The sequence below is a fragment of the Zingiber officinale genome, chromosome 1A (genome assembly GCF_018446385.1).
Source record: "Zingiber officinale cultivar Zhangliang chromosome 1A, Zo_v1.1, whole genome shotgun sequence".
NCBI classification, from domain to species: Eukaryota; Viridiplantae; Streptophyta; class Magnoliopsida; order Zingiberales; family Zingiberaceae; genus Zingiber; species Zingiber officinale.
In genome coordinates, this window is record NC_055987.1 from 42,304,492 (window position 1) to 42,365,439 (window position 60,948).

At 40.3% G+C, this 60,948-nt stretch overlaps 1 protein-coding gene across 1 annotated transcript; it reads left to right on the plus strand.

The window, feature by feature from the left end:
* The first annotated feature begins 42,095 nt into the window (after nt 1-42,095).
* Nucleotides 42,096-48,806, plus strand: LOC122023807 (vesicle-associated protein 1-3-like). Its single transcript, XM_042582173.1, has 8 exons — nt 42,096-42,373; nt 42,628-42,698; nt 44,079-44,160; nt 44,278-44,393; nt 44,490-44,651; nt 45,130-45,171; nt 46,539-46,616; nt 48,381-48,806. The coding sequence occupies exons 1-8, from the start codon at nt 42,322-42,324 to the stop codon at nt 48,489-48,491; spliced, it is 714 nt and encodes a 237-aa protein (XP_042438107.1). The 5' UTR covers nt 42,096-42,321; the 3' UTR covers nt 48,492-48,806.
* The last annotated feature ends 12,142 nt before the right edge of the window (nt 48,807-60,948 follow it).

Below are 60,948 nucleotides of genomic sequence, written 5' to 3' on the forward strand. Positions count from 1 at the left end.
TTTAAGGAGTTAACAGAAATATTAAGTTATAAAGAGGGATAAGTTGATGCTATATTTTCCGGTGACCTAAACCATTCTCTCCTTCTCTTCTGCATACGATGGCGGAGCTCAGACAGAAAACAAAAGGGAGTAGGGCATCGTCTCCGGCGGTCGGCCAAAGTCTTAGAAGCCCTTCTTGTTCGGTTGTGAGTCCAAGAAGCAAGGTAAGTGCTCTCACCTGCAGTACGAGTAGTTCCGAGATTTCCTTTACTTGCTGCCATGAATTGAGGTTTCGGATTCTTGCTTCCTTCTTGATTTCGTAGCTTGTTGTAAGGGTAGTGCTCTTGATGTCTGCTGCCGAGAATCTCAAAGAAAAAAATGAATTGTTTAGTTAGGCATATGGTTTAGATTTCTACAGATTTCAGATTATGCTGTAAAGATTTGTTGATTGAGGTTTTTCTGCCGTGAGTTTTATAAAGAAAGTGAGAAGGGGTTTTAATGGATTTGGCATGTAGGTTAGACTTCTCAGTTCTTATAATTAGCAACTCATAATTGGATTTTTTGTTAATTATGGTTACCTCAATGTACACAGTCGGCTCATATGGAGCCTTGCAAGTTCGGTTTGTGCTAAGGAAAGGGCATGAATAATTTTAGTTCTGAGGTGTTCAATGGATTGCTGTGGCACAGTGTATGAGGAATGATTGTTCAGTATTATATATTTTGATTTGTTTAGCATTGCAGATTTTGAATTGTTTAGCATTGCAGTTTTGATGGTTTAGCATTGGAAGATCCAATTTGATCTCTAGTAGCTTAATTAGATTTGTAGATCTTTGATTGTTTAGCATGAAGTTTGGTTGGAGCAATGAAAAGGGGCAGAAGTAGTTTCCTTGGGGTTTGCTGTGCAATCTGGTCATTCTTGGCTATTAGGCAATGAACATGAGATAGTATAGATTGGTTGTTGAGCATGTAAGTTTCGGTTAAGATCCTCTTAAGAGTTTTGGTGGAACTTGTAATGCAGATTTTTGGTGGAAGCTTATAGTGCAGATTTTTATTTAAGCTTATAGTGCAGATTTTAATTAAGCCTATAGTGCAGATTTTAATTAAGCTTATAGTCCAGATTTTTATTTAAGCTTATAGTGCAGATTTTTAATTAAGCCTATAGTGCATATTTTAATTAAGCTTATAGTGCAAATTTTTTTAAATTAATCTACAATTCTTATATATAGCATGCTTAGTCTTACTTCAGTTCATATGGGACTACGGTCCAATGGGTGGACTCCCATAGTCGTCCCTAAGTTCAGATAACCTAGCTCTATGTTCAGATAACCTAGTAAGAGTGAGATAATATAAATCAACTTATGAATCAGTATTTTACTTTTATCAGTGGCACTGTGCTGGACTCCTAGTTGTCCTTGGGTTGGGCTCCCATAGTCGTCCCTATGTTTAGATAACCTAGTAAACCCTACTAGATTCGGGACTAGCTACCTCGGGTCTAGTTAGGGATGCGCGCATAGCAAGTACAGTTGTCGGGCCCATCAGCAGCATGATTATTATTTTTATCTATTATGAAAATAGTTTTCAAAACTTCACAAATCAGTTACGTGAATACAGTTCAGATTCAGCATTAGCCTAGCATCAGTTTAGCATCAATTCAGTTAAACTTATTATTCTAAAGTATAAAAGTATAAGTTTTGAACAAGTGAAATAAGCTTTACATGTTTAGCATTTCAGCATGTCTTGTTTCTTTTGCTATTAGATGAGCATGTGTAGTATTTCCTTTAAAGCATTCAGTTTTAGATTTATTTTATTCACATGCATATTCGAGTTTTGTGAGTTAGATAGCGCTTACTAAGCAATTTTACTTATAGTTGCATTTTCTCTTACTGCAGATAAAGGAAAGGAAAAGTTATAACAAAGGAAGGGGACAAGGAGGTGCGGATGGATGTGTGATGCCTGGACTATAGAAGCCTTGGGATTTAGCATAAGAATTTATTAAGATTGTCATTTATTAAGAATGTATTAGATGAGTCATTTAGTCTTCCGCTGCTAGTTAATTGTATGTTTTGAGTTCTCCGAGAGTTTTAGGAATTACTATCAACATGTGAACAAGGATAGTTAAGTAAAGTTAGTAGTCCAGTAGCGCTCCGCCCACACGGACTAGTAGCGAGGAGGGTGGGGTGTTACAATACAAACCTAAAACCAAAAAGGATGTGCCTTCTTATCATATGGTTCCATATAATTATGGAACTAACCCTAGGTCAAATGGTCAAGTCAAAAATACTAGGGAGGTTATCCCTAAAAGTATTTTTGCAACAAACGTGACTAAGACTTCTAAGAAGTCCAAGAAAGTCACAAAGAAGGTCACAAGGAAAGAAATCCCTAGAGTTGACCTAGGAAATGTGACCAAGGCTTCTAAGAAGCCTAATAAGGTCACTAGGAAGGTATCTAGGGAGGTTATCCCTAGTGAGTACCTAGAGCATCCAAGGAGCACCAATAGGTTTTGTGTTCCTAGGAGCATTTTCTCTACCCCTTAGATGGGATAGAGAGTGTCAACTCCGATTAGAAGGGTAGTTAACCCAACTTTGATGAAGTTGACACTCGGAGAGCATTTTCAAGGTTATTATTAACCTTTGAAAATGAAAAGGATAAGCGGTTACTCTTGGAGAGAGTAAAATGTGTCATATTTTAAGAAATTGGATGTAATTTTAAAGTGACACAAATTGGGAAAATCATAAGAACTACCAAGTTGGGATTTTGGTATGTTCTTAGGGAATTAAAGGCAATCTAGGCCTTAACTCAAATTTGTTACTCCTTTGGAAGAATAAATTGTGCCAAAAATTTGAGAAATATGCTTAATTTAATTTGTCACAAAATTTATAAAAAGAAAAGAAATGTCAAATTGGGTTTTGACATCTTTGGGCAAATCTAGGATTCAATTTTAAAATTAGCTAAGGTTTAAAGATACTTAGATAGTTATTCTAAGTATTTTATTTATGCAAATGTGTCATGCTTTGTTTGCCCATCATGTGCCATGACATCATGCTTGTGCATTCATGCTTTATTATGAAAAATAAAAAAATATCATGTCATGACATACAAACATCATGTAGTCATAAGAAATTTTCTTTTGAAAATTATTTATCTTTGATGTATATCATAACACATCATGCATTGTTTTTAATTCCTTGCAAACTAAGGACAAATGACATTCATTAACAAGTAACATCCTTGGTAGATGTTCCTAACTTCAAAATGCCTAGATAAATATGCAAGATCCCTAGATTAGGGTAAAATCAAAGTTTACATCTCACTAAGAACTATAAGGTGACTTGTATGTGGTTTCGTACACATTAAATACAAGTGAGATGTTAGGATGATGAACAAAACTCAAGATGTTGATTTAGTGCATTCTTTTGAGTTTTAAATTCATCAAAACACATAGTTATGTGTTTTTCAATCATTGGGAAAGCTAATGTACAAGTCATGTACATTGAGCCCAAAGAATATGGTTGGATATTAGTTTTGAAAATGATTTTAAATATACTTTGGAAAACCTTGATGAAGGCTATCTTTTGATAGTAATCATCATTGAATAGTTAAGCACAAACTTGGAAGAAAATACTAAAGTTTTTATAAGTTTTCAAGTTTGTGTCAATCTTGGAAAATAGAAAGTATTTTCATAGAAAACTATTTTTCCTTGATAGTATATACCCTAAGGAATGTCTACATGAATTTTCATGATTTTTCAATTTTTGTAGAATTTTAGGGGAGTTTATGAAATTTATTGAAATAAATTTTTAGTTTTTCAGAGCTTCAATCGATCACCCGATCGATTGGAGTGCCTCAATCGATCGGGCGATCGATTGAGAGGAGTTTTCCCGCGAGCAGAAGCTCACTGGATAGATCCACCGATCGATCCACGCAACCTGAATCGATCAGTGGATCGATTCAGAAGGGTTCAATCGATTGGTTCCCAACTCCAATCGATTGGGGATGCTGATTTTGGCTGGGAAAGCTTATTTTCAGCATTCTAAACCATTTTTAGTCTATAAAACCATTTGTAACCCCTCAAAACACATTTGTATACATTTAGGGGGAGTTTTCATGATGAAAATAAGGATGGATTGGTCAAGGAAGACTAAGCAGAGGTTTAGGTTGAGGTTTGATTTCAATATTGAATTTTTGAATCTCAAAACTTCAAAATTTGAGTTTCCTAAAGGTTTAGGGATTCCACGTCATTGTTGGTGCAATAACAGAAGTCACGGGCATGTCTTTAGGGGGAGTTACTCTTTAAGGACATGAAAATCTATTTTTCATACACCTTGGAAGGTGGTTAACCTTCTTTAGCGAAAATGCTCAAGGTTGGGCATTTGAATGTAATGGAGAGTGGATATCTTCATTATTCAAGTGGTGTATGCTCACGGATGAGCATTTGATGATAATGAAGGGTATGGAACCTTCATTTGAATCGTGTGTGAAAATAATGAAGGGTATGGGACCTTCATTATTGTGTTGTGAACAATGAGTGAAGTTGTAAACAACGTTGGCTAACTCTTCAGGGGGAGAGTTTCTTGATGTGTGCCAATAGGGGGAGAATGTAGGGTTAAGTTAGACCTTCATTACCTAAGAGGGAGGTTGCTCTCTAGAAAAGGAGGAGAATTGAGGGAATCCTTATTCATATATTGGCATGAAGGAGGTTGAAGCTATGGGATTAGCCTAACTTAAAAGAGGTATTGTCAAACATCAAAAGGGAGAGATTGTTGGTGCAATATTCCCTAGGTCAAGGTTGACCTGGTTTACTGAGCTTGAATTGGGTCAAGCTCAAGTCTTGATGTTTGGGTTTCGATGTTTGACAATACATGTAGACAACACATGGAGATTGCAAGTGCGATTGTTCATGTGGGGAGATTATGAAGAAGAGTCAAATAGGTCAAGTTTGACTGGATACTTGACTGGAAAATCCTGGTGAGTGAAGCCAGGTGAAAGTCCTGACTGGGAGGTTAGGCAGACTAGAAAGTCCTGGTGAGTGAAACCAGGCAGTTGTGGAAAGTCCTAGTGAGTGAAGCTAGGCAGAAGGAAATCCTGGTGAGTGAAGTCAGGTGAAAGTCCTAGTGAGTTTAGCTAGGCAGAAGGAAATCCTAGTGAGTGAAACTAAGTGAAAGTCCTAGTGAGTGAAGCTATATAGAAGAAAATCCTGGTGAGTGAAGCCAGGTGAAAGTCCTAGTGAGTGAAGCTAGATAGAAGAAAATCCTGGTGAGTGAAGCTAGGTGAAAGTCCTAGTGAGTGAAGCTAGGCAGTAAAGAAAATCCTAGTGAGTGAAGCTAGGTGAAAGTCCTAGTGAGTGAAGCTAGGAAGTAAGGAAAGTCCTGGTGAGTGAAGCCAGGCAGAGGAGAAGTCCTAGTGAGTGAAGCTAAGTAGAAGGAAGTCCTGGTGAGTGAAGCCAGGCATAGGAAATTCAGATGGGTCAAGGTTGACTAGACATCTGGTGGAAGTCCAAGTGGGTCATGGAGGACCGGACACTTAGCATGAGGAGAAAAGTCCAAGTGGGTCAAAGGGATTGACCAAACACTTGGTGAGGGAGTCCTAGCAGGTCAAGGGTGACCGGATGCTAGGCATGATGTACCAACAGGTCATGGTTGACCGAATGTTGGTTTAGGGGACTTTGGACTTGGTTTTGGGCAAAAACTTTGAGCTGGATTGATCAACCGATCGATTGGCTCATGCCCAATCGATCGGCTGATCGATTGGGTGAGTCCCCGAGACAAGTCTCCTCCCAATCGATCAGTGGATCGATTGGGAGAAGCTCACGATCGCACAGAATGGCTCTGGATCGATCGACCGATTGATTCAGAGCCTCCAATCGATCAGTCGATCAATTGGAAGTCGCGATTCTGTGCGATAAGCCCTGGATCGATCGATCAATCTAGGCAATTCCTGAGAGTACAGAGGTGCTCTGGATCGATCGGCCGATCGATCCAAAGCCTCCCCAATCGATTGGGAGCAATCCAATCAATTGGGATTCGACCGTTGGTGTCGTATTTAGCTGTTGGCGAGCGTTTCTCTCAAAACAACTCTCGGCTTTTATCTCCGATCTTCATAGGTATTTCACAACTTCTCCATAGAATTCTCACCGCAAGATCTTGAAGGTTCTTGGAGGCATTTCCAAGTCAAGAGGCGGATCTACAATAAGAAGAAGAAGCTAGGGTTAGGGTTTCTTGTGAAAACCGTGTAAGCTTTCCCTTGTATTTGCTTCTCTTTATTTCCTTTTGTATTGAGAGTATTGTAGGACTTCCCCGCCTTCAGTAGTTACCGTAAAGGAGTGTTTTTTTTATAGTGGAGGGTGCGTGAGTGTGTGGATCTTTGGATTAGTCACCTCTTCTTGAGGTGGATACCAAGTAAATCCCTAGTGTTAGCGTTGAGTGTTGTTTCTTTGTATTTTCCGTTGCATTTCATCACAAGAATCAAGCAACGATGAGCACGAGATCGCGTCGAGTTATTCACCCCCCCTCTAGCTACATTTCGGTCCCAACACGACAAAATCTGCCTGGTTGAAGGTGCCTCCCATAGGGCTAGAAGGCGCCTTCGTACTGTTCATACAAGGTGCCTACCAGCCATGGAAGGCGCCTTCAACTTCCTTTGAAGGCGCCTCTAGCAGCGTTTATAGTCACGTTATGCTCTTTTGACGCTCTGATCACCTAGGTGATTTCGGCCAACCGGAATAGGGCTCATTTGAACCCTTTTTCCAGCCTTCTCCTCGAGCAGGCTGCCGCTCCGACCTCTCATCCCTTGGACTGCTGCGCACGTCCTTCTCGTCTGTCGGTGTACTCTTTCGCAGCACCTTATCCCTCAGACGCACCAAGCCCGTTGACTCTCTCCCGTGTCGTCCTTCTCACTAGCCGCATCTTCCGCTCAACTTCCTATGCTCCTAATCTCTTGCACACTTAAACACAGGGTTAAATACCAACAAGACCTAACCTGACTTGGTTAATCACATCAAAACTACCATGGAGTACCAACAGCTCCGAACCAAGTAACCAAAAGTGTTAGCGATTGTTCTCTTGTTTCTTTCTATCTTCTGCAACATTTACTTTGTGTTTTCCGAAAAGTGAAAAAGCGACGAGTCGATATTCACCCCCCTCTATCGATGCCACCGATCCTACAAATCCTATCCCGATCTCATTTCTTTTTATTTGTGATGAGGTCTGAATTTTTTCCTTTGAAAAGCACCTTCCATAGCACCGAAGGCACCTTCCATGAATAGTGCGAAGGTGCCTTCCAATGCTTGAAGGCGTCTCGAGTAATGTTCACCCGAGACCTTTTTGTTCTTTTCACCCTGTATGTTAGGTTAGTCCAACATGATAATATCTAACCCGCGAAACAAAGTTAGTACAACAATAATGAGATTAATTTATGACTTAGACTCCGTCCTCTAGACCAGGATCTAGTCAGAGTCTTAATTTAAAATTTTAAAATGGACTTAAATTGAATCGACGCCTACTTCTTGCCAAAATCACATATCTGGACTTCACCAACCTGGAATCGAACGTCTCGATCTCCTACCGGAATCACACATCCGGACTTCCTCCTGCCAGAATCCCACATCTAGATTTCGCTAAGAAGGAATCGCACATCCTGACTGGACTTCCTGCCTGGTGTCAGGTCATCTTAACCCATCAAGTTAGTCAACCCTACACAGTCAGTAACAAGGTTAGATCACGATAACACCTTACTTAACTCACTTGTCATTCATCAAAATTTGAGTTAGACCAGTAGTGCAAATTGCACCAATAAATCCATATGTGTAGTTATGATTTCTTCTTCTTAATTTTTATATGGTATCAAAGCGAAGTTCTCTTTCTCTAGCCTACTTTTTTTGTCATCCCCTATCGATGCTTCTTGTTGCTGCTGCCGCCTCTTACTGTTGATGTTGATTTCGGGGCCAATGTCCTTTCCTACCAATTTCAACACGAACGTCATTTTTTGCCTATTTTGATGTTGACACTCTATGCTGTCGATTTCAGCATCGACATCCCTTTTTATCGATTTCAACATGGATACCTTGTTTTGTTAATTTTTATGTCGACGCCCTTTTCTATCTTAGGTTCTTCGTGTGACCACAGGTCATCTTAACACCAATTTTCAGGGATCGTCACCATACCTAGTCAATATTCATGTCAAGGTATCCATACAGTTTGGTTATTCTGAGTATTATTGGTTCTGTCACCACGCCTCGTCGTACAATTGCTTCATGGAAATATGCTTCATATATACTAGAGTAGTTTCAATAATTCCTTGCTTCACAACCCTCTGACATGTTAGCTTCCTCTCTTATAGGTTTGTCACCATCTGTATTTCAGGTATATCTTCATCCTTATGGATTTTGGACTCTAGTACCTCCCATTATATGCCATCTGATTTATTATCTTTTATTTTTTTCTTCCAGCTCATCTATATCTATTGTAACTGCTGATGGTACTCCTATGCCATTAGTAGGTGTTAGTTCAATTGTTACATCTTGTTTATCTCTTACTAATATTTATTATATTTTGAGTCTTACTTTAAATCTTATTTTTATTAATCAATTATGTGAGTCTAGATACCTAATTTTTTTTCTTTACCCAATTATTATGTTCAGGACCCGCAATCTCAGAGGCTGATTGGGATAGGCCATAGGCAAGGAAGACTCTATGTTTTGGATCAACTCTAAGTACCAGAAGTTGTAGCTTCGAGTATGGATTTATCATCTTTTCATCTGAGTCGTTCATCTTCTGATTTTTATTTGTAACACTCTCATTTAGGTCATGTTTCATCGTCTCGTTTGTAGTTTTTAATTTCTACAAGAGTATTAGGACATTTAAAAAGTTTTGATATTTTTTATTGTAGTGGTTAAAAACTAGCTAAATTTTCTACCTTACCATTTTTTAAATATTTTTTTTCTTCTATTCTATTTGTCTTATCCATTCTGATGTGTGGAGACTCTTTCTTATTCTTACAAAAGGGGGGGTCAAGGCATTATGTTTCATTTATTGATGATTGCACTCGTTACTCTTGGGTATATTTTATGAAGCACACGTTTGATTTATTACCATTTTCAATAGCTTTAGAGCTTTTATGAAAACTCAACATTCTAGTGTCATAAAGTGTTTTCATTATGATTTGGGGGGTGAATACACTTTGAATAATTTTTTATATTTACTTGCTTCTGATGGTACTATTTATTAAATCTCATGTGCAAATACTCTTGAATAGAATGGTGTGATAGAACGGAAACATATGCATCTTATTGAAACAACCTATTTATTTTTATTGTCTATCAGTGTTCCTAGAAATAGAGTTTTGGATATTAGAGTTTGCGTACCTTGTCAATAAAGAGGATCCCCCTTTTATACTACCTCATATAACTTCCGTAGTCATAAGGTGATTCCCAGTTTGTTAGAGTTTGTTAGAAGATGATGTCATCCTTTAGGCTTCGTGTAATAATTCTTTAAGGAATCTTTTCTGTACCCCAGATGTACCTCTTTTGTTGTTTATGACTCATATTCTTGATGAAGTGTGAACAAGAATATGTTCCTATAACTGAAAAACTTCTGAAGAATATTTCTCGCCAAATTCACTAAGCTATCATAAAGTTGTTCACTACTTGTATATCATCTCTTGTTAAACATGTCTTGGCCGGTCATTCAAGCCGGTTGTGTATATATTAAGAATACCTTATGTCAAGCATGTCTCGGCTGGTCGTTCAAGCTGGTCATATATATATTGAGAATATCTTCTATTAAGCATGTTTTGTCTAGAATGTACTTAATGCTTTATAAGGCTAAGTGCCTTTAAGTTCGGTTGAACTTTATTTGGCCGAGCACATATAAACACATTGGTGCTTGCTTGACGTTCGCTCGGTCGGTAATATACTAAGGGCTCTATAAATCTAAGTGCCTTTAAGCTCGGTTGTGCTTTGTCTGACCGAGCGCATATAAGCACATTAGTGCTTGTTCGGCCTTCGCTCGACTGGTAATATACTATAAGCTCTATAAGATTAAGTGCCTTTAAGCTAGATCAGACTTTATCCAACCGAGTGCATATAAACACATTGGTGCTTGCTAGACCAGTAATATACTAAAGGCTCTATAAGGCTAAGTGCCAATAAGCTTGGTCGGGCTTTGTTCGGCCGAGCGCAGATAAGCACATTGGTGCCCGTTTGACCTTCGCTCGGTCGGTAATATACTTTAAGCTCTATAAGACTAAGTGCCTTTAAGCTCAGTCGGGCTTTGTCCGACCGAGTGCATATAAGAACATGAGTGCTCGCTCAGCCTTTGCTCGACCGATAATATACTATAGGCTCTATAAGGCTAAGTACCTTTAAGCTTGGTCGGGCTTTGTCCGGCCGAGCGCATATAAGCACATTAGTGCTCACTCAGCCTTCGCTCGGCCAGTAATATACTATAAGCTCTATAAGGCTAAGTGCCTTTAAGCATGGTTGGGCTTTGTCCGACCGAGCGCATATAAGCACATTAGTGCTCGCTTGATCTTCGCTCGACCGATAATATACTATAGGCTCTATAAGGCTAAGTGTCTTTCAGCTCGATCGGGCTTTGTCTGGTTGAGTGCATATAAGCACATTGGTATTCGCTCGGCCTTCGCTTGGCCGGTAATATACTATAATCTCTATAAGATTAAGTGCCTTTAAGCTCCGTCGGGCTTTCTCCGGCCGAGCACATATAAGAACATTAGTGCTCACTTGCCCTTCGCTTGGCCTGTAATATACTAAAGGCTCTATAAGGCTAAGTGCCTTTAAGCTCAGTCGGGCTTTGCCCGGCCGAGCACCTACAAAAAAAACTTTTATTTGGTCGGTTATTAATCATACATTTACCCAGCTATGAGCTTCTTATTTCTCTCTCGACCTTGACCTCCACGTCATATAACAGGCTGACCTATCATAACCCATATCACTAGCCTCCCCCTCAAGTCTAGTCGAAGGAGGTGTAATTGACTGACTAGACACGAGTCTCAATTTTGTTTGTTCGCTTTACTTGTCTAACTCATTGTTTTATGCTTTCTTTTCTCTTTTCTCTTAACTATGCCTTGAGATTCAAGTGATTTTTCAAAATTATTTCATTGGTAATTGGTCCTTCAACGGAAAGAGAATGTTTGAGGCGCTTGAAGATATGGTGCCCAACCTATGATTTAGTCTGTCTTGCCCATTATAAATGCCTCTTTATGGGTGAGCGCCATGTAACATTTTCTTCTATTTCTTGAAGCAACCTTTAACACGCTTCTTTATCAATGTCCTATCATATATTCTTCTTAACAGATCAACGACTCTCCTATCATGAGCCGTTTCAATTCAACGACAATCCTTGTTAGTTATACCATCCTAAAACCCTAAGTCTTTTTTATTTCTTTCCCTTTCGTCTTCTTCAACTCACTTCCTAGCGATTCTCTTTCTTAACTTTTTCCAACACCCAACACTTCTCCATCTTCCCAGACCTTCTTATGCTACCTCCTTTCCTTAAGGGCCTAGTAAGTTATTTATCTCTTAAGTGTTTTTATTTTTCACCATGTCTGAGGAATCACTGCTTCCTTGGTATGCTCAGACTCATTCGTCCTTTGGTACCGTCGACCAAACTTTCATTCATTCTCAGTATAAAATTCCTAAGGAGTATGATATTAAGGTTCCACAATCTGATGCTTATCCTCATCTCCCCCCTGATAACGATGCTACTTTTTTCAAGGACCAATTAGTAGTAGGTTTATGCTTTCCTATTCCTCCCTTCTTAGCGGAGATAAGTCAGTATTTTGGTATTCCTTTACAATAATTCACCCTAAATACTTTCCGATATCTATGTGGGTTGTATATGTTGTTTCGTCTTTTCAGTATTCCTCTAATTCCTCAAAATTTTTTCATGTTCTCCTATCCAAAAAAATGGGAGTTAGGAGTATTTCTTTTCCAATCCCGTCTGAAGATGATTTTCTTTGAAGAAATGTCTTCATCCAACAAGGGCTGGAAGTCACGCTTCTTCTTCATAAGATTTCCTAGACCCGTCACATGGCCTACTGCATGACGATCTTATTTCCCCCCTCTCCCTGATATAAAAGAACTTCATCAATAACCAACATTCACCGATTATTCCACTAGACTACTTGGTCATCGTTTTTATATTTATAAATGGATACGTAGTGACCTTCTATACTTTTTGTCCTAAGCTCTGTTCAAAAGAAATTGTGCTGCTCCTTTGGTAAGTTATAATATCTTCACCATTACTTTTTTACTAACTAAAATACTCTTTGTTTGTTGTAGTGGATGCTGTGTTTGAAGCCTTGGCCGATAAGGAAATCAATCTAGAAGAGGAGGTGTTCTTGGCTAAGGAACAAGAACTTAATGCTGAGTGAGATCACCCCTCTACTGCTCCTTTACCTGAAACCGCTATCTAGCAAGCGGCTGCCTCCATTTCACAAACCATTCCGGGGGAAACATCTACAAATTCACCCCTCCCCCCAATTGCCAGAAACTACTCCTATGGAAATACAAGAGCAAGTGCAAGAAGCTACTCCTAAAGGAAAACGTCTGCGGCGTAGACTGACTCTAGCGCCCTCGTATCATTTCTGTTCCTGAAGATGTAGTCCAAGGAGATGTTCAAACTACTTCCCCTGAACCCACCTTATCATCCTTATATCCTATTCTTGCTTCACCATCTATCCCACCACAAGGGGACCTTCTGCCTCAGAGTACCAGTTCGGATCCTAGGTTTGTTATGACTTTCCCAGAACAAATTCCTTTACCCCTCCAAGAAACTCAGGATCCTCTTTTTTTTCTCTTCTCTCCACCCTCAATTCACACTTCCTTATCATCCTCATTCACACCTTCTTCTACCCTCCTAATACTATTGGGAGGTTCTTTAACAACAGCTTGGGCAGAGACCCATCAACAAATTGAGAAGCTCACTTTCACTGAGTTAGCAGATATATTTTCTTTCTAGGAAACTAAGGTAAGATGTTATTCATTCAATTATTCTCTTATTAATGCACTTTACTAATAACTTTCCACTCTATAGCATTGGTTCACTAATATGAGTGTGGCCCGCCAACTATATGACTTGGCATGAGAGAATGATACATTGAGGCAACAAGCCCCTGAAGCATCTTCTTCTCAAGCTTCTAAAGAGATATCTGAGTTGTCTGAACAATTACAAGAGACTCGCAGACTACTTGAGGTTGAATCTAAAAACTTGAGTCAATGGAGAACTTCTGCAGAAAACTTTGAATCTCAAGTTCAATTAGAGATCAACCTTCATGTTGAGCTAACATCAAAGCTAGATAAGGTTACTACAGAAAATACTCAGCTATCATCTCAGCTACAAACACTAAAGGATGCTCATGCTTTAGAATTGGCTATTAGTCTCCGATTTACACTCTAAGGATACCGAGATAGCCTCTCTACGTTCATCCTTGACTAAAGCTCAAGCAGACATTTCCTCTAAGGAGACTGAACTGAAAGCTTCTCAAGATACTCTAGCCAACTATTAGGCGGGTGAAGACGACCGACTTGAAAAGAAGAAAAGAATACTTCTTGAATCGCCTGACTTCAATGCTCCTATTGCCGCCTCTATTGTCAAAGCTTTCAATCATGGGGCTGATGGGGTCGTAGAACAATTGAAAGAAAAGGGATATCTAGCTTTTAACCCTCCAGCCAAGTTTCTTGACTGTAGGAGATTACTTAAGACCCGACCTCTTGATTTGTTTCCTAAATTGATATAATCTCCAACTTATCTTTGTATTAAAGAATTTTTTAACAATTTCAAGGGTTAGCCTTTTTCTTTGATGCTTCCAATAATTACATAATTTGTCTTTAACTTTAGCCATTAAGTACATGAAAATTTATTTAATTAAATGAGGAAGTTAATATTTGTTTTTAATCAGAATTGGTATTTATTTGGCTTTTAACATTCACTTAGATTTGTTCCATTTTCTTTAGGTTTATTGTTCATTAGTCTTCTACAGGATGATAACTTTTATTTAAATCCATACCTATTATTTCTTGATCGTAACATTCACCCGACTTCTATCAGTTGATCGAGTTCACTTACCTCTGTAGTTACTTTTGCTCAGATTTAATACTTGCCCGACCCTTAATGGCCGACCAAGTTTATACATACATATATATATTCTGAACTAGCCTCAAGACTCGATTGGCTTATAATGGTTGACCGAGCTTATAATGCAAAAAGAATATACCTCACATTTTGTATTATAAATTTTTAGCCTTTCTTGGGATGTTGGAACTTTTTAAGTCTAATCTTAGTAATGACCCTAATACCTTAGGAACATAACCTCTTGTATCGATTGCTGGTACCATTTTTCTATTGGCGACACGTGTGTCTCTAACGTCCTAAGTGTACCCATTTCATTATACCCGCTGCCTTATCAATCCATCTAACGGTTCCCCCTTGACCTCACTTTTTTTATCATTTCGATCTAATGCTCCTACTTAAAACACCTTTTTCGATACTTTGCTAAGGTTTTTAAAGAGAAAAAAAAAAGAGGAAAATCCCTAACACCTCATCTTCTTCCTCTAGTTTGTCTATTTATTATTCTTCGCCTCTTACTAGCTTTTCTTCTCATCTTTACTAATCCCTCCTTCTAACAATGTCAACATTCGACAAGTGGTATGCTCGATGTTCTTCCACATTTACTGTACAAGAGGCCTATGAGCTTCAATGGAACTATGATTTTCCCCCATACCTTGCTGCTCCTACTTCAAAGGATTGTCCTCACCTCCCTCTTCAGAGAGCGTGGCAATCTTTTGTGAACAGGCCTTATCGGGTTTTAGGTTTCCCATTCATCCCTTTTTTATTGATGTTAGTAGATATTTTGACGTTCCCCTGCATCAACTCATTCCCGAATTATTCTATATTATGATTGGTTTTGTTGTCATTTCTCGCTTACTTGACTTTCCTTTATCTCCTCACCTGTTCCACCATTTCTTCATTCCCCGTCAAGTAGAAATAGCTTATTTAAGTTTCAGTCACACCCTAAAGCCACTCTATTCCATAGAATTCCATCCAAGGAGAATGGAGGGATAGTTTCTTTTTCATGCACCTTCCTTCTCCTTCGCCGTATCCGATAACTTGGCAGCGAAACCTTCCCCCTATTCCCCACTTAGGCGATATTTTTGAAGATCCTGTTCTTCGCTCTTCCATGGGAAAATTGAAAGGCATAAAGTTTAACCTACCTACCTTAATCGCAGAAGGTTTATTGTTTACTTTTGGTCTCAGCCCAACCGACACAGAATTAGATGTCCCCTTTGGTAAGTTTATTCTCATTATATATATATTTTGTCATTTTCACATTATTCCTGACATGAGTTTCTCTTCTCTCTAGCCAATAATATCCTTCCCACTTTCATGTACAGGAATAGTCGCCTAACAAGAGCAGTCTTGACTAGAATGGAGGAAGACTTATTAAGAGATTGTCGTCTCAATCATCCTTCCTCTTCTATTGGTTTATTGCCTCCTGTTGCACGATCCAGAGAATCCTCCAGCTCACCAGAACAGGAAGATTCCTTCGTTGTAAAGCGTAAGAGACCTCGTACCTCAACCCCATGTCCACTTATCTCCACCATAGCTACTTTTGAGCAGATTCCTATTACTTCCTCCGAAATCTCCTATACTAGAGGTAAGGAACCTGTGGCTCCTACACATGATCATTCCTATTCTACACTCAATATGATGAGACCAGGGCTTCTCATCCCTATGTCTCGTGTTATTCCTCCAGTTGTTCCTTCACTCGAGGCGGCACCAACTGTCCTTGTGACCTCATCGCCCCTTCTTCAGACTTTAACTTCTTCTCCCATCAGGCCCCGTGCCAAAAGAACCCCTTGCGGGAGATCAATTATTCCTGTGCCCATCGAAACACCTATTTAACAAGATCCTTCATCGATCATCCCTACACCTCCTGATCCATCTTCACAGGTTTCCTTGGGAACCCTTGAACTTCCTCCTACTTCTTCTTCACAACTCACAGCTTCCACCAACTCCTCTATCTTTTTTAAATAATCTCATGGATTACCATCCTCACTTGGTCAGACACCCATTCCTCTCTCATATGGGATACTCCAACTGAAAGGTGCACTAGCTGAGTCATGGATGCACTCATAAGCACATATGAGAGGGTGCACCATCTCTGAATGAGATGATGACCACAACCACCAAGCTACTGCAGTAAGTTTGTGATTAAATTTCCTTAGCCTATGATTATAAAATGTAACTATGTTGTTATTTTATTTTAGTTCTACACCTCGAGCTTACATTTGGGTTAACTAGTTGCGGATCTAGAAAGGACTAATCGAATTTTGAAAGACAAAGTGGAGGAATTATAGGTTGCTTCCAACCTTCCTAATGATGAACTTACTCAGCTACGAGACAAAATAAATTCACAGGCTGAACTCAACACTGGCCTAGAGAAAGCCCTACAAGATTGTCGTTAATTACTAGAATCTCGAGAAGAAGAAAATAAAGATTTGAAACTCCAATTGCAATGGAGTACATCTCAACTCTGGGTAGAGAAATCTCTAAAAGAGAAAGCTCTTTCAAATTTGTCCCATAAAACTATCCTTTTGGAATAGCTACAATTATCTCATGGTTCAAGATCTCTTGAGCTAGCTCAAGAATTAACCTCTAAAGATTTCATATTATTTTAACAACAAGAAAGACTACGAAGCCAAGATTTATAGATTGGCTCACTTCTGAAAGAGTTAGAGAGCTCTAAGGAAGAGAATGCTACCCTGAAGGGCGAGAAAGAGAACCTATAGTCTAAACTTTAGACATATAAGGCAGGTGAGGAGGAGTGCTGGCAAAGCAGACGCATATCTTATTTGGACTCCCCTGAGTTTAGCATGGAATATATCCGGCGCATTGTAGGAACTCTCACCCATTCTGTTGAAGGAGTTATCCAACAATTGAGGGAGGGGAGTTACTTATCTGGAGAACCTCCTCCTCTATTTGTAAACTACCGCTGGCTTAACAAGGAGCTCCCAAAAGACTTTTAAGCAGATTTGAATAAAATTGAAGTCTTGTATTTACCTCTTCCTATCATTTCATCATTTACTATTCACTATTTGTTATATGCCAAATACTAATGAAAATTTGTAATTACATGTTCCTCCTTATGTAGCTTCCCATGTCTTTGAAACCATCCAAGTATCCACATATATTTTGTAAAGAAATCCCATAGCGAAATTATAATCAGAGTAAGTAGACCTCATAGTTATTTTCTGAGTGACACGTAATGCTGAATGAATTCTCCCTGATGATTTCTAGGCTTCCATGATAGGCTGACCACCCTTCTTATATAAAGGACCTTCGACCTGTCTAATAAACTGGTCGAGCATATACTCCCGAATGAAATAGGTAAACCAACCATAATCCATATGCTTTGATCAACTTGTTGAAGGTTTAAAGTCTCTGATTTCCCTTAAAGGAGCTTGCCCGGTCATCCCTTAAAGTCCTTGATCGACTGAATGAAGGTTTAAAGTTTCTGATTCCTCTTAAGGGAGCCTGGCCGATCATCTCTTAAGGTCCTCGATCGACTAAAAAGGTTTAAAGTCTCTCGTTCCCCTTAAGGGAGCTTGTCTAGTCATCCCTTAAGGTCCCCAATCGATTGAATGAAAGTTTAAAGTCTCCGATTCCCCTTAAAGAAGCTTGTTCGGTCACTCCTTAAGGTCCCCGATCGATTGAATGAAGATTTAAAGTGTTCGGTTCCCCTTAAGGGAGCCTGGCCAGTCACCCCTTAAGGTCCCCGATTGACTGAATAAATATTTAAAGTCTCTAGTTCCCCTTAACAGAGCCTGTCTGGTTTCCTCTTAAGGTCTCTGATAGACTGAATAAATGTTTAAAGTCTCCGGTTCCTCTCAAAAGAGCTTGGCCGGTCATCCCTTAAGGTCCTCAATCGATTGAATGAAGGTTTAAAGCCTCTGGTTCCCCTCAAGGGAGCCTAGCCGGTCACCCCTTAAGGTCCCCGATCGACTGAAAGAAGGTTTAAAGTCTCTGGCTCCCCTTAAGGGAGTCTAGCCGGTCACCCCTTAAGGTCCCCGTTCGACTGAATGAAGGTTTAAAGTCTCCGATTTCCCTTAAGGGAGCTTGCCCAGTCACCCCTTAAGGTCCCTAATAGTTAGTTTATTGGCAAAATTATCTTGTTGGATTTTGAATGATTTTTGGAGAATTGTTGTGTCGATGAATTGATTTGTGATATGATTACACAACTAAAGGTCGTTGAGCTAACCATATTTATTACCTTTACTTCATGAATTTCTTGTTTTATTAAATGGGGTTTGGCTTTGTAGGTGAGGATCCAAGCTTAATTGGACCGATTTGACTCAACCCAGCTAGTGAACCAGCTACTGTTGAACCTGAACCAAGTCATTGAACCCGATTCAATGCAGAGTTTAAAAACACAGCTTCGGCACGGTGAACAGTGGCTTGCGCTATTGCTCACCGTGCCACTTCTTCTTCCTCACTCATGGCGATGCAAGCTCCATCGACTTCCAGATCTGTGATCGAGTTCACATCATCAACGATGAGTTCCGAGAATCCGACGATCAACATTCGAGGTCCAACGAGTGGTAGAGGGTGGTTCCCCTATTAGCAATTTATGCATTCCGCACTCCACAGCTGAACTTAGATCCAAGGGCGTTTCCCCGATCTTTAAGCTCTACCAATCAACAGAGATCTTGGAGGAGTTTCTGTATCCCAGACATCTTCCCTTCACTCGCGACTCCGGAATCGATCAGATTAATCGATTGGAGTCCGTGATTTAATTTTCCTCCTCTGTTCTTTGAGTGCCGAGCATCAACGGTGATCACGAGCTTGTAGGGAGTTTTCCACGATGCATGCATATCTTCTTCATTAGCTGAAGGATCGGATCTAGCCGACAATTGCTTAAAGGGAGTTTCTAAGAGCTTCTTAGCGTAATAGCTAGGAGATGAGATTAGTTATTTGATTTGAGTTCGTGGATGTTTTCTTAACTTAGATTCTAGAATTTAATTGTAGATATGAAGCTTAGAATTGTTTACTTGTTATACAAACCCAACCCAATTTGATTTCGTTAATGTTTAGTGCTTGTGCTAAAGACTTATCACTGAATCTCTGTTAGGTTTAGCATATTTCAATTTTCCAACTCGATTTCATTCTAGTTTGATTGATTCAGCTGCAATTCAATTCCTAAAATTCTCTATAGCGAGCTCTGTTTTTCGTTTGAATTTTCAATTACAATTTCAATCCTTATTTTTGAATAGATTTTCTAAGTCATTAGCTCTTTCTTGAATTAGTTAGTTTAGTTTGTAAAGTAGTTTTAAGTTCTTCCTAATCTGAATTAGAGTTAATTAGTTTGATTCTTAGGGTAATTCAATTTCTGAATTCTGCACTTCATTTCTGATTTACGATTTCTGCATTACTTCATTTCTACATTTCATGATGTTAGTTAACTCTGAAATTCTATTTCCTTTTATTTGTTTCTATTCTTGTTAGTTTATGCATTTCTGCATCAGTTAGTCTAGTTGAATTCTGCATTTTCAGTAATTTTGGTTTTAGTTAGGCAAGTGCAATTCAGTCTAGTTACATTTAGACATTAATTCCTTCTTGCTTAGATTTGATTCATGTACTAGTTTAGACTCCATTAGATTTGTTTACTATGAAGTGGTTTTATGATGTTTGGTTACTTGATCTTTTAGGTTTAATTTCCATAATAGAATAGATTTTATTTCCTTGCTCTAGAAAGTGCCTTTTTCCATTTCATTCTTAGTCTAGGATTTCAGTTAAAAGTAAATTCCCATTTTCAATAAAAAAAAAAAAAAGAGAAGAATTTTACAATCTAATTCAAATACACATTTACTAGTTATCCTTGGAAAAATATGACTTAAGACTCCTTACTACAACTCTTATATTTAGATTTAATGGGTTCCAATCTTTGTTAATTTGAAGTGCCTAGTAACATGTTAAAATGGTTCTATTAGTCCCCGATCAACTAAATGAAAGGAAACCCATCTATTAGCTCAGGAAAATGTGTACATTTCCAAATAATATCGCTCGTGCTTTTCATTAATTTCAACAGAGAGTTGAACATTATGTATAAATGGGGTATAAGCGTATTTGTTATGTTCGATAGGGTTGTAAATGGTTAGGACTCTAAGGTCGCTCGAGGTTTCTCCCCTTTGCCTCTTGAAGATAATAAGATCCCGAAGTGAGTTTTTGTATTACCCTGTAAGGTCCTCCCCATTGCGGTTCTAGCTTGTTAACATCCCCGACCGGTTGATGCGCTTCCAAACTAAATCGCCTACTTGAAAAAAATATGGAAATGACCCTTCTGTTATAGTTTTGTCTCATTCTCTAGCGCTATGATACAAGCCGAATCGCCACCTTGTCCTGCACTTCTTCTATCAGATCAAGCTCCATAAGGCGTTGCTCTGAATTATTTTCATCATACAAACACCTTCAATCAGATTCTACTCCAAATTCAATTGAGAGTACCGCCTCACCACCATATACTAACTGAAAAGGAGTTATCCCCGTTGATTCTCGAGGGGTCGTACGATACACCCATAATATGTTAGGTAATTGAACTACCCAGCTACCACTAATATGATCCAATTTAGTTTTGAGTCCTCTGATAATTTCTCTATTAGTTACCTTAGCTTGACCGTTACTCTGTGGATATGCCACAGAGGTGAAAGCCTGTGTAATATTGTACCCCAAGCACCATTCCTTAATTCTCCCACCTTGAAACCGTCTTTCATTATCAGAGAGTAATTTATGCGGAATTCCAAATCTACAGATAATATGCTACCATAGGAACTTGATGACTGCCTGTTCAATAATTCTGGCTAATGGCTCATCCTTCACCCATTTTAAAAAATAATTCACAGCCACCAATAAAAACATTCTCTAAATAGGTGCAATAAGAAATGACCCCACTATATTCATCCATCATTGATCAAAGGGACAAGATACAATGAAAGCCTTCAATAATTCAATGGGGTGATGATGAATATTCTAATGCTTCTGACAGGATAAGCATGTTTTTACAAGCTGAGCAGCATCCACTTGCAAAGTATGCCAAAAATATCCAGCTAATAATATTTTTCTAGCAAGAGATCGTCCCCCCACATGACTACCACAAGAACTTTGATGCACTTCATGTAGAATATATTACATATCATCTGGTCCGACACACTTAAGTAGGGAACTCGAAAAAGCCCTTTTATATAATTGATCACCCACTATGGTGTATCGACTAGCTCTCTTCTTAAATACACGTACTTGTTCCCTGCCAATTGGCAAGATACCTTGCTATAAGAATATAATAATTGATGCCCTCCAATCATCCTCTATCTCCACATCAGCCTATCGTTCAATACAAGACACCAACACTGTTCACTCCACAGATCTCTCTAAATTCCAGGGTATTATGGAGGAAGCCAACTTAGTTAATTCATCTGCTACTTGATTATCCGATCGGACAATCTTCTGTATGCTCACTTCTTGGAATCCTCAACTTATCGAATGCTTCTGCATATAATTTGAGTCGGTCATTACTGATCTCAAACTTGCCTGTTAATTGTTGTGCTGCTAACTAAGAATCAGAATAAATCAAAATATGAGTGGCCCCTACATGCCTTGCAGCTTGCAATCCTGTTATTAACGCCTTATATTCTACTTCATTATTAGTTACTCTGTAATGTAATTGAACAGACAGTTGCATTCGATCTCCCTTGGTGATATAAGAAGAATTCGTATTCCACTACCGTGTCGAGTAGAAGATCCATCAACATATATTTTTCAAGTTTCCTCTTCTTCTGGACTTTGTACTTCTGTAATAAAATTGGCTAAGGCTTGGGCTTTGATTGCCTCTCGGAGTTGGTACTATATATCATATTCACTAAGCTCAGTTGTCTATTTAATCAATCGCCTGAATGCCTCTGGGTTAATGAGTACTTGACCCAAAGTACTATTAGTCAGTACTATAATTGGATGTGATAAGAAGTAAGGGCATAATCTCTGAGCGGCTAAATCAATCTGTATACTAATTTCTCGAGTGCAGTATAAAGACACTCGACTCCTTTTAATAAATGACTTAAGAAATACACAGGTTGTTGTTCTTTCCCCTCTTGCCTCACTAAAATCGAGCCAACAGCATGCTCGTTCACTAACAGATAAACCCACAAAGTCTACCCTACTATGGGTTTAGCTAATACAAGCAGAGTAGACAAATAATTTTTTAATTCTTCATATGCTTAATCACAATCTTCATCCCATTGAAATTTAGTAGCTTGGCGAAGTATCTTGAAGAAAGGAAGACTTTAGTCGATCGATCGAGAAATAAAACATGATAGAGTAGTGATTCGACCGATCAACCTCTGCGTCTCCTTCATGCTGCGTGGTGGAGCCATATCTTGAAGCGCTCGTACTTTACTGGGATTGACTTCTATTCCCCATTCGGCCACCATGTATCCCAGAAATTTTCCACTTTTAGCTCTAAATAAACACTTACAGGGGTTGAGTTTAAGTCCATATCGCCTCAGAGTTCCACAGGTTTCTTTTATGTCTGCACATAAATCTGAGACTCTCAGAGATTTGATAAGGATATCATCCACATAAACTTCCATATTTCTCTTGATTTGCTTCTGAAAGACTTTATTCATGAGCCTTTGATAAGTAACCCTTGCATTTTTTAGTCCGAAAGGCATAACATTATAGCAATAAGTACCCTCGGGAGTAATAAAATTAACCTTTTCTTGATCTTCCTTAGCAAGCAGGACTTGATGATATCCCTGATAAGCATCTAACATGCATATAAATTCACATCTAGTAGTAGAATCCTCCACTTGGTCGATGCGAGGTAGCTAGGTAGGGGATAATAATCCTTAGGACAAGCTTTATTAAGATCCCGGAAGTCTATGCATACTCGTCATTTGTTTCCAAGAAACCAATACCACATTGGCCAACCAACTGAGGAATTAAACCTCTCGGATATAACCAGCTTCTAGTAACTTATTCACTTCTTCCTTAATAATTTTATTTTGATCAGCCCTAAAATCCTACTTCCTTTGTTTGACCGGTCGTGCATCAGGATACACATGAACCGCGTGCTCCATGACCATAGGAGACACTCCTGTTACTTCTTTGAGCATCCAAGCAAATACATCATTGTTGCATATTAGACATTGTATCAGCTCAGCTTTCAGTTTCGACTCCAGATCTGATGCTACATGAGTGACAGCTTTCGGCCAACCAATTTGAATATGTACCACCTCTTTTTCTTCATACACCAGGGCGGGCGATCCTTCCTAGATAGCATTAACTTCCATTCTTTGGATTTTCCATGCAGCTTTGGCCTCCACCTTAACTATTTCCACGTAGCACTTGCGAGCTACCAGTTAATGCCCTTTTACCTCCCCTACTTGATCATCCACATAAAATTTGATCTTCTAGCAAAAAATAGAAGCGATCGTTCGGAATTCATTTAAGGTTGGTCGACCCAGGAAACCATTATATACAGAGGTGTGTCCACCGCCATGAAGTATGACCAGCGCGTCCTTATTAAGGGTTATTCTCCCAAAGATATAGCCAATTTTATCTGTCTCAATGGTTGAACTTCATTTCCAGTGAAGCCGTATAGAGGAGTTACCATGGGCTGCACCTCGCTCGAATCTATCTACAACTGATTAAAAGCTTATTTGAAAATAATATTAACTGAACTACCAATGTCAATAAAGGTACGAGAAATATTATAATTGGTTATAACAACCTTGATTATTAATGCATCATCATGGGGCACTTCTACCCCCTCCAGATCTTTATTCCCGAAACTAATTTCTGGCTCGACCGCCTTTTCTGCACTGCACCCCACAACATGAATTTTCAGTCCTCGAGCATGTGATTTCCTCACCCAGTTGGAATCACCATCCGTCGGTCCTCCAGCTATCATGTTAATATTACCCCCGGGGAGCGTTGCTACGATTTTCTTCTTGCCAAGTTGATATTGTTTCTTGTTGCACCTAACCAGGTGCTTGAGCTTGCCCGACCAGGAGTGGCAGAACTCCTATCTGTAATTCAGCCGTTCGATACTCCAGCTTGAGCGGACTATTTTGCCTCAGATACTGTTGACATTTGGGGTTAGGGAACACCGCCGATATCGAGGATTATGAGCTTACTGATTCCTCAGGGTATAACAATTTTCTGTGCTGTGAGTATTCATTTGATGATATGTGCACCATCTTCGTGGGATCTCTTGAGGGACCCCCATGTGTTACACAGCTTGAGGTCGCGGTTCGGGATGTTGTTGTGGAGGAACTGCGCGAGGCCCTTTGGGTGGTTGAGCAGACACCACTAGATGATCCACATTTGGAACGGAAGTGGGAGTGACGACTTCCTTCCTCCGAGCGGCTTAGGCCTCTTCCACATTAATAAACTCAGTCGCTTACTTAATCAATAAATTGAAATTAACCGGAGGGTTTCTGACCAAATCCTTAAAGAAATCATTATCATTAAGCCCTTGAGAAAAGGTATTTACCAAGATCTTGGTGGTAGCCATAGGTACATCTATGGCTACTTGATTGAACCTCTTAATATAGGCTCTAATAGATTCCTTCGGCCCCTATTTAATTGAAAAGAGACTCCAAGAGATCTTGTGATATCATCGGTTGCTAGAAAAACGATGAAGAAATACCTTGCTGAAATCCTTGAAGCGGTGAATAGAACTATCTGGTAACCACTTAAACCACCTCTGAGTTGCTCCTCCAAAAGAAATAAGGAACATCCGACATTTGACACCGTCGGTAAATTGTTATAAGAGAGCGGCATTCTCAAATTTAAGCAAATGATCTTCTGGATCGGTTATTCCAGAATATTCTCTAATATTTAAGTTTTGATAATGCTTTGGCAGAGGATCATCCAACACTCATTGAGAGAATGGAGTGGCGATCCTCTCAGGAGAACTTGTAAAATATCGGAAATAGGCGAATATTAATAAGGGAATTTTTTGGAATTTTTGGAAAATTTTCGAGAATTTTTCGGAGCTCGTACGGATGAGATTACGGGGATAAAAGTGGGTCCCGAAAAGACCTGTTTAGGCTACCCCATCTTAACGAGGAAATGTTTATTTATTTTAAATCATTTTCTTTTTCTTTTTTATTTTCTTTTTCTCTTCTTTTCTACTTCTTCTGTCGCCGACCCGAGCCTTTCCTCCCGACGCCGCTCCTTGCTCTAACCGGCGGCGGTTTTCTCCTCCCTCGCGTATAAGCCGTGGCCGAGTACTCATTTCCTTCTCTTCTCCTTTTCATCTTCTACTCGGCCCCGTCTCCTTCTCTGAGCCGCCAGCGCAGTCGACGTCGCCGAGCCCTCTCCGACTTCCTCTGTGCTACTACCGAGACTCATTGGCCGAGTTTCCTCTGTGCCCTAGCCAGCTCGACGCCATCGCCGACCACCCCGTGCCCTAGCAGAGCCTTCTTCCCGCACGAAGCCACCACAGCGACGCCGTCTCTTTGCCCTAACCTCAGGCCACGACACCCTTTTGTTTCGGCTTCCTCTGCACGGCAGAGCACCCCGGCAGAGCACCACCTCTTCCCTTACTGTGTCGTGCCCTAGTTTAGGTTACTGCCGTCGTTGCATTGTTGCACTTCACTGTTGTCGGCCACCAGGTTCTGTCGAGCCTTTCCTCTGTGTCCTAGGTCCCTGTTGAGGTAAGATTAGGTTATTGTTGATGTATTTGTATTCTCTATCGTGACTTCACCTTGAACTGAATCGTAGGGAAGGATTGTAGCAGGTTGTTGTGTGCTGTGCATCAGCATTCAGGGGTAGTGAGGGAGAGGAAGGCTTTGCTATGAAATATTCTAGCAGTAAACTTTGGACTCCGGTGCGAAGCACGACTGCGAACCGAGGTAAGGGGGTAGGGACCTGATATGTTTTGTAGTTAGACGATCATGTATAGCTTGATCAGATGTATGGATTAGAAATTAGTTTAGCTATTTGTTTATAATTAAATTAGCTAAACTGTGCGATTTAACACAGGAGTTTGACGCGAGACGAGTATATTGATTTATCAGATTGGACCATTTCTTATTGGAGGCGGGTACTTTGACTTATGTCTTTTGATATGCATAATAATGTGTTTAACATATAGCAATGATTGTGTTATCCATTTGTTTCGGTTGGTCACTACATGATATGTTACATGTTTGCTTGTTTGCTTGTTTGCTTATTATGCACTGCATGTTATTATTTACCTGATCATACATGCTTTAGGTAGTGACCCAACCATATGATATATTATGTTCAGGACCTAGGGTTTATTTGATACCCTATCTGTTTGTGTACCTTCCATTTGATACATTGTCTTGTGGTACACATTTTATATTTATGTTTGGAGCATGCTATGCTATTCGTGATATTGTCATGTTTAGTGTCATGCATCATCTTGCATGATTGCATGCTGTGCGATTGTCTGCTCCATTATTATTGAGCACATCGCCAGTTACATGTATCTGTACACACCACCACTCATGGGTTAGTGGTATATCAGACAGGTGTGTGGCAGTTCTGCTGTTTGGCTCCGTTGGTCTGGTGACTCAGCGTGGTAGCCGGCAGACAGTTCCGCTCTGTTTGGCTCCGTTGGTTTAGTGTAGCAGCGTTGTAGCCGACAGACAGTTGGACTTTGTTTGGCTCCGTTGGTCCGCTCATGGGTAGTGTGACTCAGCGTGGTAGCCGGCAGAGATTCCTCCCCGTCATCGTGTACCGGGAGATGAGAGCATTGCGCTCCCCCATTTATTATTTTGGGGTAGGAGTATGTGTGTACTCCAACAGTATCTCATCCACTCGGTCACTCATCAAGGGCAGTGATGCCAGAGTGCACGGTTGTCACAGCTCTACCCACTCGGACTCACAATTGTGTGTGAGATGGCTGACTGGCGTCAGGGGTGACCATGTCATTGGCATCATATACATGATGCATTTATTGTTTGTGTTTGCTGCATTTACTTGCTGCATTTATATGAATGCATATGATTGACATGCATACAGGATTATGACGACCCAGTTATCTTTATACCTTGGTCATGGTTAGTACAGTTTTCTCCTGTTTTTGTTTCAGTTGCATTTATTCTTCTCGTATTCAGGAGACTGCACGCATGATTAGTGTTGTCTGTTATTTACTTTATTATGCATATCAGTTGTACCTGCTGAGTGTTGGACTCACACCCTCCTCCGTTGATATTTTCAGGTTGAGGCTGTCCAGAGCAGTTCCAGTCGCTAGTCTCCATTGCACGTAGTGCTAGTCCTCTGTTGATCACGAGTTGTTATTTTAGTTTTCTCTATCAGACTATGTCTTGGTCTTGTAATGTTTTACTTATGGATCTTGTATGGATTCTTATCGTTGATGGATTTTGATATGATTTGGATATGTTTTATTCCATGCCTGCCTGGACGGCAGAAGAGGTGAGTTTGTCGGATTTGTGTTTTATGAGTGTAGTGGAGTAGGAAAAATCAGATTTGAGCTTTACGAGTGTAGTTGAGTAGGGTTGTTTTCGAGTCATCGTATTACTGTTCTATTTGTTTACTATTAAACTGCGTGGTTGTGTCAGCCAAAGGCTGAAATTGATATTAACTGCATGGTGATGTTTTATTATTGATATTATTCCAGCCGCATGTGGCTGAGGTATATGGTGATTGTAGAAAGTTTCAGATTGTCCGCCGTAGAGGGGAGATGCTACCGAAATTTCTTCGGACAGGGACTCATCCGGGGCGTGACAATTTATTTGGTATCAGAACCAGGTTTTACGATCGTTGTTTTCGTATTTTGGATATTTGGGATAACCTGATGCCAATTTATATGGTATCAGAGCGCCAAAGTTTGGCGATACTTGTTTGGTTTCCGTGTGTTGGATTTTCGAGATTTATCGGATACCAATTTATTGGTATCAGAGCAGGGTGTGATACCTGCTTTTAGTATTCTGGATATATTGTGCTAGCCCAAGTTTGCGAGTCAAACTGGGTAGTTATTTTAGTTGCACGGATTTTTCCATTACGTTTATGTTTTGGACTTCCGTTTCAGATTCATATGGATTTCCGGTGGTTTTCTTGTACGAAATTCCGAGGTCAATTTGGGGATTGGACGGCGACGGAACATCTCCAGACAGCAATTAGGTATGATGTTATTTTGGTAATTGGTTATACTAGTAGTAATATCTGTAATATAATTTAACAGATATGAGGCGATCTACGCATATTGCTGCGAGACGTGGTGCTGGACGACCACGTATGAGGACCGCGGGATCTCTGGATATGTCAGAGATGTCTTCTGTTGATGAGCCTGTCAGCCAGGGACAGACTCAGCATGCTGCGGGCGCGTCGGGCTCTCAGACCCCGATGGCTCCCTTAGAGGTACCTACCTCAGCTGCACTGATAGTATACACTCCTACTGTATTTCCGGTACCCCCAGGGGTACCATTGTCATACCCGACACCAGCTCCAGCCCAGCCGATGGCGTACTCGGCACTACCGCCACCTGGGCCTACAGTGTACCCGACACCAGCGGCGCCTGTGCTCCCAGTACATACGGTGTACCCAGCAGCACCTGCATTAGGGATACCGGCTGCTGCACATCTGGTACCATTGCCTACCGTACATCCAGCCGCGGCTACCTATGTTCACCCGACAGTACCACCGATGGCTTATGCTCCAGTTTATACAGCAGCACCGGGAGTTCCTCCTCCGGTTTATTCCGCGGTACCACTTGTAGCACTAGTTCCGGTGGTTTCGCCAGTTCTTGCAGCCGTCCCGACACAGCTCACTGATATTGTCGCAACACGAGCTAAGATTCCAGCGTTGGCAGAGTCGATGAAGAGTCGATTCACACTTTTCCGAGGAGACCGTGATCCGAGTGTGGCCCTGTCTTGGATTGAGACTATGGAGCAGACCTTCTTCTATATGGCTTGCTCCGAGTGGGAGAAAGCAGAGCTGGCTGCTTTTCACTTACGGGACGCGGCCAACACTTGGTGGCTTACCTAGCGTTTCATCATCGGTGAGCAGAACATCACTTGGGCCAGATTCAGAGAGGCTTTTGAGAGTCGTTTCTTTCCACGAGCTTATCAGATGGCTCGCCGGCAGGATTTCTTGAGTCTGTGACAGAACAATCAGACAGTGACTGAGTATAATGCAGAGTTTGACAGATTGGCCAGATTTTGTCCAGAGCTTGTTGCTGAGGACAGTTCGCGTATGCAGCAGTTCATTCAAGGGTTGGATGGAAATTTGCAAGTAAGACTTGCCGGTCTTGGTACCACTTCCTATCTGGAGACTTTAGACAGAGCCCTATTGATTGAGTAGAGCGTTCGAGCGATGAAAAAGGAAAGCAGTCGGGTCGGACATCCGGCGGATCTAGCGACCTCGGTGCACCACAAGCGGCGTAGTCGGTCGATCGGTACATCCGGGTATCACGTAAACCTCGTAAATCAGGCGATCTTCTTGAGACGTTCCAGTCTCCCAGTGACCGGAAACAACCCGCGACATTATTGCTTTGAGATGTGGGTCGAGATCATATCACCTCGGCTGCTCTGGGGCATCGGTTTGCTTTCATTGCACAGGCCTGAGCCGGATTGTCGCGAAGACTCGGCATATGACTTCTAGAGGGTCCGATCATGGAGGACAGTCCGATCAATCCGGAACTTATCGAGGAGGCGAAGAGCCCAACCTTCGCATGGCCAGAGGGGAGTGCCTGCAGCGGCGGCATTTGGCATGCTTGGGCAGAGTACTCCAGTGCTCAGAGTTACGTTCCGGACTTTATTATCCGACGCAGGGCGATGTCGGATCGACCTCAACCTTTAGGCGATGCAGACTCGGTTCCAAGCGCATGTCGATCCGTCCTCGGTCTTCTCGGCATTATCCGGCCGCCTCGATGGCGAGACCACGGCCGTGGCGATTACCCCCTCCTCCTCGCGGCGGTCGTATACATGCGATTACCAGAGAGGATGCGCAGCGAGCCGACGGATCCGTTTTCCGCGGTATGATTTCCATTTATGCATTTTCCGCTGATATATTGATTGATACTGGTAGCTCACATTCTTTTATATCTCGTACCTTTATGCGGGAGTACCTACTTTTAGACTGCAGCGATTGACCGTCTCCCTACCGTCCGGTGATACTTTAGACGTCACCCAGGAGGTCAGAGGTTGCCCGTTAGACTTTGGCAACATGATACTTACGGTAGATCTTCTAGTATTGGAGATTGTCGAGTTTGATATCATTCTTGGCATGGATTGGCTGTCAGTATATCATGCTACCATTGATTGCCAGACGAGGGTGGTGACCTTCCGGCCTCCGAACCAACCCTCGTGGGATTTCACTGGCATCAGAGATGATGGCATATCGATCATTTCGGTCAGGGTTTTCTGTTATCTTTAATTAGTACTGAGGACAGTAGTAGTTCGCAGCTCTCTGACGTTCCTGTAGTCCGGGAGTACCCAGATGTATTTCCAGAGGAGCTGCTAGGTTTGCCTCCCAGAAGGCAAGTGGAGTTCGCTATTGAGCTAATTCCGGGGACCGCACCGGCATCGAAAGCTCCTTATCGTATGACACCAAAAGAGTTGAACGAGCTGAAGGTTCAACTCCAGGAGCTTTTGGATAGGGGATTTATTCGCCCTAGTGTTCCTCCATGGGGTTCTCCAGTGTTATTTGTCAAGAAAAAAGACGGCACCATGAGGTTATGTATTGACTACAGACAGCTGAATGCAGTGACCGTCAGAAATAAATATCCCTTACCACGGATCGAGGATTTGTTTGATCAGCTCAGAGGTACCTCCGTGTATTCTAAGATTGATTTGTGATCCGGATATCATCAGCTGCGAGTCAGAGACTCAGATATTCAGAAGACAGCTTTCCGTACCAGATACGGTCATTATGAGTTTTTGGTAATGCCATTTGGGCTTACCAATGCTCCAGCGGTCTTTATGGACTTGATGAATCGCATCTTTCTGGAGTATTTGGATCGGTTTGTTATCGTCTTCATCAATGATATATTGGTCTACTCTCGTTCCGAGGAGGAACACGCACAGCATCTTCGCACAGTTTTGGAGATTCTTCGACGACATCAGCTGTACGCGAAGTTCAGCAAGTGTGCGTTCTGGCTATCCTCAGTCGATTTTCTGGGACACGTGGTCTCTAGCAGAGGTATTTCAGTAGACCCTCAGAAGATCGAGGCTGTCACCAGTTGGGAGCAGCCGAAGTCAGTTCAGGAGATCCGTAGTTTTCTGGGATTGGCCGGATATTACCGACGTTTTGTCGAGGATTTCTCACGTATTGCTATGCCGCTGACACGCCTTACCAGGAAGGGCGTGAAGTTTACATGGACAGAGGATTGCGGACCAGCTTTCAGGAGCTGAAGCGGAGATTAGTGTCGGCTCTAGTTTTGGTTTTACCTTCTGGAGAGGACGGATTTGTACTCTACACCGACGCTTCTCTACAGGGTTTGGGTGTTGTTCTGATGCAGCACGGCAGAGTAGTCTCTTATGCTTCCCGTCAGTTGAAGGAGCATGAGAAGAACTACCTAGTTCATGACCTAGAGTTAGCCGCCATCATATATGCTTTGAAGATTTGGCGTCATCATCTATACGGTATTACATTTGAGATTCTCACTGATTATAAGAGTCCCAAATATATTTTCACTCAGAAGGAGCTTAATCTCCGACAGAGGAGATGGATGGAGTTTCTGAAGGATTACGATTATACCATTAGCTATCACCCGAGAAAAGCTAATGTGGTTGCCGATGCACTCAGCAGGAACTCCAGAGGGACTTTGGCTTGCCACTAAGTTTCAGTTACAGACTTGGTTCAGAGTTTCTCTGAGTTAGACCTTGAGGAGCAGGGATCTACAGAGCAAGGTATTCTGGTTACCATGGTTTCTCAGTCGTCGATCAGGACGAGGATCCGAGAGGCTCAGGCCAGTGATCAGCATTTGCAGTTCATTAGTAGTCAGATAGCTTCCGGGCAGCAGACCGAGTTTACACGAGATGAGGAGGGTATTATATACTTCCGAGGCAGATTGTGTGTACCTCAGTCTCATCCGGTCTTACAGGAGTTACTTCAGGAGGCTCATCACTCTCGATTTGCGATCCATCTAGGCAGGACTTGTATGTATCGAGACTTGAGGCGTTCCTGTTGGTGGAACGGTATGAAGAAAGACATCGTGGATTTTGTAGCTAGATGTCTTGTCTGTCAGCAGGTGAAGGCTGAGCACCAGAGACCTGCCGGGTTACTTCAGCGGATTCCTATTCCTGAGTGGAAGTGGGATCATATTACCATGGACTTTGTGGTGGGTTTGCCTAGGACACGACGAGGTCATGACGCGATTTGGGTAATCGTTGATTGATTAACCAAATCCGCGCACTTCTTAGCGATCCGGAGGACTGATTCCCTGGACCGATTGACAGATCTGTATTGTTGAGAGATCATCAGATTACATGGTGTTCCATTGAGTATCATTTCGGATAGAGATCCACGGTTTACGTCACATTTCTGGCAGAGTCTGCAGCAGGCCTTGGGCACACAGCTCCGTTTCAGTACAGCTTTCCATCCACAGACAGATGGACAATCAGAGCGGACCATTCAGACTTTAGAGGACCTGCTGAGGTCATGTGTTATGGATTTCGGAGGTAGTTGGGAGGACCATCTGCCGTTGGTAGAGTTTGCTTACAACAACAGCTTTCATTTGGCTATCCAGATGGCACCGTTTGAGGCGTTGTATGGTAGACCTTGTCGGACACCCGTCCTCTGGGATGAGGTTGGAGAGGCCCAGATGTTGGGACCTTATAGAGCTCAGCAGGATGCAGAGTTGGTCCGTACTATCAGACGGAGGATGTCAGAGGCGCAGGACCGCCAGAAGAGTTATGTTGATCAGAGACGCATACCACTAGAGTTCTCTATTGGCGACCATGTATTTCTGTGAGTTTCACCCACGAAAGGGGTGAAGAGATTTGGCCGCAGAGGTAAGCTGGCTCCGCGGTATATTGGCCCTTTCGAGATCTTGGAGAGGATCGGAGCGGTAGCTCACCGGTTAGCACTACCACCGTCCCTGGCAGGCGTCCACGATGTATTCCACGTATCTATGCTGCGGAGATACGTGCCCAACCCGACACATGTGCTGGCAGATATTCCAGTTCCAGTTTAGCCTGACATTACATATGAGGAGGTTCCGGTACGGATTCTCGACCGAAAAGAGTGTCAGTTGCGGAACAAGACTATCCGGCTGGTTAAAGTCGGATGGCAGCATCATTCAGATGAGGAGGCTACTTGGGAGCTTGAGGATACGATCTGAGCTCGTTATCCCCATCTTTTCACTTGCGGTATGTGATTTAATTTACCGTTCAGCATTTATACTCTTTACTTGTTATTAGTACTTGCTGATGGTAGATAACGAAATTTGGGGACCAAATTTTGGGGAGAATGTAAAATACTGGAAATAGGCGAATATTAATAAGGGAATTTTTCAAAATTTTTGGAAATTTTTCGGAGCTCGTACGGATGAGATTACGGGGATAAAAGTGGGTCCCGAAAAGGCATGTTTAGGCTACCCCATCTTAACGAGGAAATGTTTATTTACTTTAAATCATTTCCTTTTTCTTTTTTATTTTCTTTTTCTCTTCTTTTCTACTTCTTCTGTCGCCGACCCGAGCCTTTCCTCTCGACGCCGCTCCTTGCCCTAACCGACGGCGGTTTTCACCTCCCTCGCGTATAAGCCGTGGTCGAGTATTCATTTCCCTCTCTTCTCCTTTTCATCTTCTACTCGGCCCCGTCTCCTTCTCTGAGCTGCCAGCGCAGTCGACGTCGCCGAGCCCTCTCTGACTTCCTCTGTGCCGCTACCGAGACGCCTTGGCCGAGTTTCCTCTGTGCCCTAGCCAGCCCGACGCCATCACCGACCACCCCGTGCCCTAGCCGAGCCTTCTTCCCGCACGAAGCCACCACAGCGACGCCATCTCTTTGCCCTAACCTCAGCCCGCGACACCCTTTTGTTTCGGCTTCCTCCGCACGACAGAGCACCCCGGCAGAGCACCACTTCTTCCCTTACTGTATCGTGCCCTAGTTTAGGTTACTGCCATCGTCGCATTGCTGCACTTCACTGTTGTCGGCCACCAGGTTCTGCCGAGCCTTTCCTCTGTGTCCTAGGTCCCTGTTGAGGTAAGATTAGGTTATTGTTGATGTATTTGTAATCTCTATCGTGACTTCACCTTGAACTGAATCGTAGGGAAGGATTGCAGCAGGTTGTTGTGTGTTGTGCATCAGCATTCAGGGGCTGTGAGGGAGAGGAAGGCTTTGCTATGAAATATTCTAGCAGTAAACTTTGGACTCCGGTGCGAAGTACGACTGCGAACCGAGGTAAGGGGGTAGGGACCTGATATGTTTTGTAGTTAGATGATCATGTATAGCTTGATCAGATGTATGGATTAGAAATTAGTTTAGCTATTTATTTATAATTAAATTAGCTAAACTGTGCGATTTAACACAGGAGTTTGACGTGAGACGAGTATCTCGATTTATCGGATTGGACCATTTCTTATTGGAGGCGGGTACTTTGACTTATGTCTTTTGATATGCATAATAATGTGTTTAACATATAACAATGATTGTGTTATCCATTTGTTTCGGTTGGTCACTACATGATATGTTACATGTTTGCTTGTTTACTTATTATGCACTGCATATTATTATTTACCTGATCATACATGCTTTAGGTAGTGACCCAACCATATGATACATTATGTTCATGACCTAGGGTTTATTTGATACCCTATCTGTTTGTGTACCTTCCATTTAATACATTGTCTTGTGGTACACATTTTATATTTATGTATGGAGCATGCTATGCTATTCGTGATATTGTCATGTTTAGTGTCATGCATCATCTTGCATGATTGCATGCTGTGCGATTGTCTGCTCCATTATTGTTGAGCACATCGCCAGTTACATGTATTTGTACACACCACCACTCATGGGTTAGTGGTATATCAGACAGGTGTGTGGCAGTTCTGCTGTTTGGCTCCGTTGGTCTGGTGACTCAGCGTGGTAGCCGGCAGACAGTTCCGCTCTGTTTGGCTCCGTTGGTTTAGTGTAGCAGCGTTGTAGCCGGCAGACAGTTGGACTTTGTTTGGCTCCGTTGGTCCGCTCATGGGTTGTGTGACTCAGCGTGGTAGCCGGCAGAGATTCCTCCCCATCATCGTGTACCGGGAGATGAGAGCATTGCGCTCCCCCATTTATTATTTCGGGGTAGGAGTATGTGTGTACTCTAACAGTATCTCATCCATTCGGTCACTCATCAGGGGCAGTGATGCCAGAGTGCGCGGTTGTCACAGCTCTACCCACTCGGACTCACCATTATGTGTGAGATGGCTGACTGGCGTCAGGGGTGACCATGTCATTGGCATCATATGCATGATGCATTTATTGTTTGTGTTTGCTGCATTTACTTGCTGCATTTATATGGATGCATATGATTGACATGCATACAGGATTATAACGACCCAGTTATCTTTATACCTTGGTCCTAGTTAGTACAGTTTTCTCCTGTTTTTGTTTCAGTTGCATTTATTCTTCTCGTATTCAGGAGACTGTACGCATGATTATTGTTTTCTGTTATTTACTTTATTATGCATATCAGTTGTACCTGCTGAGTGTTGGACTCACACCCTCCTCCGTTAATATTTTCAGGTTGAGCCTGTCCGGAGCAGTTCCAGTCGCTAGTCCCCATTGCACGTAGTGCTAGTCCTCTGCTGATCACGAGTTGTTATTTTAGTTTTCTCTATCAGACTATGTCTTGGTCTTGTAATGTTTTACTTATGGATCTTGTATGGATTCTTATCGTTGATGGATTTTGGTATGATTTGGATATGTTTTACTCCATGCCTGCCTGGACGACAGAAGAGGTGAGTTTGTCGGATTTGTGTTTTATGAGTGTAGTGGAGTAGGAAAAATCAGATTTGAGCTTTACGAGTGTAGTTGAGTAGGGTTGTTTTCGAGTCATCGTATTACTGTTCTATTTGTTTACTATTAAACTGCGTGGTTGTGTCATCCAGAGGCTGAAATTGATATTAACTGCATGGTGATGTTTTATTATTGTTATTATTCCAGCCGCATGTGGCTGAGGTATATGGTGATTGTAGAAAGTTTCAGATTGTCCGCCGTACAGGGGAGATGCTGCCAAAATTTCTTCGGAGAGAGACTCCTCCGGGGCGTGACAGAACTATCGTTGGCTACGATCTTCCCTTTGCATTTATCCTGCATAGGCACTTCTCCAGAAGATTCTTGGGGGATTTCCCTTCGTCCTCCTTATTCAAAAGGGGTGTGAAGAAATACTCGAGGACGTCGGACTGGGGAGAGAGGAGTAGGAAGCAAGCAAGCAAGAACCTCCTCCTCACCTCTTCTCTCCCTTGAATAAGTAGTTGTTGATATCGCCGGATTCAGAGCTACGGGCAATGTACCACTAGTATTGACTTGTTGTTGTTGTTGCAATAGTTTCTGTACTCTGGCGTTGATGAGCAACTCCAGATCTTCTTGCGTCTTGGTTATGGTGTTAGGCTTTCCAACTTCTTCCATCTCGTAGCCTCAAATCCAGGTAAGGATTCCCATAAATGGTGCCAAATTTAATCCTATCTAAAATCTGCGAGGTGGCACGCTATCTTCGGTGAATGGTGGTTCCAATGAAGACACACTCTTGGAATCTGAAAGAGCTCCTCAATGATCCTACACACAGTGAGATGAGACAACAAAGCGTTAGTGACCTAAGATCAAGGTGGAGATCCCTGGCTAGACCCTCCGACACTCAAGTCAGTTCCTCTCTTAAAGGTGGAAGAAGAAGTACAGTAACGAAAGTAATTAGAAACAGAGTTTTGGTTCCCGGTTTGTTAGAGTTTGTTAGAAGATGAAGTCATCCTTTAGGCTTTATGCAATAATTCTTTAAGGAATCTTTTTTGTACCCCAGATGTACCTCTTTTGTCATTTATGACTCATATTCATGATGAAGTGTGAACAGGAATATGTTCCCATAACTGAAGAAGCTTCTGAAGAATATTTCCCGCCAAATTCACTAAGTTGTCATAAAGTTGTTCACTACTTGTATATCATCTCTTGTTAAACATGTCTTGGTCGGTCATTCAAGCTGGTTGTGTATATATTAAGAATACACTTATGTAAAGCATGTCTCGGTCGGTCGTTCAAGTCGATCGTATATATATTGAGAATACCTTCTGTTAAGCATATTTTGATCCAGAATGTACTTAATGTTTTATAAGGCTAAGTACCTTTAAGCTCGGTCGGGCTTTATCCGGCTAAGCGCATATAAATACATTGGTGCATGCTTGGACTTTGCTCGGCCGGTAATATACTAAAGGCTCTATAAGGCTAAGTGCCTTTAAGATCGGTCGGGCTTTGTCCGACCAACACATATAAACACATTGGTGCTCGCTCGACATTCACTCGGCCGGTAATATACTATAAGCTCTACAAGGCTAAGTGCCTTTAAGCTCAATCGGGCTTTATCCAGCCGAGCACATATAAACATATTGGTGCTCGCTTGGCCTTCGCTCGGCCGGTAATATACTAAAGGCTCTTTAAGGCTAAGTGCCTTTAAGCTCGGTCAGGCTTTATCCGGCTGAGCGCATATAAGCATATTGGTGGTCGTTCGGCCTTTGCTTGGTCGATAATATACTATAAGCTTTATAAGGCTAAGTGCCTTTAAGCTCAGTTGGGCTTTATCCGGCCGAGCGAATATAAAACACATTGGTGCTCGCTCGGCCTTCGCTCGACCGCTAATATACTAAAGGCTCTATAAGGCTAAGTGCCTTTAAGCTCAGTCAACCTTTGTCCGGCCAAGCGCATATAAGCACATTGGTACTCGCTCGGCCTTCACTCGGCCGGTAATATACTATAAGCTCTATAAGGCTAAGTGTCTTTAAGCTTGATCGGGCTTTGTACGGCTGAGCACATATAAGCATATTAGTGCTCGCTCGGCCTTTGCTCAGTTGATAATATACTATAGGCTCTATAAGGATAAGTGCCTTTAAGCTCTATCGGGCTTTGTCCGACTGAGCGCATATAAGTACATTGGTGCTCGTTCAGCCTCCGTTCGGCCAGTAATATACTATAAGCTCTATAAGGCTAAGTGCCTTTAAGCTCGGCCGGACTTTGTCTGATCGAGCGCATATAAGCATATTAGTGCTCGCTCGGCCTTCGCTCGACCTGTAATATACTAAAGGCTTTATAAGACTAAGTGTCTTTAAGCTCGGTCGGACAAATCGACCGAGCACCTATAAAAAATCTTTTATTTGGTCGGTCATTATCCTATTAATCATACATTTACCTAGCTATGGGTTTCTTCTTTCTCTTTTGACCTTGACCTTCATGTCATATGGCAGGCCGACCTATCATAACCCATATTATTACTGATGATGATTCTAATGAAATTTTTTCCTTGAAGTCTGAGTTGACTTATTATTTTGCTATGAAAGACTTTGATATACTATGCTACTTTCTGGGCATTGAGGTCACATATTCCCCAAAATGTTATCTTTTATCACAGTTAAAGTATATATTTGATCTATTTGAGTGGGCACATCTTACTAATAATAGAGTCCTTTATACCCTTATTAAGACTAATGCTCGATATTCTCCATCTGATGACTCACCTTTGCCAGATCCTAGTTTGTATCGAACTATTGTTTGAAGCTTGGTTTATCTCACCGTGCTCATCTAGATATTGCGTATGTTGTTCATGTTGTTAGTCAATTTGTCACTACATCAACTATAATTCATTAGGCTGTTGTTCTTTGTATTCTTAGGTATCTTTGGGGCACTCAATTTTAAAGCCTTTTATTTCCTTATACTTCATCTCTGGAGCCGCGTAGATACTGTTAGTGCCCCCAAAGTAGTTTTGATGTGATCAACCAACTCAGGTTAGGTCCTGTCGCTTTAATCCCTTTGTCTAAGTGTGCGGGAACTTAGGAGCACAGGAAGTCGAGCAAAAGACGCAGCTAACGAGAAGGATGGAATGGAAGAGAGCCGACAGGCTCAGTGTGTCTGAGAGATGAGGTGTTACGGACGAGTACGCGGGCGGACGAGAAGGCGGCGCACGGCGTTTCCGAGGGACAAGAAGCCGGAGCGGAAGATTGCTCGAAGGCCAGAAATTAGGTTCGGTTGAGCTATATTCCAGATGACTGAGATCACCCAAGCGAGCAGTGCCGGAGCAGAAGACCAAGACCAAGGCGAGTGAAATCAAAGCGGAAGATCGAGATTGAAAGTCAACAGGATGTTGACTTTCTTGGTCTGGACGCCCGAGTTCGCCGGACTCCAGGTGCTCGGACCAGGATTTTTATCCGGAATGCATCAAATGTGATTTGTTATGACGGGGATAAAGTTTTATCCCCCTTCAGGCGTCTAGAACCCTTTCGGGCATCCTGACTAGGGCTATAAATATAGCCTTGGTCCGAGAAGCTAAAGTTAACACTTGTAATCGATTATTTTTAAGTTTAGCTTTCTAGTTGTGAGATTTAATTGTTATAAGAGGCTTTTCCACCCAGAAGAGATTTTCACTGAGTTTTTATCTTCCTTGGATTAACAACCTCCCCGGTTGTAACCAAGTAATTCTTTCTGAGCCTCTTCCTTTTTTTAGTCTTTTAATACTTTTTATGCGAGTATTTATTTTGATAAAGCTATAAGTTGAGGAAGGTCTTTTCGTTTTATTATGCAGGCTATTCACCCTCCCTCTAACCGGTCGCCAAGGGATCAACAAGTGGTATCAGAGCCCAACAGCTTCAGGAAGACTAATCGTCGAATGAAGCACTCGAGATGGCCAGATTGAGCATCTTCCCACCAAAGTTCGAGGGGGAATTCATGAGCTAGAAGAAAATGATGGAGGTATTTTTTAAGATAGATTTTGATTTACTCTTAATAATGGAATTTGGTTTTGTAGTACTCGAAGGCAAAGAAAAATACCAATGGTCTAAGAAGGAGCAAGCCGACTTTATGGCAAACGGTAAAGCAGAGTTCCATCTGCTAAGCGTTTTACCTAGGGGTGTAATTGAGCTGAGCCAAGCCAAACTCTTTGATGTTTGAGTTTAGCTCGTTTATAATCGAGCCGAGCTCGAGCTTTATTTAACGAATATATTCATGGCTCACAAGCTTATTCGAGCTTTTATCGAACCTAAACAAACTTAATAAATATAAATTATAAATTTAAATATTCATTAAAAACTAAATTATATATTTTAAAAAAATTATAATACTCTTGTTAAAATTTATAATTTTATTCTAATAAATAAATTTAATATATTTGTCTATATTTTTCATAAGTAAAGTGTAAAATTTATAAATTTAATATCAAAACTATTATTTTTTTATTTAAAAGTTGATTCATGAGCTTAACGAACATGTTCATGAGCTAACGAGCAGAATATTGTGAAGCTTGAGCTTGATTTGTTTATCTTAACGAACTTCATTAAACGAGCTCAAACGAGCTTTTATCGAATCGAGCTTCGAATAGCTCACGAGTGGCTTGGCTCATTTACACTCCTAGTTTTACCGCCATAAGAAGTCAACTAGATCGGAGCCTACGAGTCTACCAAGGAGCTCCGGGAGAAATTCCTGGAACTACACGAAGGAACCTCGGAGGCGAAACTCGTGAGACAGGATCTGCTCAGAAACCAGATAAGCAACAACAAGCTAGAAGAAGGTGAAATCATTGCACACCTTCACTCAAGGATCAAGGAGCTCATCATTGGATTCATGAATCTCGGAGAAAAGGTAAGCAACCGAGATTCGCTAAGGTACGCGCTTAACGCATTCCCTAGAAATACTGAATGTGCATCATTAGTATATGGTTATTATATATCTAAGGATCTAGAATTAACTACTTTAGAAGAATTATTTTCAATATTTGAAGTCCATGAAACAAGATGTGCAGATCTGAAGAAGGAACCAAAGCACAACATTACCTTAAAGGCAAAGATGGATGAACGAGATTCTGAATCGTCTCTCAATGACGATGAAACAACGCTCATGGTAAGAAAATTTAAAAAATTATTTAAATCTAATAAATTTAATCAAGTGCAGGATATAAAAAGAAAAAGGAAAGTAAGATGCTACCACTGCAATCAAAGCTATTTAGGGTTCTGGCTTTGGGTAATAGTATCAAAGCTATTTTTTTTTAGATTTTACCTCTAGGGTTCAGACTTTGGGTTATAGTATCAAAGCAATTTTGTTTTTTAGATTTTACCTCTGGGGTTCAGATTTCCCAATTAGATTATAGTGTTTGGTTTAAAAAAAAATAAAATAAAATTAATTTAAGTATTTATTGAGTATTGTAATATGTTAAGGGGATATATTAATGTATTAGAAATTTATATAAGGAAATGTTAATTTTTTTAATTAATTTTTTTAGTTTAAAATATTAAAAAATAAAAAAATTTATAAAACAAAACTTGATCTCCTGCGTGACGCGCACAGTCGTGCACTATGCGCGTCGCACAGGAGATCAAGATTATATATATATATATATATTCTCTATTTAGGGTTTCAGGTTTTTTAACTGTATAAAATTTTATACTCTTTATTTCTAATATGATTGTTAGATTTAATAATTAATTTTTTTTTTCTTTTCTTAATTTCTATACTAAACTATTAAACCAAAATCGTCAAACTATCAATTTCGAATCAGGATAATATATCTTAGGATGAATAAAAATAAAATTTAAAAATAACTTAGCACAATCCTGTATCATATAACAATATATTTAAAAATATAATAAATTAAATATTATTTTATTAGATAATTTTTAAAATGTCATCAAAGTTTAAAAGTTTCTAAAGAGAAGAGATTATTTTCTAAGTGAAATACAAATATTATGTGATATTTAATAGTAATAAAACTTTAAGAATTTTTTTTTATAAAAAAAGTTGACAAAGTTTAGATCATTTTTAAAATTACCTATTATATATATATATATATATATATATAGGGTTTGATTATATTTAAATTTATTTATTTCTCTTATTAAATTTGTTCAAATTTTAGGTATTAAATTTTTGTATTGAGCTCATATATTTATTTAAAACGACTATTATTAGGACAACTAGGCGACAGAGGAGGAGAGATAGAGGGGGAGAGAGATCTGCGCTCCTCTAGAATCGTTCCTTTCCTCTCTGAGATCCCATCCGAGTTCCTATCCCACATCCAATCTGGGAGGAGGCAAGGCAACTGAACCTGAGCACAAGCGGAGAGAAATAGCAGATCCGTGCTGTAAAGGTAGATCTGAAGACGCGAGGCGAGATGAACGAGGGAGGGTTCCTCGACATCGATCCCAAGGAGCTCAAGTTCGTTTGTAAGTCCTTCGTATCCCTTTTTTTCCTCCTCGGTTCTGATCCATGATTTCTGTGTGTTTTCCGCCGTGTGAGGTTGTGTTGCGTTCGATCTCAAACTTGCTTAATGGTTCGCTTTTTGATCCTCGAAAGTTCGTTTTTTTGGTGATTCTGCCCAATGTTTGTGGGTTGTTTGGTTTTGCTTCTTGTTTGGCTTCTTTGATCGCAAATGCAGTTATTTTGCTAATAAATTTTCGGCTGGTTATGGATCGAGCAGTTGAGTTGAAGAAGCAGAGCTCATCTTCCCTGCAACTAATTAACAAAACAGATCAGTATGTCGCGTTTAAGGTATTTCCTTTCTCCCTTTTTATTTCATTATTATATCTGGGATATTTTAACATGCATGATAAGAAAAGAGCATTTTAACTGAATTATTATCTCTGCCTCACTTTTTCCTGCATGGTTGGGAAAAGAGCATTTTAACTGAATTATTATCTCTGCCTCACTTTTTCCTGCATGGTTTAGAAAAGAGCATTTTAACACGTCCTGGTATTCACTTTTGAATAAAAATGCTTCCCTATTGATTTTTCACCATATCATGCTCCAACCTATTTTCTTCCTCCAAAGATTGATCTTGTTACTCAAGCCAGTTTGCGGCACGATCTATGGATTAAAGTAGGTTTTTTCTTATCATCTTTCAACATAAGATGGTTACATTGGGATCTCTCGTATCTTATTGCGTACGCTGTAGTGTTGACCCTGAAAGCTGATTTGCAGAACAACTTGCGTTGTTAAACTCTGCACGAAAGAGTTCACATGCAAATCACCTTGTGGTATACTTGAGTCCCTTCCAACCTAAGGCAATCAAATAATCCTGAAAGAGTTTCTAATGGCTTAATTATGTATAGTTTTGGATTTTGAGCTTGCAGGATGATTTGCAAATCAACTCGCTGGTGAAAATGACACAAAATGGCATGCCATCTGAATTGTGAATTAGCTTGTGACATGATTACGGAGAAGAATAGATTTTTAAGTACCTTTCCATTTAATACTATCAATTTTTGTTTCTCATAACTTAATTCTACATCATTTAGGATTTTGACCCTGCAAGATGATTTCTATATTAACTTGCATTGGGAAAACTAGCAACCTATAACATGTTTTTTTGAGTTTAATTAACCATCAAAAATTAGGTGGCTGAAATACAGACCACCCGATCATTGGTTATCATCTAAATAAACATCACGATGAAAAATTATTCATATTGAAGTCATCGCATACCTTGTGTGTTGCATCCATATATGTGGGTTCATTATTCATTTCTTGATCACATGCAATCTATAAACTTGTGGGGTGTTTTGTGCCATTTTCCAACTTGTAAGCTGATCTGAAGATTAATTGTTATGTTAAATCATCAAATTTAAGTTAAATTATGACGTGAGAGATCCCAATTTGGGTTGGTACTTGGTAGGTGCTCAACAAAATCTATTTTTTCTCCATTAATTATGATGCTAGCTGATTTGCTAGTCACATGCAGTTAAATTTAGGGGAGAGAAGTTGATAACCAATATTAATCTTGAAAAAAAAAGTTAGGGCATGATATAATAAAAAAAAGAACACAAGGACATGTTGCTCAATAATGGGTACTATCAGTGCAGTTTAGTAAAGTACCCTCCAAATTGGATTGGATGATAGATATTGCTTGTTGTTTTACCTTCTGCATTTCAGGTCAAAACAACCAACCCAAAGAAATATTGTGTTCGCCCCAACACAGGGATCGTCTTACCGAGTGCCACCTGTGATGTCACTGGTACACTTCTAATGAATAAAAAACAAGTTCTTTTTTATTTGATTGGGAAATTTAGATAACTGATTTTGCATTCATCATTCAATCTTAATGCTTGCTTCTTTCATGGTGACACTTTAGTCACAATGCAAGCACAAAAGGAAGCCCCACCTGACATGCAATGCAAAGACAAGTTCCTACTTCAGAGTGTTATCGTGGAGCATGGTGCAATGACCAAAGATATAACCTCTGAAATGGTTTCTATCTACTGGCTTTTCATTACCATATAAACAGTTTTCTGCTTATTTTATTTTACGACAGTAACTTGAACTGATTATAAGTTAAATCATCAGTTCAATAAAGAATCTGGAAAGGTTGTTGATGAGTTCAAGTTGCGGGTTGTTTATGTTCCTTTTAGTCCACCGTCCCCTGTACCGGAGGAAGCGGAGGAAGGATCCTCTCCAAGGTCATCAATATTTGAAAATGGGGCTCAAAGTTTACAAACACATGATTCTGTAAGTGCAATTATTCCAATCCCTCACTGAGCTGCATCACACAATGTTTCTTTCTTTAGGGCCTCTTTATCTGGTGGGGGAGGAGGGGAGCAGAGCGGAGTCACTATCCACTGTTTACTGGCATGATTTGAATAGTGGAGGACCAGAGTACAAACACACAATGCATTTTTTGGGTGCCAACCTCAATTTCTGAGTGGCAAAGAGGAGAGAGAGGATGAGGAAAATACAGCGACATGATCATTTATCGTTTTTCAACTTTGCCTAATAATATTATGTAGTTATGGATATTTTAATCTGTTCCACCTAACTCTCCTCTCTGCACTCCGCTCGAGTAAACAAGATTGGAAATCAAATTCTCTGCTCTGCTTTCCTCTCTCTTTCTAGGATGTAAATACTAAATAGGTCTTTAATAATGCATACTCGAGGTGTTATTTTTTTATTCTTTGCTTAGTTCATTGGGTTCCTACTCCAATTTCAGGTAACTAGATCACATGAACTACAAAAGGAGAAGTCACCAGAGGTAACTTCTGACTCCCTTTACTTTATTTGTTCTTAGCATCAAAATGATAGAAAATAAGCAAAGATTTGTGTTATTACAATACAGATGCCTCTTTGTATAAAGGTTTGCAAATACTTTCTTATAAAAAAAATTGAAAAATAGGGGACCTGATGTATTATTGAAATTAAAATAGGAATCTTGAACTTTTCCTTTGGATGGATTGTCTCATCCAGTATTATCTGTTTGGTCTTTTTTTATTTGTGTTATTACAATACAGATGCCTTTTTGTATAAAGGTTTGCAAATACTTTCTTATAAAAAAATTGAAAAAATAAGGGGCCTGATGTACTCTAGTGAAATTAAAATAGGAATCTTGAACTTTTCCTTTGGATGGATTGCCTCATCCAGTATTATCTGTTTGGTCTTTTTTGATTTGTGTTATTACAATACAGATGCCTTTTTGTATAAAGGTTTGCAAATACTTTCTTATAAAAAAATTGAAAAAATAGGGGACCTGATGTACTCTATTGAAATTAAAATAGGAATCTTGAACTTTTCCTTTGGATGGATTGCCTCATCCAGTATTATCTGTTTGGTCATTTTTGATCCTTTAACACAAGGTGTCCCAAAACTGGCTTCCCTGTAATGCGTCACAATATAAAGAATGAACAAGTTTGACTTGTAAAAAGGCAGTAGCCCAAATCTTCCTTGGGCTTGAATTTGCATTTTTTTAGTGTTTTTTGAACTGAAATGTTGAAGAGTATTAGGACTATCAGAAACAATCCTAATTATTTTACAGATCCTATGTACTCTAAATCACTTAGTTGTTTGATCCACGACATCAGGTATATTTCGCTTGATGATGGCTTGGTTGCATCTTGATGCTCATCTACTTCTTTGAGTTAGTTTTTACCATGTCAGCTTTCTTATATGTAGACAAATTAGTGCGCCATTTTGTAGATTTAAGTGGAACTCGACTTCCAAGATTTGGACTATGTTTTAGTTTTTCATAGACTTAGCGTCAAACACATGTTTCTCAGTTCTGTCTTCTTTTTGCTCGACTGCGCTTTCTAAATATTGCTTGCATTTGTCATTCTTTTATACGTCTGTTTCAAAACTTAAATGGTTAGCTTGCGATGGCTTGGTTCTCAACAATCTGGGAGCTACTCTGTTTTGTTAGGTACTTATATAGAGTATGATAAAGGCGAAAATTGTAAGCTTGTCCACCAAGTGTGAGCACCTTTATGAAATGGAAGTTTTTACTGCAACTGACATTGTTATTCAGTGTGTTATTATTAGTATAAATCTTAAACATGATTTTTGATTTGGTTTTATCATCTACTAGCCTTGTAGCGGCAATAGATTATTTTTTTTGTTTACCACATGCAGACATTGGCTATGATCTCAAAGTTGACTGAAGAGAAAAATACTGCCATTCAGTTTAACCAGAAGCTCAGACAGGAACTGGTATGTATTTTTGTTACATGCACATGTGTTTTACTGTTTGCTGTTAATTTGTGCAGATTAACATGTAAGTTCAATAACAATAGGATACTATTCTGGTGACTGCAAACGTTTGATTGTTCTGTTTCTGTTGTGGGTTTTCGATTTATGTTTCCATTTCAATGTTCATTGGATACCTAATTCTTTTCATCAGAAAGGCGAAAGGGGAAAGGGGGAATGTATTATTGTCAATTTCTAATGGCGCCTTTGGTTTGCAGGAAGGACTATTTTATTCCCTATGAATTCTTATAGAATAAACTTGGATGAACATTTCCATGGAATTGTAATTTTCTAATTATAAAGAATGGCTTTTCCTTACTCTATTTGAGGAACAAATATTCTTCATCTATATAATCCCTCCAAAATATATATTGTTACTTTATTCAACCTTCAAAGCATATATATACATATGCATATACACATATATACACATATAGACGGAGCTGGTCAGGGTGGGCCTATGGCAAATTAGTTTAATCCTGCACAGTATGTTGTGTGGAAGTAAAGAAATTTTATAAGTTTAGTAAGTTAGTATTGATTTGGCTTAAGCATTTTGAACTAGCAAATGGATCTAGACTCTGACAAGTTAATGGGTTAATTTTTTTTATTTAGCGAATCATGACAATTAGTATTAGGCTGAACCTAATCTTAGGCCTGGAGTGGTTGTGAATAAGGATGCCGTTGTGAAAGGCCTCATATGTCACAGATTAGGTAATGATTAAGGTTATTAGTTGGAGTTTAAATCTTGATGGGGGCATCAAATTGTAAGTAGGAGGGATTATGACAGCTGAGGTTAGTGTCACATCGTAAACTGAATGGGTAAGTTCTCATCTAAGAAATGTAGGTTAGCGAGTCTTGTGAGCTGGATGAGTTAGACATATTAGGGTTATTTTGGTACTGAGCCAGTCCATTGGCATTTTTATAGCATAGCAGAGTTTTACGGAAACACCCCTTCCTTGTCAGATGAGGTCTCAATCAACACCAACTGAACGGGAACCAAGATAGGAAAATTTTCTTTTTGTTACTCATTCTTTGATTGTGTGTGTTGGTCATTGGGAGGAAATGAAAGGCCACAATGAAAAGAGGGAAAGGTAAAAGGGAAAACACCAAATGGAGCATTAATGTTTGTAAAGAACATGAATGATGACATCAGAGTTAGAAAAATTGAGATGTATCCAACTCTTGTACTAGTGCCTATATTCTGGTTTTGGTAGTCGAGATATATGTATGAATAAGCATGCGGAGAAACCAATTCGAATACCAAATGTCATAATAGTATATTAATCTGGGTATTGAAAATTATGAGGTTAGTCTATGCTTATTATCCAATGTAAGAAACATATTTCCATTAATAAAACATAATAACTAATAGTTGAGATGCTTATTATATTTTCTGGACTTGTTATAATAAAATTTGATTCAATTGACTTTATTTATATTTGAAAAAACCAAGATAATTGGCAACAAATTGTACGATTGCCACCATTTTAGTTTATCACAGCATACTGGTTAAGTGTAGTAACTTGTGTGCTGAGTGTCAGCTAGGTTCAGTTTCAAATCCCACCTTTCTGGCGGGAGAGATCAAAATGCCAGCACGGAATGATACTTTTTATGTCTTGATCCAACTCAAATGCTTTTACTACATCTTGTCATTTCTTACTTCCCTTTGATCATTGCAGACATTTCTTAACATTTATAGCATTGTCTTGCTGCTCTTTATAATAACAGGATCTACTAAGGAAAGAAAGCAGCATGCACCAAGGTGGCTTCAGCATTACATTTGTGGTGCTGGTGGGATTACTTGGTGCTCTTATTGGCTACATAATCAAGAAGTCATAAGACACACTTCTTCGACTACTTCGCCAACTGAACGGTATATTTTCTATTTTCTTTTTTGTTCTTCTGATCAGACCATGGACTACTATCTCAGTCATAAATTACCTAGTAACCTTATGTTGTAGTCATTTATTTGGATTTATGTTTCTCATTGTCTTCTAGACTGAAAATGTCTCTAATGGGAGGTAAAGACCTCAAAATATATAGTTTCTGGGACTTGTTTAGGTTTATTTTACGGAGGCACGCCTGCTCTGTGTTCTTCCCCTTTTGTGTGAAAACGAATGAGTTAAATAAAACTCCTAGTAGCAAATTTGTTTCTATTGGGTTTTAAAATGTTTTTTAGAGTTCCAACATGACGGTACACAAAATCACTCTCATAGATTTACTTCTAACTTTGAAACCTATTGTTGTTCTTCTTTAAATATGTTCATACTACAGTTTACTTTTTAAATTTTTTAGAATTTATATATTTCTAGATTAACTTAGTTTTTTAATTGCATAAGAATTTTGAATATGAAGTAGCTAAATAAGTAATACATTTATCAACAAATATTTAAAATATAATAAATTTATTTTGCTTAAAATTATCTTTTGATGGGAGAATTTGATTGTGTTTTGAAATTAATGTCATTAGTTTAAAAATATACAAACATTTTAAGTGTAGTTCTAAATTTAAAGTGATCAAGAAATAATGCTACTTGCATTTACTATTTTCATTATTTTTTGCAGATTTACTGTAATTTTATATTATTTTGTTATCTATTTTTTTAATTATTTTCGGGAAAATCATAAAATACCTTTAAAAATTTAATCGCTTTAAAGGTTAGCCTCGGAGATTTTATTAAAATTAAAAGATGTTCAAGGATTTTAAATCTTTTATTGTCAAAATGGATATTTTAATTTCATATTTTGATAAAAATAAATTTGAAAATGACATTTTTTTAAAAAAATTTTTAAACTTAAGATTAGATTAATCATTATTACAAGTGAAATTGAAATTTTTATCATAATTATATTTTTAGCCCATTTTCTCTTAATATTTTCCTTTCTTTTACGTTTTTTAATTTAAAAAAGCGAAGAAAGCTAGATCATTTTGCCATTTTATTTTCCATGGAGATGAAGACAAAAAAAAAGAAAGAAGAAAAGAAGCTCGTTTGGGTTTAAGATCGAGATTGGCATTGTATGGGAAATCATCTTGGCGAATGCGTCCATTAGTAGTGATAACATATTGTCATTCACTCCAACTGCTAGGTTGGCCGGGATCCATTGGAATTTTTCGAATTTATGTTGATAATTGATAGAAAATTTTCATAGTATTTTTACTGTCGGTAGAAAAGTTGGATGCTTATATTAACAAAAGAAAAATATAGTCATTCACATTGAACAAGCCACTGAAATGGAATGATAAAACATAAACTAATTTACATGTTTCCATTAGATTTTTCAGCAAAACCAATCTAATACAAGTTCTTCAACAAGGACAGATCAAGTGAGATCCAACAATCGAGCTGCAGACTCACCGATAGGTAGTTTTATGTTAGGGAATGGACAGAACATGTTGGATCAATACTCATTATGATCCTAAGCAACAGGGTTCAAAGAAAAAGAATAAAAAGGACTGGATGAACAAACTTTAGGTTGACTACTGCAGTTATAATTCTGGCAATTCTTGTTCAAGCAACTTGACCAAGGCCATCTCGCGATGTCCTTGCAGAATTCATAATCTTCCTTCAATATCGACTCCGTTCGCTCCCTTCTTATAACCTCATCTTTCACTAAAATATCTACCATTGCATCGATACTCATGGAATCGTGTGGCACGCACTTGTGGCCCGACGACTTGCTTCTCAGAGTTGCCCGTATCTCTTCAGATACTGATACATTGGTCACAAAGCAGCTCTGAGGCCCATGGCAAGTAGCAATTGCAGACTGGTTGGTTGACCGTTCGCTTGGTTTCCTCATCATCCATGTGCAATGAGCAGTTTGTGAAAAGCATGTTCCAAGTATCATGTTCCTTTTGTTCTGCATTCCAGCAGCTTGTAACACCTGGACTGAAACATATTGTTCATCATCTTTGTCTGCGTCGGAGAAACCTCGGAGAAACCTCTCACGGAAGGTTTTAAAGGTTCTAATGATGCTGTGTTCAAATAGGAGCTGCTTCTTGATGAGGATCGCACAATCGGCTCTATTGGTGGAGATCTGGACAGTGCAGCATGTGCCAGGGGGTTTTCATTAGAAGATTGTAATAAATCATCACTTGGTTTACTACTAATGTTGGAACTTTGGGATCGTACTCTCTATCTTCATCCTTTGTGGGAGGTCGGATGTAGTTTTGTCTTCTTGGTTTCTCTCTTTCAGAGAAGAAAAAACTAGAAAAAATATCCTTAAATGATGACATGCCATTATTCGACGTAGGAATCCCAACCTGAACAATAGGTTTGCCAATCAGGGGACCAGAGTTTTCTACATCCAATCCATCAACTTGACAAGCTGATGAAGAAAGTGAAACCGGCTTTGATTTTAACAAACTGCCATGTGAATATGTAAGAACTGTAATAGAACTAATTATGCTAAAACAGTAATATTTAATTGCACTAATAAATGACGAGCATGTAATAAATTTTAATAACAGTAAAGGGTTTAAGAAATGTGTATCTCTGGTCGAAGCGTCGGACGTGCCGACTATCTTTAGAGAATTGATTGCCGTCCACGGTGCAAAGGCTTTCTGGCAAAATCCTCCCAAGATCCGACAACCGCTCGCGTCGCTCGTAGGTGCACTCCAAAACGAGCACCGCACTCGGACTCAACCTCAAATCGCAAACCAAGCCTCAGAACTCGGAACAAGGGGAGAGAAGAAGAAGCAAAAGGTAGAAGAAATGCTTTGCTTCGGTGTATTTTCAGAAGGAACGGAGGAAGTGTATTTATACACTTCGAAACAGTGCAGAGGAAGGGACACACTTCCTCTTCTCACGCGCGGATGCGTTGTATCGCATCCTCATACGACGCGCTCCGCGCGGATGCGTTGTATCGACGCGGAGCGCTGCTTCGTTTCCTCACGCGGACCAGAAACGAGACCAAACCAGAAACCAAACTGGTTTGGTTCAGACTGAACCAAACCAGCAAAAACAGACCGGGCCGCCCGTGAGCGCAAGGCCCACGGGCTGGGGATTTGCACCCCCCCCTGCGCGCGTTAATCGCGCACGTGACGCCCGGTTTATGGATTTCCGGCTCGAACCCCCCAAATCCACTCGATTTGGGCTTGGCCCGCGCATGCGTGTAGGTCTTCTTATTATTGCTAAGCAAGGATGGAAGGGCTTCATATATAAGCCCTTCCAAACTTCTCCACTTAGCAATGTGGGACTAAAAACCACTACAAAAATTGCTTTGAATTTAAAACAAAACTCAACAATCCCCCACAAATTCAAAGCAATTTTTTTTTTTTAGTCAAAAACAAAGATATGTTCTGAGGCTTGGTTGCAATGAGCTTTCAGTGAAAATACCTTCCGGTTTGAATTTTCACCTAAGTACACCAATCTTATTCACATAGATTTGAAGAGAACAGAGTCTTGATCTTAAACCTTTTATATGTGAAGATCAATTGGTAACAACTCATCACTGGCGATGGTTGAATCCTTGTGGGTTGGTGCATTACGGCCATGCCACCGAATCTTGTTTCATAAGTGCTAAGGAGAGTTGCCTAGACCCCCCACACTGCGGCCTCATAGTTACACTTACATAGGTGAGTTCTCCAAGGATGTACTGCAAGCATCCTGTCATTAAGACCTTGAACTCATTAAGAGCTCTTAAGCTCATCCTTACTAGCAGTCAAGCATCTATCCAGGGAAGAGACTATGAGATTATATCTCAATTAATTTGATGCTTACGTTTCACCCTTATAGCTTGTTTGTACCACATTGAACCTACTTTTTGGGATCTCCAATCAGATAGGTTGGGTTGCCGCTATAGATGAAACCAGGACAGGCCTCAGTCCCATTCCCTTACTGGATCTCTTGATTTTCTCATAATCAAGTCCTTTAGTGAGTGGATCAGCAATATTGTCTTTTGAACTTACAAAGTCCAATGACACCACTCCAAGAGACACTAGCTCACGAATAGACTTTAATCTTATTCGTACATGTCTCTTCTGTTTCTGGTTATACTTGGAGCTTCTAATCTGAGCTATTGTTGTTTGATTATCACAGTGTACTGAAATAGAAGGTATTGGCTTCATCATCAAGGGAATTTCAGAAAGAAGACCCTTAAGCCAATCAGCTTCAGTTACTGTGGTATCCAAAGCACACAATTCTGCCTCAGATGTAGACCGGGTTATAATCGTCTGTTTAACAGACCTCCAAGCAACTGCACCGCCTCCAAGTGTAAAGACATAACCAGTAACGCCTTTACACTCAGCAGTGTCAGCTATCCAACTGGCATCACTATATCCCTCCAGGACTGCAGGGAATCTCCCATACCACAAGCCCAAGGATATAGTGCCTTTCAGATATCTGAGTACTCTATCTAATGCATCCCAATGCGTTCTGTCTGGACAGCTGGTAAACCTGCTCAATTTCGATATAGCAAAAGAAATATCAGGTCTAGAACAATTAGCTAAATACATTAAACTACCTATTATTTGTGAGTATCTTAATTGAGACACTGCCACACCACTATTATTCTTGTGGAGAGTTTTTGAAGGGTCATATGGTGTGACAAACAGATTTAACTTGGCTATAGTCATATTTCTCTAATACTCTCTCAACATAGAGTGATTGAGAAATTGTTATTCCTTCAGTTGATCGAGTCAACTTCAGCCCTAAAATCATATCAGCACAACCCATATCCTTCATATCAAACTTACCACTTAAGAGGGTCTTAGTCTCTTTTATAATAGAAAGGTTAGTTCCAAACAGTAGAATATAATCTACATATAAGCATAGGATAATACAATTATCACCTTTCATTTTAGCATATACACATTTATCAGAGTCATTCACTTCAAAGCCAAATGATAGCATAGCTCTATCAAATTTTTCGTGCCACTGCTTTGGGGCTTGCTTCAAACCATAAAGAGATTTGACTAACCTACAAACTTTGTTCTCATTTCCAGAAACTACATATCCCTCAGGTTGATCCATATATATCTCTTCTTCAAGATCTCCATTAAGGAATGTCATTTTAACATCCATTTGATGGATCTCAAGATGATATATGGAAGCCAATGCTATTAATACTCGGATTGTAGTAATTCTTGTAACAGGAGAATAAGTGTCAAAATAATCAATCCCTTCTTTCTGTTTGAATCCCTTAGCAACTAGGCGGGCTTTGAATTTATCTACTGACCCATCAGGTTTTAGTTTTCTTTTAAACACCCATTTACATCCTATAGTGTTACACCCAGGAGGTAAATCTACTAACTCCCAAGTAGCATTAGAGATAATAGAGTCCATTTCATTTTTAATGACCTCTTTCCAGTACTTAGCTTCAGGAGAAGCCATAGCATCTCTATATGTCACAGGGTCACCTTCTATATTATAGGTGATAAAGTCCTGACCTAAATCCGTAGACACACGTTGCCTCTTGCTCCTTCTCAGTTCTGTACACTCACTAGATTCATCTAGTCTAGAGTGACTTGAGGAAGGTGTACCCACTACGGATAATGAGACCTCTACAGAAGAATGCTCATTTCTAGTAGGAATACTAGATTGAGGTGTTCTCGTCTTCATAGGAAATATATCCTCAAAAAATGTAGCATCGCGAAGTTCTACAATAGTATTTGCATCTATTCCAGGAATTTCTGATTTAATAATCAGGAACCTATATGCAATACTATTTTGAGCATAACCCAAGAAGATACCATCTACGATTTTTGGACCAAGTTTTTTCCTTCTGTGTTCAGGTACTAGTACCTTTGCAAGGCACCCCCACACTTTAAGGTATTTCAAACTTGTCCTTCGGCCTTTCCAAAGCTCATATGGGGTTTTATCCCTTAACTTCATTAGGACTCTATTTAGCACATGACATGCAGTGTATAGAGCCTCCCCCCACATAAAGTTGGGTAACCCAGAACTGCCTAACATGGAATTAATCATATCTTCAAGGGTTCGATTTTTTCGTTCTACTATACCGTTGGATTGAGGACTATATGGAGCAGTTACCTCATGGATTATACCTGTATCTTGACAAAATTTTTGAAACAGGTTCGAGGTAAATTCTCTACCCCTATCAGACCTTAACCTCTTAATAGTTTTATCGGTTTGATTCTCAGCTTCAGATTTAAAGTTCATAAATTTATCTAAAGCTTTATCCTTGGTTTTTAGCAAATAAACATAACAATAACGAGAGTGATCATCAATGAAGGTAATGAAATACCTTTTATGATCTCTCGTTATTATACCGTTAAACTCACAACAGTCAGTATGAATCAATTCTAAAATATCAGAATTTCTATCAACTGATTTGAAGGGTTTACGGGTTTGTTTATATTGCACACAAATTTCACATTTTTTCTTATCATTTATAGCATGCTTAGGGATCATGTCAAGATTCATCATCCTTTTTACGGTATTAAAATTGACATGTCCTAATCTGTCATGCCACAGATCATAAGACTCAATGTTATATGAACAACCAATATCAGAAGTTTTATTTAAAGTAGCATTTTCTACATTGAGTTTAAATAAACCTTCATTAAGGTAACCTTTTCCAATAAAGGTTCCTAAATGTAATATTACAACTTTATTACATTTAAAGTTCAACTCATAACCAGCACGGACTAACTTTGATCCGCTAATCAAATTCCGACGGACCGCTGGAACGTGATGCACCTCATGTAGTGACAGGACTTTTCCAGAGGTGAACCTCAGGTCAATTTGTCCTATCCCAAACACCCTGGCTGCAGAATGGTTCCCCATGGTCACGGAAGTGCCTTCAATTACCTGATAAGTAAGGAAGGCAGAGCGATCAGCACAACAGTGTACATTAGCACCTGTATCAACTAACCATTCATTGGGTTGATAGATCAAGTTTAGTTCGGGTTTGAAGGTAACAAACCTATCGCTGGTGTCGTCACTAGCAGTCACGACATTTACTTGTGCCTTAGTATTGCTTTGGTTTTTCTCCTTGTCCTTTCGCTTAGGGCAGAATTTGGCATAATGTCCAACCTGTCCACATGCCCAGCAAGACTTAGGTTTGGTTCCAGTTTTCTTTTGAACCTTTGGGTTGGGTTTCATCTTGTTTTTCATTTTCTGGTTTTTGAATTTCCTCTTGTCAGATGAGACTACTACATTTGCCTTTGGAATAAAATCCATAGGCATTCTTGTTTCATCACTTTTATGTTGCTTCCGATGTTCTTCTTCGATATTTAAGGCAATCATCAAATCTTCGAGAGAGATTTTACCTCTCCGATGTTTAAGATTCATGCCAAAATCTTCCCAACTCGGAGGCAATTTTTCGATGATAGACAAGACCTGAAATTTTTCAGGTAATGTCATATCTCCTTCAGCAAGACCATGAATTTGAACTTGGAATTCATGTGTCTGCTCAACCACAGATTTACCTTCAACCATTTTGAAGTTCAGGAATTTTGCCACAGTATACTTTTCTAAACCAGAATCTTCGGAGTTGTATTTTTTATCCAAAGATTTCCACAGCTCTTTAGCTGAAGAGGTTGAGCAGTATACATCAAATAGTGCGTCTGAGAGGGCAGACAGGATTCTCCCATGGCAGAGATAATCCCTTTGCTTAAACCTCTCTAAGGTAGCACTACGGGCAGGTTCCTCTTCATTAGGTGAAGGAGGGTCTGTTTCTATAACGGAGAATAGCCCTAGCGTAGTAAGCCAAAATTTCATTCGTTGTTGCCAACGTATGAAGTTTTGCCCGAAAAATTCGGGCACTAGCCTCATCAGACCCCGTTACCCTATCGTTCATCATGTTTATTGATGCTACAATCAATTCTCTAAAATTGTAAGAACTGTAATAGAACTAATTATGCTAAAACAGTAATATTTAATTGCACTAATAAACGACGAGCATGCAATAAACTTTAATAACAGTAAAGGGTTTAAGAAATGTGTATCTCCGGTCGAAGCGTCGGACGTGCCGACTGTCTTTAGAGAATTGATTGCCGCCCACGGTGCAAAGGCTTTCTGGCAAAATCCTCCCAAGATCCGACAACCGCTCGCGTCGCTCGTAGGTGCACTCCAAAACGAGCACCGCACTCGAACTCAACCTCAAATCGCAAACCAAGCCTCAGAACTCGGAATAAGGGGAGAGAAGAAGAAGCAGAAGGCAGAAGAAATGCTTTGCTTCGGTGTATTTTCAGAAGGAACGGAGGAAGTGTATTTATACACTTCGAAACAGTGCAGAGGAAGGGACGCACTTCCTCTTCTCACGCGCGGCGCTCCGCGCGTGAGCGCAAGGCCCACGGGCTGGGGATTTGCACCCCTCCCTGCGCGCGTTAATCGCACACGTGACGCCCGGTTTATGGATTTCCGACTCGAACCCCCCAAATCCACTCGATTTGGGCTTGGCCCGCGCATACGTGTAGGTCTTCTTATTATTGCTAAGCAAGGATGGAAGGACTTCATATATAAGCCCTTTCAAGCTTCTCCACTTAGCAATGTGGGACTAAAAATCAATACAAAAATTACTTTGAATTTAAAACAAAACTCAACAGAATATTCAACAGGAAACTCATCCACGGATCTAGATGAAGATACTTTTCTGCTGCCTTCTGCATTTGAACTTACAGTAGAAGCTGGAAAAGATTGTCTATCAACACATTTTTCACTTTTTTTCCTCAATGATGTTGAAAAGTAATCTGCACTCTCTGGAGCTCAAAGAGATGCTTCGCCAAAAGTGAATTCGACCTGTCCAGAAATTCAAAAAATAAGTCTCTATTGGAATAAACATTAACTGCATCTTTGAACTCCTTAGGGTCAATACACTTTTCATCATTGTGCATGCGTTTTGCCTCGTTTAACTTTTGGTAAAAGTAAGCATCATATGAACCAAAAGTTACGCTTTCAGAAACAAAAAGAATAGAAAAACAAATGTTATGAACTGATGAAAATGAGGAAAATGATTCATAGAACTTCTTTTGGTTTAAGCATAAGAACATGCAATATAATTGCAGGAGCAGTTGTCTAGCGCTGAAATGACCAATTCAATTTTATGAAAATTTTTCATCGATGATAAATAGTGCTCAGGGAGGACGGTCAAGAAGTCTATTATCATTTTGTTACGCGCCCCATTAAAAAAAAATTTAATAAATTTATCATAATTAGGGATCGAACCACAGTGCTTGGATGACAACTTAGATAACTTGTTGCTGCACCATAACCCGGGGTAGGAGTAGAAGAATTTTGTATGGCAAAAGATGATTTGCTCATCCCTAACACTCCCGTCAATCCATTTCTAGATCAATATGGAGAAGATAAATTACGGATAGACTACTATTCATTAATATAAGCGGTCAAGACATGAGAAACAAGTAAAAGAATCTTACTTTCAGATGATGTCAAGCGGTACATTATTATGACTAACCATTATTAAAATGGACAATTTACACTCTTTTCAAGCTAGCACAACAACTAAACAAACAATAGCTCACATTTGAGGTAAAGAACCAAAACCCGTCATACAGGGGTTGCATCCCAAACTCGCGAAAGGAACAGGAGGATTAAGAAGCGATTGATTCGGCTCTACGAAATTTTTTCACCAATTCTCAGGATAAATTAGAAAATACTTACGATGGACAATCTAGAAGCCCAGCATATTTTAATTTTAAGTCAGGAAAAATATACCATTCTTGCAATACTTCATTTCACTCCTTTGAAATTTACTTATATGTAAACTTTTCCTTTTATGCCCCTGTTTAAATTTATTTTTTATTTTTTTTAATTGCCAAAATTTTATTTTAAAAAAAAATCAGAAAAATATTTTTAGATTGAAATGCATTTGTTTCTAGAATTAAAATGTCTCTAATGCAATTTTATGATATGTAAATGAACATGTTTATTTACCAATCCAACCTCTCTCTCTACACCAAACTTCACCCGGAAAAATATACTATTCTTGCAATACTTCATTTCACTCCTTTGAAATTCACTTACCTGTAAACTTTTCCTTTTATGCCCCCGTTTAAATTTATTTTTTATTTTTTTTAATTGCCAAACTTTTATTTTAAAAAAAATCAGAAAAATATTTTTAGATTGAAATGCATTTGTTTCTAGAATTAAAATGTCTCTAATGCAATTTTATGATATAAATGAATATGTTTATTTACCAATCCAACCTCTCTCTCTACACCAAACTTCACCCCTCATACAAGCTAATCCGGCGGTAAGGACAGGGGACCTCCTTGGAGGGGAGTCAATGCCACGTGTAGGTCAAAAGTCAAATGGCCGAGTGGAGAGGAGTAAGGTCGCCACGTGGAGGTCAAAAGTCAAATGGCCGATCGGAGAGGAGTAGGGTCGACCGACCGAATGGGTCAGAACAGAATCAAAGACAACCCGACAGGTAGTCGGGTCTCCGAAGCTCATGGTGACGGTCGAGCGGGGGCCGCCCGCTCGGCCAAGGCATAAAAACAACAAGGCTGTGAACAGTCTCGGCCTAGCCGAGCATGCGATCGGGAGTCCTCCCGGTCGAATCGATAATGTGCTTGCCGAGCGGATGGGCGCTCGGCGCGGGTAAAAGAGGACAATGACAAGGGGACATTGGGGAACATCTTCTGACAATAGGCATGTTCAACGATCAAACCATACGTAAAATCTTACGACAGAAGGTTCTGCTGTCCCATCAGAGAGGTTCTCGGATTGTATCAGTATGGTGTTAAGCATGCTCCTCTGGTAAGCCCATGCTAAGGTATGGGCAAAGGACACGTATACGCCTCGTTAGGTGTGCCTGAGCCTCCCCACAGCTCTATATAAGAGCCCTCAGACTTCGGCGGAGGGACACAATCCATGAGCTTTGAAGCCACTTCATCATTTTCCTCTTGTCTGACTTGAGCGTCGGAGGGTCGTCGCCGGGAACCCCTTCCCGGTCCGACTTCCTTGCAGGTTCGCCGGAGCTCCATACGGCCGGTCGGAGATCTACATCATCACCTGGAAGAGCGTCACGTGCCCAACGTCCATCGACTCAGCGTTCGGACAGGATCAAATTGGTGGCGTCTGTGGGAACACACCTGCATCCGAGCGGAAGAGATGGACGAAGCTGGATGACCTCACACCGTGATGCTCTCCCAGGAGGAGCTCGACGCTCTAATCGAGGCAAGAGCAGCTAAGCTCGTGGAGCGACAGAAACAAAAGGCGCAAGCCGGGCGCCTAGAGCAACAGGCGACATCAGCGTCAGGAGGCCGAGCGGCAGCAGAGTTCCGACCGGAAAACATTTCAGCATGGGGCCGAGATAAGGATCCGATCGGCATTCAAGGGGAAGCACCACTTGCCGTGTGATCCCGAGAGCATTCCAGGACCCTTCCGAGTAGTCGAAAAGCTATGCTCGGGTGCCTATTATTTGGAGGATGAAGACGGACGGCAGCTGGATCGACCGTGGAGCGCAAATCATCTCCAGCCGTACCGAGCTGGGTGAGAGGTGTGCCGATATAATTCATTTTATGTATGGTCGCCTGTGTCCTTTTAATGCAGGAAGCAAAGTGATAAAACGCATTTGGCATTATTCGCCGAACGGACGACTACACGAAGACCCCGTGCCGCTCGACAGGCGTATATTATCCGTGTTGAAATTAGCCTTGAAGGTCGTCGAGCTCCGACGTTAAATATCGAGAGTCGGACCGGCGACTATAAACCCTCCGGCCGGAAGACCATCGAGCTCCGACGTTAAATATCGAGAGTCGCATCGGCGACTATAAACCCTCCGGTCGGAAGAACCGTCGAGCTCCGACGTTAAAAATCGAGAGTCGCGTCGGCGACTATAAACCCTCCGGGCGGAAGACCGTCGAGCTCCGACATTAAATATCGAGAGTTGCACTGGCGACTATAAACCCTCCGGTCGGAAGAACCGTCGAGCTCCGACGTTAAAAATCGAGAGTCGCACCGGCGACTATAAACCCTCCGGTCGGAAGACCGTCGAGCTCCGACGTTAAATATCGAGAGTCGGACCGGCGACTATAAACCCTCCGGCCAGAAGACCATCGAGCTCCGACGTTAAATATCGAGAGTCGGACCGGCGACTATAAACCCTCCGGGCGGAAGACCATCGAGCTCCGACGTTAAATATCGAGAGTCGCACCGGCGACTATAAACCCTCCGGTCGGAAGAACCGTCGAGCTCCGACGTTAAAAATCGAGAGTCGTGTCGGCGACTATAAACCCTCAGATCGGAAGACCGTCGAGCTTCGACGTTAAATATCGAGAGTCAGACCGGCGACTATAAACCCTCCGGCCGGAAGCCCGTCGAGCTCCGACGTTAAATATCGAGAGTCGGACCGGCGACTATAAACCCTT

Bases quoted from the DNA above. Each gene is read 5' to 3' on its own strand.
- LOC122023807 (XM_042582173.1), top strand. From the start codon at position 42,322: ATGAACGAGGGAGGGTTCCTCGACATCGATCCCAAGGAGCTCAAGTTC. The intron at 42,374-42,627 runs GTAAGTCCTTCG...TGGATCGAGCAG, and splicing joins CAAGGAGCTCAAGTTCGTTT to TTGAGTTGAAGAAGCAGAGC. The intron at 46,617-48,380 runs GTATGTATTTTT...TTATAATAACAG, and splicing joins AGAAGCTCAGACAGGAACTG to GATCTACTAAGGAAAGAAAG.